Raw genomic sequence first — 71,483 nt, 5'->3', positions numbered from 1 at the left:
AACCCAACACAGCATATCAGCACAAACACCTCATACCAACTGTCAAGCACAGTGGTGGAGGGGAGATGATTTGTGCTTCTTTTGCAGCCACAGAACCTGGATACCTGGTAGTCATTGAGTCGACCATGAACTTCTCTGAACACCAAATATGAGGCCATCTATCCAATAGCTAAAGCTTCTCTGTAATTGGATCATGCAACAGGACAATGATCCCAGGCACACCAGCAATTATTTTAAATTCACCAGTCTGCAGGTCCTATGATTTTGCTTTGATTTGCTTTTATAGCAATCCTACGAACAGTTCTCTCTGAACGTTTGCTTCTAGACCTCAGCTTGACCCCCAGTGTTCTTGTTAAATGTAATTTCGTAATTACTAGTACATTATTTACTGAGGAACCAGCTGCCTGAAAATGCTTTACTATCTTCATAGCCTTCCCCTGCTGTTTTGGAATTTCTGGAATTCCTCTTCATGTGTAAGAATGGCTAAAAGTTTGAAATATTGTAGCTAGTATTTACATTTTACTTTTACTTGTTAGCTCTGTAACTTGTCATTTTATACTGTTTGCTATATAGTGAACTGACCGGTGAATGGAATAACCAAAAATATAACACTACACAATGGCTAATGCTTAATAAAGTGCACTAGTTCTCTAATAGAGTGTAATTTTGAACACTGCCATTGAGGGCAAGTATATGGTTTAACACAGAAATTTGATTTGATTTGAAGTCATTTTGATAATCATAATACACAAACACACACACATACTATACAACCTTCCCTTCCACTGTCTCTTAACAGTTATGGTTACGGGTTTCCACAAACAACAACCATACAAGAGGTTAAGTGTTCTCTATCCCAAAATGATACAAAAACAAAGATGACAAATCATCCAAATACCTTATTTTAAATGTTCTATTGAAACCTTTAGTGTCAGGGTCCCACCAACCTCCCCCTCATCTGAGAGGTGATTTATTTTCCCCAGTTCCAATATTTGTTGCCACTGCAGTTCCCCTCTTGTCTAAATGTCATCCCTTCTTTTAAGACAATGCAGAGGGGTAAAGGATGAGGGAGCAGGGAGGAGAGGGGTAAAGGAGGAGGGGGACACTCGTAAAACGAGCAACAAAGTTTGGGAAAATTAAACATTAGGTAAGGCGTGTTCACTAGGGTGGGTTCTGGGCCGTGGCTGCGCTGCCCTTCCTCTCCTGCATTGTATCCACCAGGTGATTTATTGAGGAGGCCCGTATTTCTTTCTCACACTCTTGCACTCTGCTGGCTTTTTTACGCACAGCCGTTTTGTGAGGGCTGCAGGATTTAAGGGCGACATTTTCTGACGTAGCCTTTGCTGACACTAGGTGACAAACATGCATCCACACACGCACACACACACACACACACACACACACACAGGGAAAGTTGTAGCTACATGTACTGTAACTAAGTACTGAAGTCTGTTTGGACTGCCCACTCTTTCACCACCAAACACAGACACACAGATACGCCCCCCCCCCCCCCAACAGAATAGCGCTGCAGAAGTGTGTGATATGAGGTTCTAACCAATAAATGAAGGGTTTATGTATGTATATATGTATGTATATGTATAAATTATGTATTTGCAGCTTTTACAATTTCAAAATACCTAAATAAAAAAAAGCCCAAAGCCTGCATAGCCAGAGTTTATGAATTCGGTAAGAATCTTGGACCTTCTTGCATGCACTGAGGTCTGTCTATCCAGAGGTTCTTTTAATAATGCCTAGATTGGGAAATGTTGAGGGCCATGGGAAAACCTTCATCTTAAGCTTCTTAAGGTAGTCCATTTGGATTTTAAGGTGTGTTTTGGATCATTATCCTGCTGTTAATCAAATTCATTCTTTCTTTACCAGTGAAATGTTTGTTATGGCTCTGGCTGCAACACAAGCCCAAAGCATGTCTGATCCACCTCTGTGCTTTATAGTTGGAGATAAGTTATTTTCATGACCTTCTGCTACCTTTTTTTTTTACTAATTCTGCTTTATCTTCATCAATCCTCAGCACTTTCAAAATGCACAAGGCTTGTTTAGATCTTTCTTTGAGATACATTTCTGGCGTTGATTGCGGGAAAGTGTTTAGTCTGATGACTCTTTCACAGCCACAGTGAAACCACCATTTCATGTCTGGTAAAGGAGTTTTGATTGACCTTTCTAGCCAGCCTACAGGTGGCTTTCTCAGAGCGTTTTCTTGGTCTTCCAACTTCATCTCCACTGTTCCTGCTATGCTGTTTCTTAATTACATTAGGAACTGAGGAAATGGCTTTGCGGCCATGATTTATTTCAGACAACTGCTTAGAGGAGCCCATGGCTGCTGAATGTGCTAAAATGCCCCTAGGTGTGAATGTGTGAGTGAATGGTTGTGTGTGGTACCCTGCAAGTTTGGTTTCACAGAGAACGGTGACACTAGACCGAAATGTAATGTAAGGATAATGGTCACAAAGTACCCTGAGAACACCGGCAGAACCTAAGAGAACAATCTTTGGAACAAAAGATCTGTGAGTCTGAATTCTATTAGTAGCGTGGTCACACATCACTGGAGAACAGCTCTAATCGAAGAAATATCATGAAATAAACCTGTAGGGTATATGGAAATACACTTCTTGTACATTCTTATATGACACATTGTAGCATTTTGTGCACATTTTGGATCACCTCCTATTTATTGCCTGAATTGAAAATATTGGTAACAATGATACATAATGCACTCCATTCCTTTTTTTAGTTAGTTACCTTTAGTGTTTTATTTTTATTTATTCAATTTATTGATTTATTTGTGCAATATGTTGAATTAAGCAAATAAACATTTATTAAGGGTGTCCAAAAATGTGCACAGGACTGTATATGTGTAAATAACCTCTGTGCTGATTAACTGCACTGTACTGTGCCTCACCCAAAAAGCAGCTCTGGCTGAAACAAGCCAGACACAAAAATAATTCAAACACACACACAAACACACACACACACACACACACACACACACACACACACACACACACACACACACACACACATATATTTATATTTATATTATTTTCATATATATATATATATATATATATATATAAATGACTCTCTGGAGCAGATAACCATGAAGCTATTGGCATAAGGCAGGCGTAGGCCCAATCAATAATTTTGGGATAACTTGGGGAGTTGGGGATGAGGTGGGGTGATGATAATCCAACATTCTAACCTCAATAACACTCTTGTCATTGAATCCTCACAGCAGTGCTCTGAATTATATATATATACATACACTGTTTTTAAAATATGTATTGCTTGCTATGAGTATCACTTTTTTTATTAAATAAGTAAATAAGTAACAAGTGTGTTCAGAAGTAGTGTAATCAGAAGAAGTGGAAGCCTGGTCTGAGCAAAACAATAACTTCTCTAAGGTGAGGTCACACACTGTGCCCTCCACTAACAGTGATAATGAGGCCATCTCTCTATGTCACTCTTAATGTACTACAATCTGACCCGTTACCCCTCCCCTGTCCCCATCCCTCCATCCCTCCCTCTGTCCCTCCATTCTGGCCTCCTTTATAACCCCTCTCCCAACACTCCATCTACATTCAGGCTATCTGACTCCACTGGACTTTCCACTATCTGGAGAATGGGCTGAAATATCCATTTCTTTCTGGACAGGACGCATATTCTTCTTCTCTAAGGAAAGAACACTTGTGATAAGGTCTGCAGGGTGTTGAAGTGTTCAGTTCACATAGATATCAGAGGCAACGGTTAGATAACTAGAACTGGGGATGTGCTAAAGAGAGGTACACTCTTCATATCCTACTTGGTTAAACATCAGCACTAATCTCTGCAGAAAGTCATAGTTCTTACACAGAGCCATGAGTCAAACTCCAGTACGATGACTAGTGGTCAAGCTGGGGTTAAGACACTGTGATTCTTCTGGACACACATCTGCGTGGACTGATTTTTGGGGAAAAAAGCAACCCTGCTGGATGTATTTCTGAGTGGATGATCAGTGTGCTCGGTCTGGACTGGTAAGACTCTTATTCATCTTTACTGAATCTTACACTGCTGTAAATGGGCCAGTTATCTTCTCTACACCCTTTACAATGGTTCTCTGGTCCTGTGAGCAATGTCTAATAACATCACTTAATGTGAAGGTTGTTCTTTATGGAACCAAAAGTGGTTCGCTCAAGGAACCATAAGACGCATCTTCATTTTAAAGAGTGCATCATAACTTATCATGTGTCTGAGCCTTGTGGATACTGATGTTGATTTCTTGGTGCTGATGATGTTTCTGAGAGGGTCCAGTAAAGGCTGTGCCAGGAACTTCACTCAGATGAATGATTCTAGGCCAAGGCACGGAAACGGGCCCTTTAAAAATAAACGTGCATCTATTTTAACCCCTCAGTCCCTTAAGGGCACCCTTCATCACTTCTGCTCCTCAATTTGACACTCAAAAAAATAAGGGAGCTTCAAATGGTTCTTTGAGTGAAGCCATAGAAGAACCACTTTTGGTTCCATAAACAAAACTTAATGGAGATTTGAATGTGAAGAACCTAAATTGGTGAAGGTTCTATAGACCTCATAAGACCCTATAAGAGTGTATGTCTACTTAGTATATGTGTAGTCTCGAAGTTCATGTTCACATTTTACAGCTCAGACATGTTGGCCTTGTTTAGCAGATATGAGGGGACAATCCCCAACGCCAAAGCTGAGAGAGTGAGAGGGGACAAGAAACCTCCACACCTCTGTCCACATACACAGACCACCCCGCAGACTGACAGAAGGAAGGACAGACAGTCTGATGCCAACTGTCTCCTCTGTGAATCACACGGGACGACTCCTCCTGCTGTTGCTATGGACAACCCACCTCTCCATGGCGACCAACTGGCTGTAAGTTGGCACGCCTGGACGTGTCTGTTTATAATGCTGTAACTTGTAAAAGATGGTGACATCTTTCTCCTTCTCACGTAGCCTCTGCACCTCCCTCTTTGTATTACTCAACTTTTAAAACACTCCATCTCTCTCCCGTGCCTCCGCTTTTTTTCTTGTACTTTGTTCATTGTCCCCTCCTCCTATTCAATCCTCGTCCCCTTGTCTGTTTTTTATCTTCATGGTAACATACCTACTGACCTCTCTCTCTCTCTGCAGTTCTCTGGCCCGGTTGCCACGATCTCGTCCGATATCGGGAGACGGGCCATGTGGGCGTCTGAGGGGGCTTTCTGCAGGACAGGTGGGGGTGTGCCGGGCGCGGGGGGAGGTGATGGAGTCCGTGAGAAAAGCTGCAGAGATGGTCATCGAGGAGGTGAGATAGCGATCACAGATATCTGAGCTCCTATCACAAGAAAAAGACTGGTGTTAATGCTGTGTAAAATATTATTATTCATGTTGTTATTATGAAATAAACACCTCATTATTATGAGAAAATATCATGTTAATGTTGGTATTATGTAAAAAAAATGACATTATGTCATAATTGACACAGACTATCTTGTAATTACAAGAAAGTATCTTGGTGAAACATGAGACATTTTGTCATACAAATGCTATTATTTATGCAGAAGCTTTCTGTGATGCTTAAGGTACTTGAGGTCTTTAAATGTCTGTATAAACATAGAGATTTAAGCAGTATTCAAATACTTACCAATAATGTTTACTGAGTTTTAGATTTCACACTGACTAAAACTAGGCATCATTCAACCAATCGCCACTCGTCGAGTCCTTTTTAAAAAAAAGATCTAGCCTATTCGGAAGCCTAGTTATGACACTGGTGCCTTTAATAAAAATTAGCAGTTATGTAATTACAAGACGTTCTGTAATTTTTACAGCAAATATAGAAAGAATATATAAAGATATATTCTCACAATTACAGGATGTTTTCTCATTTTTACAGCATTTTTTATTTACAAAATCTTGAAACAACTATGATCTTTTTCTAACACTAAGAAAATGTTCATTTTATCATTACAACATAACATCTCATAATAATGATATGCTGAAGATATGCTGTTATTTTACTTAGCAGTTATATGCTTCTGTACCACATATGTCAGGTCTGGTCAGACAGAAGTCAGGTCCATTGGAACGCTTTTAATGAAGATGCTGGAGAGAATGCTGAGTGTATTAAACGGCATCCAATCAGAGGGGGTTAAGAGTCTAATATAGATCATTTTTAATTCCCCCTTTTTCCCTGCATAACATCCTCATACCATTTCATAGCTGTGATGTCTACATTGTGGAAATGGCAAAAAGGAAAACCCCATCTTATACATCTGGTTTTACACTTAAGACTGGACTCATTAGACTCCTTCTGACAATCTTTTTTATGTGTTACTTATATCCAACCCTCTCTCTGCCTGTTTGTCTGTCTTGGCAGTGTCAGCACCAGTTCAGGAACCGCCGCTGGAACTGCTCCACTACGCCTCGTGGCATTAATGTGTTTGGCCGCGTGATGAACCAAGGTCAGAACTTTCCAGTCTTTGGTTCCGGCTAGATGCCACCTAAAGCCACTCCTGTTTTTCACATTATCTGTGTTATTTCTTACACTGAACCTCTGTCAGAAGCATCAGTGACAGTAATCTAAACCAGGTCTTAGTTCATGCTTAATTTGTCACTAAACTAAGACCAAATTAGGCATTCTCCACCAGCTCTGAGTGTATATGTGTGTGTGTGTGTGTGACACTGACTGCATGTGTCACTGAGGGTCGTTTGTTCTGTGCACAGGGACGCGAGAGGCAGCCTTCGTCCACGCTCTCTCCTCCGCGGCGGTGGCTGTGGCAGTGACACGAGGCTGCAGCCGGGGGGAGCTGGAGAGGTGCGGCTGTGACCGAAAGGTTAGAGGGGTCAGTCCCGAGGGTGAGTCAGAGAGATAGGAAACATACCTCTATGTTTAATGTGAGAAAGCAGGTGAGCGAGCCTTTGGCTGGAGCTGCCAGAGCTTTACCCTTAAAGCACCCTTTTGTATTATTTGGGCTGGAAAATCTGAATAATTTAATGCTAGTAAATCAATTTTATTCAATGACGATGACAACAACAACAACAACAACAATAATAATAATAATATGTTCTTATGTGTCATCTGTCAAGAGGTGGGATGCATATATTAGGCAGCAAGTGAACAGTCAGTTCTTAAGGATGATGTGTTGGAAGCAGGTAAAATGGGCAAGCATAAGAATCTGAGCCATTTTTAATGGTTGGTATTGTTCCTGGTATGCAGAGGTCAGTACCTACCAAAAGTAGCCCAAACAAGGACAACCAGGTGGCAGGGTCGTGGGCATCCAAGGCTGATGTTGATGTTGTCCATAGAGACCCCACATCACAACTTTCACGATTTCTACTACTTCTGCTAAATTCTGCTAACGTCAAAGGAGGCCTTCTGAGTATTGAGTAAAACATGGTCTAACAATCAGCTCAAAAAAAAAAAAGCACCACTGTGTCACAATGTTTCACCGTGTCTCTGCAGGGTTCCAGTGGTCTGGCTGTTCAGATAATCTGTCCTACGGCGTGGCTTTCTCGCAGACATTCGTGGATGAGCCAGAGCGTGCGAAAGGCACGTCGTCAGGGCGTCCACTAATGAACGTCCACAATAACGAAGCAGGACGCAAGGTGCATGCAGAGAACCAAACATTTAGGCATAAGAATATCTCTCTACACTTCACATCGGTTCTATTCATCCTTCTTTCTCTCTCACTCCTCCCTCCAGGCTATACTCCACAATATGCAGGTTGAGTGCAAGTGCCATGGTGTGTCAGGCTCCTGTGAGCTCAGAACCTGCTGGAAGGTCATGCCCCCCTTTCGCCGGGTTGGTGCTGTGCTGAAGGAGCGCTTTGATGGAGCCACAGAGGTACATACTCCACCAAATACCTGTGACCTTATGTGATCCCTACATCTCAAACAATCTCATCACCGGTGCTGTCAGCTCCTAAAGAAGCACACTGTACCAGAACTGATACAGTTCTAGAAGCAGTCTAACACAGATAATGGCTGCTAATTTCTCACACATACTCATCAACCACTCAGATATGATGCTCATGCGGGGCCTGTAAAGGTGGCAACTGAGAACGTTTTGTCCATGGTTTCCACATTAGTCCCACATATGCATGCCAAACCAGGGTCAGTGAAGGGACCAGAAAGGGTTAAACATGGGTCCCATTTGGGTTATACAGTGCACATGAGGCCAAGATTAGGATGGGGCTTATTTGGAAAGCCCAGTAACGACACATGCTCCACCCATACAGTGTGTGCAGAATTATTAGACAAGTTGTATTTGAGAGGATTCTTTTTATTATCGAACAACTATGTTGTTAATCAACCCAAAAGACTCATAAATATCAAAGCTTAATATTTTTGGAAGTTGGAGTGGTTTTTTTTTAGATTTGGCTATCTTAGGAGAATATCTGTTTGTGCAGGTAACTATTACTGTGCAGAATTATTAGAGAACTTAATAAAAAACAAATATATACCCATCTCACTTGTTTATTTTCACCAGGTAAACCAATATAACAAAATTTTGAAATAAACATTTCTGACATTCAAAAACAAAACCAAAAACAAATCAGTGACCAATATAGCCACCTTTCTTTACGATGACACACAAAAGCCTTCCATCCATAGATTCTGTCAGTTGCTTGATCTGTTTACGATCAACATTGCGTGCAGCAGACACCACAGCCTCCCAGACACTGTTCAGAGAGGTGTACCGTTTTCCCTCCCTGTAGATCTCACATTTCATGAGGGACCACAGGTTCTCTATGGGGTTCTGATCAAGTGAACAAGGGGGCCATGTCATCATTTTTTCTTCTTTTAGACCCTTACTGGCCAGCCACGCTGTGGAGTATTTGGATGCATGTGATGGAGCATTGTCCTGCATGAAAATCCTGTTTTTCTTGAACAATACCGAATTCTTTCTGTACCACTGCTTGAAGAAGGTGTCTTCCAGAAACTGGCAGTAAGTCTGGGAGTTGAGCTTCACTCCATCCTCAACCCGAAAAGATCCCACAAGTTCATCTTTGATGATACCAGCCCATACCAGTACCCCACCTCCACCTTGCTGGCGTCTGAGTCGGAGTGGAGCTCTCTGCCCTTTACTGATCCAGCCTCGGGCCCATCCATCTGGCCCATCAAGAGTCACTCGCATTTCATCAGTCCATAAAACCTTAGAAAAATAAGATATAATAATTAAGATATTTCTTGGCCCAGTCTTGATGTTTTATCTTATGTTTCTTGCTCAAAGGTGGTCGTTTTTCAGCCTTCCTTACCTTGGTCATGTCCCTGACTATCGCACACCTTGTGCTTTTTGATACTACAGTAACATTGCAGCTCTGAAATATGGCAAAACTGGTGGCAAATGGCATCTTGGCAGCTTCATGCTTGATTTTCCTCAATTCATGGGCAATAATTTTGCGCTTTTTTTTTTCAACATGTTTCTTGCGACCCTGTTGGTTATTTGCCATGAAACGCTTTCACTCTCTGGTCACTAAATGAGGTCCACTTACCTTATAGGTCCACTATTTAGCCACACAACTACAGACCGTAGCTCATTTTCAGTTATGCACAATTTGTTAGTCACCCTCTAAGCTACTTATCATTGGGTCATTCTCAAAACAGCAGTGACCTTGGCATAGTAGGTGTGTGGTGCAGGTACCATTTTCCAGCCTAGAGCAGCTCTGTGGTCAGAAACTGTCTACTGATGAAGGGCTAATGGATGGCTAACACACAACTGTGCAACAGCAGATGATCTACAGTCTCTAACTGTACAGCAGCAAGGTTGAGCTACAGGGGTTTCTAATACGTGGATGGCTAGAGTACACTAATGGATGAGCAGTCCTTAACTGAAAGTATTCAACAAGGTCAAAAGATCATACATCTTTCCGGTCCTTCTCAGGTTCGTCTGACACGAGTGGGCTCTCGCACAGCTCTGCTGCCGAAGGATCCCCAGGTTAAGCCGCCGGCTGCACGTGACCTTGTGTACTTGTCCGCCTCTCCGGATTTCTGCCGCCTAGACCCTGAAAATGGCATCCCAGGCACAGCCGGCCGCCGCTGCAACGGTGAGAGTGATAACTAAGTCTGTCCTAAGTCTGTAATCAAGTCACCTCCAAAAAGAGCAGTTTAATAGAACATGACTGTAAAGTTGTGGACTAAGCTTTTATTCTATTAAAGGGGAATTCCAACAATTTCTCAAAATGGCTGTACAGCTAAACCAATATAAAGTGAACACAGTAAATCAAAATAGTTTGAGGAGAAATGCTCTATTGTAGAGAAACGTACTGAGTCTGAATTGTTCACAGTGGTATTGAATGGAACCAGACGTCTGTGACATCTGTTTAATGCCTATAAAAGCTAACCCACCCATACTCGTTAAAAAGAAGCTGAAAAACACCAGAGCTGATTGTTAAAGCTACGTCATATTGTGGTTGAATACTGAAAAGTCCTCATATAAATGCCTTTTTAACTACTCAAAAAACTTGATGTGGTTTCAACCAACAGCACTGACATTCTTTTCAATGTCTTACAGTGCTGGGTGGGCGAATCAGAAAGTTATGACATGAAATGGGTATAAATACACTGTCAGATGTCTGAAACACTGTTTTACGATAGTTTTAAGCAGATGCTTTACCCAAAAGTGTATTTTTTTATGTACACTACCAGTCAAACGTTTAAGAGCATGCCCAATTTTTCAAGGTTTTATTGACCTTTAAGCAGTCCAGTGAATAACCTGGTACTAAGTGCATTTACGTCAAATGGTAAAAAGGTAAGCTTTAAAAAATACCACTGTATTAAACAGTGTTGGAACAGACTGTGTTATTCACTCTTTACCACAGTATATAGACAACATTGCACAAAAGGATCAAAAGGATCCTGGAAACCGGAGAAAACACCAGCTTGTGTGGTAGGCAGCTCACATGACAACACTGTGCAACAAAACGTATGTACACTGGACCAAGTCTCCGTTTCAAATGTGAAGAGAAGCCCTGGAGCTGCAGGTTTGACAGGTGGAGTGATCATAAGAAAATCACTGCTAAGATAACAAAATGCAAAAAGCAGGCTTGCCTGGACCATGCAGCACTGCCAGTGGACTACTGAAAAAATGAGGGGTGTTCTAAAACATTTGACCTGGAGTGTACATTCATGGCGAAGATATACATGCAAGGCAAATGATAACTTTTCTCTGCTGTACCACCAATTCATCACCATCATCAGCATTGCATAGACAAACACATGCAGATTTGCTGGGGGGTTTGGATAGTAGGTAAATGGCTAGGCCGTATTTCTACTGTACACACACTGCAACCCCTGGTTCCTATCAGCAATACAGCAAGCAAATCAGATTCAGCAAGCTTCTTGTAAACAGAACCTACCCACTTTAAACTCAGAGCTATGCTATGCTGTGCAGTCTAACAGAACTGAATATCTCTTCCTCCTTGCACTACAGGGACATCGCGGCTGGCACCGGACGGCTGTGAGCTGGTGTGCTGTGGGCCAGGTTTCCGGGCTGGAAGGGCAGAGGTGATCCAGCGCTGCTCCTGCAAGTTCTCTTGGTGCTGCTCAGTCCGGTGCCAACAGTGCAAAAACACTGTGCTCATTCACACCTGCAGAGAGTGACACACAAACACACACACACACACACACACACACACACTCACCCCTCGCTAATTCACTCATTCTGCCACATACAGTCAATCCCTTCCTAAACAGCAGTTTGGGAGAACACTTGTGCAATGCTGTAGCCCAAGATGTGCCCCTACTAAGAGAAACACACTTCCACAGAGCTTTTTCCACTGAGAGGGGTCTCCCATTGCCAGTTTTGGGGGTTGTACAGTTGCAAGGAAATGACAGTGAACACATTGTAATTACCTGGACTTCAGCAATAATTACTAATTAAAAATAAAAAAAAAGTCTGGTCTGATTGTTATTTAAGTTACAATTATAAACAAATCCGATCTAACTAAACTAATAACACACACAGCTATACTGTTCAAGCCTTTTATTAAGCACAATAAGTAAACACCCACAGTGCAGGCTAGAAAAAGTAAGTGAACCCCTGAATTTAATAACCTGTAGAAAATTAGCAACCACCTCCACCAAACAAATTTAGGATCAGAAGTGTTTTAAGTTCAGCAATATTTCTGGGATGCCTCATATGCACAGCCCCCTTTCCAAGGTCATTCCACAGCATCTCGATAGGGTTTAGGGCCGGACTTGTTTGCAGCTACAGGAAACGTTTGGTGAAGGCGACTGCTGCTAAAGAACCTACAGGTCATCATCATCATCATCATCATCATCATCAATGGTTCACTTACTTTTTCTAGCCTGCTCAATAAAATGTGTGTTATTGGTTAATTAGACTGTGTTTCTATAATTGTGAGTTAGATAACGTTTAGATCAGATCACGTTTTTATCAGAGCTCCATGCAGAAATCCAGGTCCTTCCAAAAGGTGCCAAAATGCCATACAGAAATACTCTGCTTTTGGCCTGAAGATTTGCAGATTGACTGCAAACAGACTGTCTGCCTGATGTCCATTATTGAATTATAAAAGTTATATGATGAAACAATGATAAACACACACACACACACACACCACAAACCCCCTGCTCTGTGGGTTCATTCTGTCTTGCAGTCCTCCTACCTTTGTGCAGACTCATGAACAACAAAAATGATGGTCAATTTAACCTGTTTTTAGAGCAGTTTTGCTCACAATAAACCGTCCAACTGATTCATGCATGCACACACACACACACACACACAAAACTAACTTGATCAGACAAAGCTTTAAGGCGGAAATTAACCCTGGAATAACACTTCCTTATGGGCCTTTAGTACATAATAGTGTTACAAATGTAGAGTAGTGAGCTTTGCATATCAGCAGTATTTATAATTCCTCCTCAGAATTACTGATTGTCTATCGTCTCTTATTTATTTGAATTCATCTCCTGCCCGTGTGCAACTCTGCAAATCCCTGATCACTCTGTGTACCTGTTAGCATGTGTGCTCGTCACAGTCTGTTGTCCTGCTGCACGCTGGCTGCATGGTTCTGTTCTTGCTGCTATATTCTCTGACTGCATGGTCAAAATAAACTGGTTTACACACCAAATGCTGAACTACTCCACTGTGCAGTGTGTGGTGTACTGCTTAACAAACATTCATCCACTGATGATGATGATGATGATAATAAAATAAAGGAGAAGAGTCTATCTGCAGAGCAGCACCCCTGTACTCTCAGCCCCGCACTCTCAGCTCTGCGCTGTCAGCTCCAGATATGAGGTCACATAAAGGTCAAGAGGCCTGCAATATGGCAGCGGTTTTAATCCTAATGGTTTCTTAACAGTGATGTCAAAGCTACTTTCCTCATTTCAGAGCACAGAATCACACTGTACCAATGCAGTAAATTTTAATGGTGAAGTAAATCTTAAACATTTACTGTTAACCCAGGTGTTATTTACTGTTAACCCAGGTGTATGAACTTAATTTAAGCATGAAAGGGTACAGTCACATGAAACACAAACTACACCCTCTCTGAATTCAATGGTTTTACTTAGAATTAGATACCTAATTTAAGACATTCTAAGGATTCTAAGGGTTTTTAATTACGTCCTAATTAGAACTCAAAAAAAGTTCTCTGTAAGAGTGTATGTGTTCAAAATAGGCTGGGCGATATAGTAAAAATATTATATCACGATATTTAAAGACTTTTTTGCAATACACAATATTTATCACAGACTAAAAACATCTGTAGCGACAGATTCTTATAAACTACTATTCAGATACTCTCCCGTACTGAATGCTGAGTGATTTTTTTATCTGCTGCACTTCATCTAATTCAACCAGTCTAATTACACTGTTAGTAATGAAACCTGCAGCTGATCAGTGTTTATTAAGCACTAACAGTGTCCTTGATATGCTTAGAAAAGCATATTGTGTATCACAATAACAAATTTGATCACAATATGAGAAAATATGATATCGCCCAGCTCAAGTTCAAAGGAAAGTGGAAAGTGTGACTGCGATCCTGAAATGAAGAAGTCCATAGTGCAGGTCTGAAAGTGAGGGGTCTGAAAGTGCTGTACTGCAGCTCTGCAGTTAGACACTACTGGAATAAAGAGTCTCAGCTGTTCTGTCAGTTGCACCACTTTTATTACAAATATAGTGAAACTAAAAACATGGCAGAGCTGGACTAAGAATAGGCCACATTTAAGACCCCTACACTTGACTGGTGTTAAAATGATTATTCAAAATAGCACATTTCAAACTGTTACATTATCAGTAAATCACAAAATATAGGTCTATCAAAAAAGAAAAGAAATAAAAAAAAAACGTTTCAAGCGCATCACCAACTGTTTCAAGTTTCAAAGCGCATCACCATTAAATGTATCCACCCCCAAACGAAAAGGTAAGACTTTTAAAAGGATACTACAACATTTTTCAACCTAATCACAATCTGTCAATCTGTAACATAGGATTTTCCCCTATACCTAGAAAACCTGCTGACCGGATTCTCTTTTAATAGAAAAGCACTGGGCCCTTGCTGGATTTAGGCAGTAAAGTGTCACTGCGAGAACTTTGTATCTCCAAACTAGCAAAAAAACCCAAAAAAAAACATCTTCTCTTGTGTTCCTAAGACCTCTATTGTTCTAAAGGTCGCAGTTCTGAATTGTGCTATGTCTCTGAGTCAGCAGGCTTTCTGTTCTTTTTTTTGGTCCGTGGTAATCAGCACCAATGCGCAGATGCGTCAAATCGAGATTAGACTGAAATACGCTGGAACATTCCTTTACTACAGTACGGGATAAAAGCCAGAGTCGGGAGCTGCGGCACCATGCAGACTGTATTTTTATTTATTTTTTTGGTACTACATGAACAGTGGCTTTTTTCAAACAGCAGCAACCTTGGATGAAGCAACTGATACACTGAGCTCTAATATTTAACATCATGCTGCTTTGAACACGTACAGCTCCTGACTGTGGCTTTAAAAAAACATTATTTCTATAAAAATGCAATTTTGTTTTATACACCCTGCAGGGGAACAACCCCCCCCGAGCTCCACTCTGACTTGCTTGACAAAGTGAAGTAAGAGTTCTGTTCAGAGGCTCTACAGTTCAATAGTAAGATCCTCTTTGCCTCTCTGGACTAAAGGTCTGTAAATGAAAGGAAACGACATTACAAGATCCAGTAAATATGTTTTGGAGTAAGTAAGTGTGTGTAAACCTGCTTTAAGTACACTCTGGCTGTCCACAATAATACAACAAGAGTTACTCCCCAGTAGAAATCTCTTCAGTGGCTGTCTTGATTAGGGTAGGAGGCATCTTTCACATTTTGACACGTTCTGTTTACAGGTCGAACACTGTAAGGTTCAGAACACACTCCTGGTTAACTATCAATTACTAATTAAAGGCATTGGCAATTCTCTAGAATCATAGTTGGCATTGTGAAGTCTTACAAAAGTAGAACCAAAGGCCTGGGGTTGTTTCTCATTGACGAGCTGCCAGTATGCAGCTAAAGGAGATTCAGGAATACGGTATAAAATCCCATGTAAAGTGCTCCCGCTTCTTTTTTACTACTATTATTTCCTAGCTTGTGTTGGAAGAGCCGTCTCCGAAGTTTTTTCTTTGTAATTGTGTAAGATTTTGAAGGCACCGTGTGCAATTTTGTATTTTTATTTACCATTTCACATACACTGTTAAGCCCACCCCTCGCTCTTATTCTTGTTATCTATTTCCTTGTTGTTTCCATTACTTCTAAGATTTCTCTGATATTTATCTCCCAGCCCAAAATCCCTTACTGTACACTCTCCCTCGCTTTCTCTCTGGAGTGTGTGTCCCTCAACCCCTGCCCTCCTCTACAGCAGAGCACAGCGCTTCTTGGGTTTGGTCTCTGGAGGCTCCAGGGCTGCCAGGATGGCCTCGTCAAACACGTTCTTCAGGCCTCGCTAAGAAGTGGAAGTGAAGAGACAGAGATAAAGATAAAGGGTAAAAGGCTCAACACAAGTCTGAACACTCACATTAAACAAACACAATCAAACTATTAAAAGCTAGAAGTTACACATTGAGAGAAAACAGCACGTAGGATTTCTTTCTGCCAAGCTGTTCGGTCGTCCACACATCTTAAAAATAAAGGTGATACAAATGGTTCTTTGAGCGATGACATAGGAGAACCACATTTCCATAAAGAACCATGTCAGTAAAGGAGGCATAAGAGTGTGAAAAATCATTATGTAGCATTTTCACCTTAAGATACAGCTTAAAAATCCTTTTGATGCTCCACTGACCTGTAAAAAGGGGACTAGTGTCTCTTTCAACGCTACTCATGGCTCGACACACTGCTAACTGCCCTATGTAACGTTAGAATGTGAATTGGACAGGACAATGCTCACGAGTACTGTGTAATGCTGCATAGCCCAGTCAAATTCATGTAAAATCAGGTAATATTACTTTACCGCCTCGGCGGTCTACATGATTCTTGCTCTTCAGTGACAGTTCTGTATCTCTTAGCTTGTCCAGAAATGCATGTGTAAAAAGTAAACATGCAAATTACACTTTCTACCTATATGGAGGAGCCCAGGAGTAATAAATACTCTTGCATAATGCTGCTTTAAATTGGAAATGAACATTTACACCAAGCCTTCACTGATGCATCTCTATTACAAACGTGGTTCTTTATGAAACCACAAGTGGTTCTTCTGTGGCTTCAATCAGAGAATCTTTTGTAGCACCTTTATTTTTAAGAGTGCAGAAGTAGATTGGATTGCCTGACCAAGATCCATGTGAAGTATAGTGCACCACACCAGAGGCTGATGGACCATTCCCATGGTTAAGCACAAGTAACGAAACGAAAGTCAGGAGGCAAAGAAATCTGCACTGTAACACAATAAAGCTGTAGCATTCTTTACCTGCGTGAGAGCGGAGCACTCCACATATTTGACGGCTCGGAGGTCTCTAGCCAGCTTGTCTCCACTCTCTGGTGATAGGGGGCGCTGCTTGTTCTTGGCTAGCTTCTCCACAGTATTACTGTCATCTCTCAAATCCACCTGGGTGCCCACCAGCAGAAACGGAGTACGAGGACAATGATGGGAGATCTCCGGCACCCACTGGGGACAAGAGGATGAAAATGTTGACTAGAGAACAGAACTATTGTTAGGTTGTCTAGAACATGGGTGTATAGAAATGGCTCCATACTGATCAACGATTGTCTTTCAGTACAACTGGATGATTATCAATACTGACTGAAGGGTGGGGCTGGATGCCACATTAACCTTTCCAGGCAAAATTGGTAATGCATCATTGTGCGGGGCTTCTGTAATTCTCTGTTTTGTCTCTCAAGATGAAATGTATGTTACTTTTTGGAATCAACCACATTTAACACTCAGCAACTGCAATAACTGCACTGTGGAGCTCAGAGGGCTGATAGCGGTCTTTTCCAGCTCTGCTGTGTTCTGATACTTACTCCGAGCTCTCTCTGGGTTTAAAGTCTTTACTCTTCAGACCTAGAGTTAGTTTCACAAATTCTAAAAATATCTCAAATATTTGCATTTGATATGTTAAAACACAGAACGGGTTTCAACACTGACTATAATGGGCTTCTGCATCCGTGAGCAAGGTCTGTATTGTCATCTGACGAATGTGAATGAGGAACTGCATAGTCCTGTGACTGAGGGGGCCTCACACAACTCTGCAGCTACTCGCAAAATATGGATCATATGATCTGACCAGCTCTCAGGATCAGCTAGAAATTTTAACTGATCGCATATCCGGGCTGGAAAATCAGCCGATACCAATACAGAGCTGATCGATCCTTCCATCTCTAGGACTGTCTATTACTTGAGTAATCATCTAATCATGTAATTGTTGTAGACCTTTCTAGCAAGCCTGGCTTGGCTGACTTATAAAGGGAATAACTAATCTAAAATTTTACCGATCTTAATCCAGAGATTACAAATGCATAACAAATAGAGGGTGGATCTGAGAACATGAGACAGCAATACATGGCCATGGCAGAATAAGTAGAAGTAGTCTGTAAGCCAGCTAAGAGGAACACTCGTTCCTCTTTTACAACTAGAACTAAAAATGACTTTTGCTCATTTTATTCATATGCAGTCCCAGTTTGATATTTTGGTTGGATTCTTTCTTCTGCCGCCTGAAAAAAACCCACTTCATATCCACTTCAACTCGTTTTGTACTTTTTCCAGTGCAACTGGTTTTCGAAAACTTCAAAGTGTAATTGTGTTTGTACTGCAGTGCTGGTGAGAAGCGGGAAATACCGCAGCGCTGTATTTGTGGTACAGATTCAAATGTTTCCTGTGCACACAGGAAGTCTGCTGTCTGGAAATTCAGCTACAGTCTGTCATAGCAAAACTCAGATGCAGACAGATTCTGGGACATGCAATACTGTCAATATAGCCAACGCTTTCAACAGTATAGCAGGTTATGTACAACATAGTATAATATATTATATATATATATATATATATATAAAGAACATTTAAAAGTCAACCTGCAATCAAAAAGGAACATTTTTTACCTTGTTATTTCATGTTCAAGCACAATTTACTGGATGATGGCATTTAAAAGGCTGGCTGAAGTACAGTGCCTTTCCAACCCCCATCTTTAAACGACCTCTGACGTTTGACTGACGTAGATGATCACAAAGGGACGGATCTTTATATAAACCAGTAATATCATACCATGTTTTCCCTGTCCCTTCCTTCCACCTCCACCTATCCCTGAGCAAAAACACTAGTCGTCCTTAATCACTCTGTCCAGAGTGGGTAGGTGATGAGGTTCATCCTGCTTTTGTTGGAGTAATTGTCTTTACTGTCCAGGCAAAACTTTCTTCTAGATTTTGGCATCTACTAACATTTTTGGGAGGATTTGTAATTCACAGACAAGAGCGTTAGTGAGGTCAGTATGTTGTAAAATTACCACCCCACCTCATCCCAAACGTATTAGATGGAGCACCATAATTCCAGAAAACACAGTTTCAACTGCTCATACAGAGAGGGGGGGTGGGGGTGGTATCCAATAGTGACAATAGGTTGACGCGTCAGAGACTCCAATTCTATTGGCAGTACTTCTCTACTGGGTCTAGACCAGCTGTGTGTGTACATTTGCACATCTGTGTTAGCAATGGGTGCAACTTCAAACAGCTGAACGCATTCATTAGAAGGTGTGTCCACAAACATTCGGACTGCATCAAAAGAAATGGGAATCTCTTAAAGGTGCCATGATGCACAGTATAGTGTTCAAATACTGTACACTGAACGGACGTGGAATACCCATAATCAAATACGCTGTTCGGTTTGAAGATTTGCGCGCAGCTTCTTTAGGGAGGCGGATGTTCAGATTGTTGTCACACAGCAGTGAGCTCATTAACAGTGAGTGTCCAAAATTGTTATGTAGGGATCTGGATTTTCACATGTAGGAGATGGAAAAATAGTCGAAAAAGGACATGTTAAATGGCATCTGGGCATTTTATGCCACAACCAAAGTCACATACCTTTAATGTAGACACCAGAGAACAACCAATATACTGAATAAATGCATTATATGGCAAAATTGTATCCTACCTGCTTAAGGGCTTATTAGGATCTCAATTGAAAAAGTCTGTTAAAAGTCCTTTAGTTCCTTTAGTCCAGGTTTTTGCTGTTTATTGCACTGAAGTAGTTCAGAAGCTTTGAGCGGTACCTGTGATATAATCTCAGGTGAACTTCAGCATTCACTCTATCCTGGCCAAGTTAAAAAGTTGAACCAGGGGACGTCCACACAATTTCCCACAGAACAAGGAGATACTGCTCTAAATGTGGCTCTTGCAGCTATAGGGGGGATTTCCACCCTTGTTTGGATGGAGGAGTGAACAACATGGGGAAAGAACTGACCTTCTCTTTGACATTCTCGAAGGAGGAGGGCGAGACGACGGAGAAGCAGACCAGAAAGACGTCTGTCTGAGGGTAGCTGAGTGGCCGCAGTCTGTCGTAATCCTCCTGACCTTAGAGAGAGAGACACACACATAGAACTGTTCACATTCACGGTGAAAGGTGTGATCGGAAAATTGCTCCAACTTTCCGTTAATTTTTTACTACTGATGTATATGGAAATGTGTTTTTATTGAAATACCTTTGATCACCATTAAATCATCTTTAGAATCACTACACACATCATTTTTATGACACTATTATTTAAGTATATTCTCTGTTATGGGGTCTTATTTTTGAGCTTGGGTCCTAATAGTAGGGGTTCTGCCTGTGAACATCATTATGGGAATTTTCGTTCACCACAACGCCTGTAGGTTTAAATCAGATTTGATCTTAGATTTGTTTTATTACTAGTGCACCGTTTTTACTGCAGTCAGCGGCTGTTTTTGTATTTTACACATGATGTATCTGTTGAAGGTCGCTGTTGAAGTGATAAGACTCAAAGGGAAAAGGGACATTATTGAGTCATATGTGGTCCTTGGAACAAAGCAAACAGTTGCGTCTCAGACACTGCATATCTTCACAGTCATGCAAAAACCTTGTATTTCCAAAATGTCAACTTTACAGGAAAAAGGGAAAAAAAACTTTCAATGTAAAACGCCTTTCTACTGGTCCATTTACCATGAAATCTTGACACAATGGTAAGGACCTTTGCCAGGTTTGAATTACGGCAAACATGGAGAGACAAGGTTTTTGTGGCAACAAAATGTTAACTTAATTATGTCCAATGATTTACTCATGACTTAGGAGACTAGAGTTGACGAGACTAGTATTGATACCTTTTGCTTTTCCAGTAATAAACAGAAAATCATATCCATGATTCACTGGAAATGAGTTTCACTGGCATTAAAAAAAAAAGTACAGCTGGCTAGAGACAGCTATTATGGGATAGTTAATATCGCTGTTGTCCAATGAAAACTATGTAACTCCATTTTTGTCCATTTTTAGTCCATTTTTATTCACACACTGTACAGCTGCTCTGTACAGTGTGTGAATATCTCTGGATGAACAGACCAATAGAAACTCTCAACAAACTCTTTCTATACATGAACCTCCATTTAAAATTAAGGACATTTTTGTCTTCTCCTGTAAAGTCACCATTTGGGAGATACATGTTTTTCCTTGGACAGAAAAGATATAGCTTTTCTGTTTCTTTTATTGGTTGTCAGACTTTTTCTTCTTCCTCTTAGTCAGTTCTTTGGGTGTGCTGGTACAGCTACAGTTATTACAAGTTTTGCTCCTTTATTTTTACTTTTTACATTCTTAAAAAAATAAAAAATAAAAAAAGCACTCTGGACACATGGATCAGATGTAAGGCACAGTGTAAAATGTGTCTTCATACAACGGCACTATGCTCTCACAATGCGCCCTAACTTCATTCAACTCAATTTAGTCAGACAGCCACTGCGAGTTGAATTTGTAATCAGATGCACTTCTGACATCTCCCCCCACATTTTACAACTTTGTACATCTGGCCCTTTGTGTTCCATGAGCTGAATTACCTGCTGTGTCAAAAAGGCCCAGTGTGTAGGGTTCCCCTCCGATCATAACAGTGACGGCATAATTGTCAAACACCTGGAAAAAAACACAAAAAAAACACACATGATTATGATGTCCATGATTATATATACACACAGCATAAAATCTGGTTTTTATATTTTTACTGAAGTGCACTGTAAATGCGCTCTATGGTCAGACATGCAGTAACATTGCATTTCACTGTTACACACTTATTTTCATGCAGAGCTGAGTTTCCTTTTGAATAAATCTTGCTCCCTTAACACCATAGGACATTATGTCACACTGAATGAGCAAAATGGTAGTTATTGATTTAAAGAGAAAAGGTTTCAATTTATTGAACAATGCTAAAGAGAGGACAATTTTAACATTTGGCTCAAATTTCACGACTTGCACAGGACGCACAGGTGGCATCTTGTCACGGTACCACACTGGAATTCACTGAGCTCCTGAGAGCGACCTATTCTTTCACAATGTTTGTAGAAGCAGTCTGCATGCCTAGGAATTGATTGGGACACCTGCATTTAATGATTTGAGTGAATACTTTTGGCAATATCATGTATGTATTGTCGAATCCACTGAGGAAAATCCAAGTGTGGTGAAACCAGTGCGGGTTTCCCAGACAGGGATTAGGCCTGGTCCTGAACTATGTTTTCCCTACAACCGAGAAACTCCATTCAGGATGCTGTGTAGTCCAGAACGAGGCTTGGAAATACCACAACACATCCTCATTCAATATTCATTATCTATTTTATGTCTACCATTCAGAAGAGGTTTGTACATTTACGATCCGTTTTGTTACAACATAATTTACCAAAAATATCAGTCAAAACAATCTATGAGGCACCTTTATTTGTGTGTAACTTTTGGATCACACTGTTGGCAGACACTCTTCTATCCTCAACCCAGCACTCAGAATGAAACGGAAAAGCCCAGTAACACCAATGTGCCTGCACCCACCTCTTTCGAGAATACTTGGATGATTAGAGTACTATGGTCACCTTATTGTCTTGTGTTTAGTAATGTCTAAAGCTTAGAGGTATCCTTTGAATTATTGGTCTATTCTAACTAGCTAAAGTTTTTCTTGGGTAAATAGCAAAGCACTTTGTAAGTCGCTCTGGATAAGAGCGTCTGCTAAATGCCGTAAATGTAAATGCACCATGTCTGCTGTGCTGAAAATGGATCACCACCTAATTTTTGGTAGGTGGGTGTTCTGAAGGGAATTTGTTGGGCGTGTAGGAGATGCCTGTCTTTGCACAAATATGAACTTGAGTGACATCGCATTCTTAATCCATAAGGTTTAATATGATGTCGGGTCACCATGTGCAGCTATAACAGCTTCAACTGTTCTGGGAAGACTTTCCACAAGGTTTAGGAGAGTGTTTATGGGAATTTTTGACCATTCTTCTAGAAGCGCATTTGTAGGGTCAGACAATGTTGGACGAGAAGGCCTGGCTTGCAGTCTCCTCCGCTCTAAATCACCCCAAAGGTTTTCAATCAGGCTGAGGTCAGGACTCTGTGCAGGCCAGTCAAGTTCTCCTCCATGAAACTCGCTTATTCATGTCTTTATGGACCTTGCTTTGTGCTATGGTGCGCAGTCGTGTTGGAACAGGAAGGGATTGTCCCCAAACTGTTCCCGCAAAGTTGGGAGGATGAAATTGAGCAAAATCTCTTGGTATGCTGAAGCATTAAGAGTTCCTTTCACTGGAACTAAGGGGCCGAACCCAACTCCTGAAAAACAACCCCACACCATAATCCCCCCTCCACCAAACTTTACACTTTGCACAATGCAAACTCACTCTGTGTGCTAATCTCGATGACAATAAAACCCCCGGTGTGCTCTGAAACATGGACCCTTACCGTAGGAACATATTCTGAAGGGAATTTGTTGGTCGTGTAGGAAATGAGGAGGCAGGTTTTCCCAACAGCTCCATCCCCGACCACCACACACTTTATTGTCTGCATCTACAGGTATGGGGGGAAATGAGATTTACATTATTTAAAGAACAAAAACATCACTACGAGTCACACCGGCCACCTGTCTGACCACAGTCACATACAAAACACTGAAGAAAATCTCAGTGACCACAGCCTAGCTGTCCAGAGTGGACAAGACTGTGGATAAGAGAGAGAGAGAGAGAGAGAGAGAGAGAGAGAGAGAGAGAGAGAGAAAGAGAGAAGGAGACATGGTTGAGATGTCCTTCAGAGATCAATACCTTCTTTAGTCACTTCCTCCCCACCTAAAGACCCCCAGTGGGACAGGTCGGACAGGTCAGAGAGGTCAGGTAAAGTCTGTCTTAGTTACAGGTCACTCCACCAAAGCCCAGTGTTTGATCAGTATCGTGCTCCTGATCGTCTTCATCTTCATCACCACAAGTTTCTCTGCTCTACTGTTTACACCACAGCCATACTGAAACTGCTCCCTCCCTACCTGAACTCTAAAGTGTGTCAACAACTCTCCTAAAAGCAGAGGTGTAAAATAATCACATATTTTTGTCCCATAACTGGAAAAAAATGAAAATAAAAGTCGAAAAGTCTTAAACTGGTTAAACCAGCTGTGGAAGCAGACTTAGGCTAGAGATGCTGGCTAATGTTAGCCAACACTGAAAGAGCCCCCAAAGCAAAACTATGAAAAATGTAAAAACCCCACCGTCGCTGATATTACAAACACAGCGCATATGACTCTACGATCATTGTCAGAACGGTATAATAACACATATATACAGATACGTATATTTAGTGTAAAACACTCACCGCTCCTCCGCGCTACTAGGCGTTGGTTACGTCCGGATTCGGCAGTTTCGCACCCGTCCAGCAGAGGGCGCTGTGAGCACATGCCCAACACTGCGGAGGAAAGGAAACCAAGGTCATCTCAACAAAATAAAACTGATCAAATTCATGAAATCTGAATTTATTTCATTTAACTGAAGCTGAAGCAACGAAAATTACTATTCTAATTCATATTGCAGCGCTTAGAGCGATGTGAAGCGAACTAGAAAGAAAGTCGGACTGTTTTCAAAATAAAAGTATTCGTAGCATTAAAACACATAGCTATTTATATCCTAACAGGTTATATTTATATATATATAATTTTTTTTTTACTTCTTGCAACATAAAAAAATATTAGAAGTAAAAAAAAGTAGAATGATAAAAATAAGACTATTACAATTTTAAAATGAACAAATTTCCGACTATTCAGTTTGTGTTTATCAATATTTGATGAACGTATATTCTATTCTATTCTTTTCTATTATACGTTGGATTTAAATTACTTATATATCCTTTTTTTATATATATATATATTTTAGATATTAGTTTGTAAATGATGGCAGACACTTTCTACGACAGTAGCTACGATTATTGTAGCTACGATTAATTTAGCTGGCGAATTATAAAGAACAATTATAGGTATTGAATCCAGATCTGCAAAAACAGATATAATTTACTGTCCTATAATTATCTGCAGAAGTAGACTTTTCGCTGTTAAATCGGAGCAGAGTGTGTGTGTGTGTGTGTGTGTGTGTGTGTGTGTGTGTGTGTGTGTGTGTGTGTGTGTGTGTGTGTGTGTGTGTGTGTGTGTGTGTGTGAGTGAGAGAGAGAGATTCCCCTCCTGCTCCATTGCGGCCTTCTGTTTTTGTGTTTTGGAGTTGGAGTCTCGGTGCCGCGGCGCTGTAATCGCAGCTTACTCGGCGATATTTAGTAAAATGTCGTTTCTGTAGGCGTGTGTTAGGGCTCGAACTGCATGGATAAATACGACACCACTTGATTGTCGGGCTGCAAACGTCGTGTTTTAGCGTGTTCGTGTGTTTTCGTGGTTTTTTAAAATCACACCGAGGAACAAAGCTAGCTGGTGTTCCCTAGCTAGCTAGCTAGTGTAGCTGCCGTGGTCAGTCTGCTCTGCTAAGCTAAACAAAGCTGAGCTAAGCTAAACTGCCCTGGCTTGTACGATGCTAGCTAACTCTGTAGCTGTTTGTTAGCGCTGGCGTTAGCAGGTGTTCCGTGACCGTAGCGCTAAATGTTCAGACACACTGACCCGGTTCAGTCCTGCACTCTCCGCTGCTTTATCCGGGATTGTGGAAGATTTAGCAACGGCTTAAAAAGACACACGAGAACCAGTAAAAGCATCGATTAACTGCCTGCCTGTGCTTGGATCAGAGTTTCGTGTTTGTTTGACCAAACTAGGGTGACCCAGTTGTTATTCTGCAACTGTGCGACTGGCATTACATTACCACTGAATTACTGTACATCACCCCTCAGGCGCGTGAAGTATTTGCGCTGTTACAGTAATTATTCAGTTACTTTAAGTGCTTTCTTTGTTGCATCAAATACATACTTATTCACTTCCAGTTGCTGCTCGTTTGCACTCGTGCTAAATATCTCTACTTGCGTTAAATAGACACTTGGTGGCATTAAGTAGTTTTATTTATTTGAATTCAGTAGTTGTGCGTTTTTTTTTTTATTATTATTGTTTTTTAATCAGCCCAAACACCATGTTTCGCTATTTGGATGACGTTGATGACAGCCCGTACATGATGTGAGTATTCTTCAAGCTTTCCTATCTCACATGTTAGTGACAGCTGTGGCATCTCCACTATGTGACAGCTGGATAAAGGGGAGGTTTGCTTGCTTTCTCTTTGCAGGGATCCGTTCGCAGTACACCGGCACCAGATGAGGAGCTTGTTTGGCCCCTTTGGCTTTGAGCCTTTTCCCCTGGCCCCTCAGATCCAGTCTCCACGAACACACCTGCAGGTAGGCGTACCTGTCGGAGCATTGCATCAACCCAGCCCCAAGCTGAAGCACACAGTCTGCTTATTACCTCCTAAGCCCTTTAGTACACATCTAAATTAAAATGTGGACCTTGTGGCCTTTTACTCGGTTTACACACGTCTACTGTGTTTTGTGTGAATCGGGATCAGGGCATAAATGCACTGGTAGAGCTTTTACAGCTGTGGACCTTGCGGGATGGCAGTGTAGCAAACTTGCATATATATTATTATTATCTTTCTTTTTTTTATTCAAAGAAAATTCTGTAGTACTGTCATTATTTTTAAAACACCTGTCCAAACGTACAGTCACATCCAGTTAAACAGACGCAGCCATGCCCTTTCTGTAATGAAACATACAGTTAACCAGTGTTGTGGGGGTTTTTTGTATGGTAACTAACAGTATACTTAGAAAAGTGTGTGTGTGTGTCCAAGTACACAGATTTTTATTCATTTGAAGCTCAGGATAAAGAGATCAGATATCAATCAGAAAAGCATAAATAATAGAGGAGCATAGCGGACTAAGTCACTATACGCTTTTAATTTGACAGCGCTGATGGTTCTTCCCAGTTCTCTACCATTTCTAATTAGTTGTGCCGGTAATTGCCGGTAACTGTGCTGTGTTCAGGAAAGCACACAAGTGATCTCAACTAACCCTACAAATAATAACCCCATAATGCATCATATTGCTCCGCTGTAGTTCAGCATCCTTGTTTTCACATACAGTACTTCACACTACTTGAATTGTTTGGCTCATTGGTCGTTTCGAAGATGTCTGACTCTTGCTCTCTCTCTGTATTCCTCTCTTTCTCTCTCTGTAGCCACAGGCTGGAGCTTTGACACCTTTTGGCATGATGGGAATGGTATGATCATGTCCTTCTCTTTTAACTGCAACACTAGCAAAAATGCATCTGCAGACATTGTCGTCAGTAGACGTTTGGAGGTGTAAAGGTTTGATGGGTTCCGCTCCTGTGTTGCAGGGTGGTGGCTTCATGGACATGTTTGGGATGATGGGCGAGATGATGGAGAACATGGTGAGTGTGACTGCGGCTTATAATCGGTCAGTTTAGCAGATGCGCCATGAAATTCCAGACGTCAAGCGATACTTGCCGTGTGTAAAGTAAAGGCGGTGCTCCCAAACCTGAGCTGAAACAATGTAAACGTGTTTTATGGAGATACTGGACGTTTCATATTTCAGAGTCCGCAGTTTCAAAATGTAATATTTTTTGATATTTTAATAGTTTCATTTCAATTTTAGGAAATATTAGAATTGCAGTGTTTACTGGTATTATTACACAGTCATTGATTTATTCAGTAAAGATGCCAAATAATTTTATTCATTGGTTTAAGTTGTTTGTTGGTTTATAAAGAGTATGTGACTTGGGTTGGTGGTTAAACAAGCCTATTTAAAACACTGTTGTTTTGCCTGAGAATGAAACCTGTCGATTTTTCTTTTATAAAATGCTTGGGGACAAAATAAATATATAAATAAATAAACGCTGTGCTTCAATTGGCTGGTTTACATCACTAACGACAGCTTGAATATACTGTGTGTTATAGCACCATTTTTAACACTATGTCAAAAACACTGCAGTAAAAACACTATTACCCTAAAGTGTTACCGGTTAGCTTTTTATGGCTGTTCTGTTTTGCAAGCTTTGATTAGGGCTTTCACAAGTGGGCTGGTTATGTGTACATTTTGGGGGAGTAAATATAATGAGTAAAGATCATCATGTTACAGTTTTAGAATTGGCCTATTTTCCTGCTCTGTTTTGGTTATATTGGATTTTCTTTTCATTTGAAGAAACAGTGTAGGCTATTTATTCTCAACTTTAAATATGGATATGGACTCGGAAATCGTGCTGCCAGTGTATCCAATAGGTAAACGAATCAGGAACACAGCCTTATGGACACAACATCGGACATGTCCGCAGTTTACACTGCTGCTTCTTTCTTTCTTTTTCTTTCTTTTTTTGTTTGTGTACATTATCATGGCTTCCTCCACCGGTGTCAGGTTTTGTTGTTGTTAGAAATGTTTGGCTCTGAACTGCCCTCTAGTGGATGTATTGCATAACATGCATGCCAACGCAAAGGACCTATAGAAGCAGTAAGGGTTAAGTAACCGCCCGAACCTCAGTCAGAATTCACTCATCCAAAATGTTAATTGCCATGTTGGTTATGGATTTGGTTACTTGTGCCACACTGTCATAGTTTTCTCACTCTCTCTCTCTCATTGGCCGCTGCTCTTGGTGCGAATCATAGAGAAGCTTGCACTACAAGGTGAAAAGTTTTAAAATATAGAGGGTGGCTGAGATACCTCATAAACTGCCTAAATCGCTTCTGAACTGCTCACACTACACGGGTAGTCGTCATAGTGGCACATAGTAATTGGTTGGCGAGCTAAAGGGGGTTGTCACCATAAATTGATGACAGTTGGGTCAAAATTGGGCCAAAAATGATCTTTTCTCTGCACAAGGAAAGGAAAGGCCTAATGCAGTGTGCATTACTGAGTGAGATTTCTCTGGGTGTCTCATGTTGGGTCAAGCTAAATGAAGCTTTTCCCAATTACTCAAAAGATGCGTATGAGGCTGAACTGAGAGCTACTAATTCTCACTGGCCTATTTATGAGCTTCACCTGCATTACAAGCCCGCTACATAGGTGCAGTGATGAAGTACTAGAGGATGACTTTCATCAACAGACTGGCTACAGTCTCTAACTGTATACCTGCACGGTAGAGCTACAGGCTTGGGGATTTCTGATAAATTCATAGCGGGTATGTAGTATTGTTTTTCTTGCTACTGGTAGTCACCAGTCACGCCTGTAACCCATGTTCTGTGTGTGTCCATTCACATGCTTGGATGCAAATGCATGTGCTTCTATTAAACTGAGTAATTGCTGATGCTCTTTGTTCCTGCAGGAGAGGATGTCTGGTTCTCCAAGCTGTCAGACCTACTCCTCCTCCACAGTCATCTCCTACTCCTCCACCGACTGTGGAGCACCCAAAGTCTACCAGCAGACCAGCGAAGTGCGCACCGCTCCTGGAGGGGTGAGACATGGCACACACATTCTGTAACCAAAAGAGGCCTCTGCTAATGGGTGAATTCAACTACTGCAGGTGCACCTATTGCTCTGGAAAAGCTGTACATGAGCCTAGAAGGTCCCTGTGCTCATTGTTAAGTATAAAGCCACCCCTCAAGCTCCATCAAATACTGTGGTGTGAGCGCTGGGATTTAGTGATGCCAGAACTGATAATCCAGCATTGGTACATGACCTCACTAATGCTCTTGTGGATGAATGTATGTTTTGAAATCAAGTGTTAAGCCTTCCCAGAAGAGTAGACTCTGCTAGCGAGTCTCTGTCAATACCCTAATTTCACAAGATTTGCCTGCAGTTCAACACCCAACAGCCAGAATACACTTCACAGTCAAGCATATTTCTAGAGGCTCATTTTACTTGTAGTTTATTTGTAATTGATCAACTCCTCTTTCCCAGCTTTATATATATATATATATATATATATATATATATATATATATATATATATATATATATATATATATATATATATATATATTTAGGCATTAGGATAAAAAAAAGTCATTATTAATAATAGTAAATAACAATACCATTTATTAGTATTTTTTGCCATGTGTTAAATTAAGCAAATAAGTAAGCAAACAAGTAATTTTGCTTTAGAACGTGCAGAAGTGAGGATGTGAACTCTGTGTTTCTGTTTCTGTGTATCTGTAGATCAGAGAGACGCGTCAGTCTCTCCGCGACAGTGAGAGTGGTATGGAACGGATGTCTATCGGCCACCACATTGGAGACAGAGCTCATGTGATGGAGCGCTCCAGAAACCGCCGCACAGGTGACCGAGAGGACAGGCAGGACTTCATCAACCTGGAGGAGAGTGAGTGCAGCTTCGAGCCTTTAAGCTTCTCTACAGCAGCCTGATCACCTTTCACCAGCCAGGCTTCAATTCAATGCTGATAACTTGTCGTTTTCTAAATGTGTTAAAATGTAGTACAACCCTCAGACAGCTGTTACATCTTTTTCTCTCTTTTACTCAGGTGATGCTGCAGCATTTGACGAGGAGTGGAGGAGGGAGGTGGGGCGATATGCACCTCCTAATGTCCGTGGGTTGGATTATGGGCGGGACCGCAGAATGGGGGCAGGGCAGCTGGCCTTGACGGCACCCCCAAACTCCTCCTCTCCAGCACCCCGTCACGAGTCACCCCGACATCCTCCTCGCCCTCGTTACGACTGGTGAGGAGATATTTTCAAGGATTTGTCTTTAAATCAAATAACATAATTTATGATTTATGATTCTAATCTCTGTAAAAACATTACAGTATTTAGCCATTTGCTTAAAATTTAGCCATTGACTGGTTATGTAAACAAGTATAAAAAAGCAATTTCAGTAACATGTCATGGAAAGGCCTTATTTAAACATGTAAACTCTAAATGGCTGACCTACTATTCTGATTTGTGCTATATAGTGTTCAAAACCACATAATTTTGTCTGCACCAAACAAATGAAGATCTGGGTGCGTGTTGAGTGTGCCTTTTTGGGCTTGTATTTACAGAGATAAGAGTGATGATTATTCTCAGTTTAGTCTTTATCAGTTTTAGCCTTGTGTCCCATAAATTACTCCAAAAACTCCAAGATAAAGACCCAGTTATTAATCCTAAAATGAAACCTATTGTATAGCCACTTACTCTACCAGATTTTGTGGCGTACCACAGGGTTCTATTTTAGGGCCTATGGAAGTGATGTAAATTAGAATATATGAAGATCTACATACAGAGTTTAAAAGGCTTAAGAGGTTTAAGCAAACCTCAGATAACATGATAAATATAGATACATCTCTTGGCTGATCGACTTCCCTAAGATCAGTTATAAATCATGTTCATTTGATTTTTCATGAAACTATTTGTTTTACCACCCCTGAGTTTTACATATAGTACAACTAATGTTTGGTTAAATGTTTCTTAGCACGTTCTACCTCGACCAGAAGCTTTGGCAGCCATTAACAAGCTTCTGGACGAATTACGTTTGGATGTTTGACTGTTCTTCTTGACAGCATTCAATTAACTTGAAGCACAGTCCACAAATATAATAAGCCTAAGGTCAGGACTTTGAGAAGGCCATCCATCTTAAGAATTCACGCTGACAAATTCATTTGAGATTACAAAAAAATAGACCAGACTATTTTTAAAGACCTTTAATATTAGCCTGCTAATTCGTTTCTGAACCATGTTAGATGTGTGCTTGGGCATCATTGTTGCTATTGAAACACCCGTTAGTTTATTCTTCAGCATGTCAGGTTTATGTGGTGTGAGGCATCGGCACCGGATAATTTGTTGGCTCTGATTGGCCATCTTTCCACAGGTGAAGGAGCTGAGCTGTAGGACCATGATCTACCTGACGCTGTGAAGGAGGGTATTTGAGAAAACTGGACTGGACTGATATCCTGTATGAGCCACACGTTGACCTGCATCCTGGCATGAAGTGTGTATGTGCAAGTTAAACTGTTTGACTGCTGCAGTGATGTACAGAATTGAAACTTTCATGTGTTAGCTTCATGCCAGGGCTCGATTCCCAAAGCATACACACCAGCCTTCAATACATTACCTGTAAGCGTAGTATGCATCAGTGGTTCAACTCCTCAGTCCCCTGTGACATTCTACACACACACACACACACACACACACATGCACATACACACACACACACATTCTTAAACTGAATATGAATTCATTCCCATGCTTCCAACACTTAGATATTAAAATATGTAATACACTACAGCACAACACACACACACACCAGACACACACACACACATGCACACACACATACAGTAAAGTTCCTAAATGTTTGTGTTGTTGACACTATGGTAATATGTGGGTTGAATTGTACACTGTTGACTAATTAACCTTATTAACAAATAATAAAATCTTGTTAGTTAACTGTCTTGTCATGAATGTCCAACGTGATCATAGGATTCTGGAATGATTCAGTATTTGTTTTGAGGCACATGAGCCGCTCCATATTAATCAACAAAGCTGCTTTTTATGGACCAGCACCAAAAACCCTAATAGTGTTGGTGTATTTGTCTGAGCCATAAAATCAAGTTGAGCATGATCACTCTATTGTACACTACTGTCCTGATCTGTGATTTTGTAATGTCTATAAATATAGTACTGGATATTATCTACTGTAGCTGACTGGTTAGTAAGAGGTAGTAAACAAAATACTGTATACTCTACATTTGCTATTTAAGGTTCTTTGAGCGACGCAATAGAAGAACCACTTCTGGCCCCATAAAGAATTGTGAGTGTGAAAAACTTTTAAAAGGCTTAGTGAATTTGTATATTTTGCTCCTGTGCTCCCCCTACAGGTAGGGAGTGTAGTTTACTTGTATTCCACTGCCATGAATACAAATCGCATTTGGAGTGCCACCCGAAGGACATGCTTTATAGATGCATTTCTGGACAAGCTAAGAACTGCAGAACCACCACTAAAGCGTAATAAGCATGTGAACAGACGTGGTACAGTAATGTTACAGGTTTTGCTTACAGAATTCTTTCTGGTTCTCGTGAGGGATCTTGTGCAGCTCCACCAATGTTACATAGTACATTAGTGACCATAGAGATCCTATACTCCCTGTTACAAGGAACACCAACACCATTTGAAGGTAAAACTGCAATGTAGTGTTGCTTTAAAGAATCACCTCTTAACAACTCTTTACCAATGTGGTTCTTCTATGGCATCGCTCCAAAAACCTTTTTAGCATGAAAGAATAGAGAAGACTTTTCCAAAAACCATAATATTAGCCTGCTATTTCATTTCAGAACCATGTTAGATGTGTGGTTGGGGGCCATTGTCCTATTGGAACACCCATGCATTCATTCATTTTTGTTCAGCATGTCAGGTTTATGTGGCGTGAGGCATCGGCACCAGATAATTTGTTGGCTCTGATTGGCCGTCTTTCCACAGGTGAAAGAGCTGAGACCTAGCTAGTGCGCCCCCTGGAGCTTAAATTCATTTTTACTGTGTTTGATACTCCTTGTAATTTCCACTGCATCTTATTTGGTTGATGAAACCGTGAGGATGTCCCCCTCTTATTACGTAATGTTGGTTGTCGACCTTCCAAATGTTAACGTCTGTGACAACAAGAAAAGCCTCTGATTGGCTGTTTTCTTCCCTGCCCACACCTCACTAAGCCCCGTCTCTGCATCCTCATTACCTAAGAGGCGGGAAACTGCTGATTTTGAGGGTGGATTTATTCCGCGTTCACATGCTAGTTGGAAGATCCTACTTCTTACTTGTGAAGTCGGAATTATGAGCATGTCACACTGAAGTACTTTGTTGTCGGAGCGGAATTAAAAATGGTGGCCAATGTAATGTTAAAAAAACTATCTGTTTTTGTAAAGATTTCTGCCCATGCAATGATAAAAACGCTTGCATGAGGAGAGACATCAAAACACCACGAAGGAGGAAGAAAAGACTTTTGGTTTATTCCCAAATTACTCACTGCTCCCGATGTAGCTAGTATGCAAGTCACGAAATTACGGATTCTGAATCTAAATAGAGCATTATAGATTTATAATAGTGCACTATTTACATTTATTTATATGTCGAAATATGAAATTCAGTGCTATCTGGGTGTTCATGTTGTAGTTTAATGACTGTATAAGGAGTATAGGAGTTTTAATTGGAGTAGGAGTTTTCACAAATCTCCACCTTTAAAAAAAAAAAAAGCTTTCCAGTGACCAGTTTACAGTGTTTTGTGTAGATTGGAGGCCAAAACTATAACTATTATTATTATTTCTCTTTTTTATTAAACATATCTGGATGTGGACAGGGCCTTAGTCATGAAGTACATGTTCTATTCAGTGGGAAATCTCAATTCGAAATGCTGTGTAGTCCAGAACTAGCCTTAATCCCTGTTCTGGAAACCTACCAAGACTGCTCATTATCCTACATAAGTACATGGTACTTTTGCCTCAGTGACTCAGCACTTAAAGCGTCCATTCACACTCTCTCCCTCTCCCTCGCTCTCCCCCCTCTCTCCCAGGTGCGTGTTTGATTGTTCGCTCTGGTTAATTGGTTGTTTACACTCCATAGAAGCTGATAGTGTTAAAACGCTTGCCTGCCAATTGCGCTGCCAAATCATGCATATTAATTTATGTACAACCTGCTTGTTTGCCAATTATGGGAACATATGCAAATCACTGTTTCGAGCATTTTTTTTGAGTGATGAGACAACGATGCAGGAGAGATTTAAGAAGCTTGTGATATTTTTCAGTAATCTAAAAGAAAAAGTCTAGTAAAAATGCTAGTAAAATGATCTGTTCTGTTGCTCTGTTTAACTACAGCAGTGTTGAGTGATTCAGCAGAAGCTTTAAGGTGAGTATGTCTGCATTGCTGTGTGTTTTCACATAGTTCTTCATATTTGTTAAAAGCAGTTCATTACAGAAAACCTGAGCAGGTGCAGGACTGGGGGAGCAATCATATTAACACCAAAAGCTTATTCGACATTGTGCTGCCAGAAGGCTTTATTTCAGTCCCAGTGTGATTCAGAAATGAATTTGTAAAATCAGGTGATTGACATAGGTTATTACCTAAGTTATATAAACAGTTAACATTTGGACAGTTTTTAAAACCTAAATATAGACCATAGACCATTGAACATTCAGGCTTATGCGTACTGCATGTTCCCTGCCTATCTTAAGAGCAAATCAGTTTTTAATGAAGACTTTTTAGTTGGCAGTTCAGTGGGCCTACTTCACCTTATACTTTCACCTACAACTTTGCTTTTCCTGATGAGCTACCAGTTTAGGCTGAATAGATACAGAATTTCATTTTTAAAGCAATGGCTTGTGGGGACCCCTTGCCCAATACACATTAATCATAATACACATAATTCATAATGTAAATGTGAATTTTAATCAGCAGTCTCTGGGTGTGTTGATGTTATGGAAAAAGAGCAGTCCATTTCACTCTAACAGACAAAAGAAAAACACACAGAACACTTAGCTACATAACATTACATAAAAAAAACATATGACATGATTTAGATGTTATGCTGACAAGCCTGTCTGTCCAATAACCATGTTTTTAGTTTTTTGCAGAATAAATCTGTAGTTGCAAACCCTTTTACGTCAGCTGGAAGAGAGTTCCAGTTATGTGATCAAGGAAAAAGCCGACTGGCCTTAATGGTAAAGTGCAGTCATCTGTTATAGTGGACCTAGTCGAGCTATTTGTGAGTTTACACACAATTGTTTCTAGCAGTGGAGGTAAAAATATCAACCAATTCCTTTCCCAACATACTTCATCCATATCAGGGCTTGATATGTTAAACGGAAAATCATTTTCAGGAACTTGGGAACTCAGAAACATAAATGTTTCCTTTAATGGTACAAACACAGCATTAACAACCAAGACTGTTTTGTGTGATTTGGTCATTAAGGGGGGCCTGAGTAACATAATAGGTTATATATAATGTTTAATTTCTTAAAAAAATGATACCAATGTTGTTATTGTCAAATATTGTTTTTCGTTGGGGAAGGGGGGGTCAGCTTCCTAAAAAAATGATATAGGGGGAGGGGGGGATTGCTGAAGATATTCACAGACCACTGGCAATGTTTGTGTTAGCTTTTGGCTGTGGAAAATGACTGCACTGAAGTTAGATTTTTGGTAGACTTTCTTCTTGTTATTTTCCTGTACCATTTAAACTGGCATACTATTTAAGTTGTGAAACAACTGCTGAATAAGAAGACAGTACTCTGTAGGGGAAGAGCTTTCATTTTACAAGTCCATAGGAACATCTTTTGACAACAGCTGGAGGTTTAAAACTGAAAGCTTGAGGCAACGGTGGACAGCAATGGTTGCTTAGCAGTATTTGGAGGGTTAAGAAAATAAGACAGAGGTTGGGTTTGGTGGTTTTGACGATAAAGTGCAATGCCTTTGATTGGCCACAATACAATGCATTTAGTGAATACAATTTGTGATCTAAAGCTAATAATCCAATATCACTAACTATCTTACCTTTCCTCATTGCTGCTTTTATGGCTGAATGCAATCAAAACATCAGTTCCAGAATGGAGTGTAAGACTTTCCCAGAGGAGTAAAGATAATCTAGTAAGGGCAAACCTTCCATTTATGTCTTGGGTTCAGAAGAAATGTTGGATGAGTGTCTACAATGTGGGGGGTGGGGGTATAGTGCACATACAGATAGGTGGACAGTGTAGTTACAGGGTAGTTACAGGTATGCTCACAAGTCATATGTCTGCTGAGCTTTACCTGAGCGTTACCCCTGTGCATAACACTGTATTTAACTAGCATTAATGTCTCATGACTTATAGCTCAGGTGTGAATCAACCCGTGTTATTTAAAGCGCTGGGGCGTTCATGTCAGCAGCAAAGGGAGCAGGTTTGGGGTTTGGTTCCCTGGAGCACCAGGCTGTGCTGCAGGACCACAGTATCCATGCTGGATAGACTCTGCAGGGTAGAAAGCACTCCTCATTTTACTGAGTGTTATGATAGAACCACAGTAATAGAAGCTTACATCCCACCAATTAGCATCATGCTAATGGCAGGGTTTTTCTCATACTGTGGTAGGAAGCATGCCAAGGTGGTACACCAGTTGACCACAAAACATTTTCTGCATGCACTGAAAAATTAATGATTCAAATCAATAAAGTTTTCAACTGCGATTTGCATTCTTGGCATGGGGCTGATGCTCATATTCAGAGGGACACTAGAATCAGGTTAGACAGGTAGATGGAGCAGTAAGAGACTTTCCCAAGGACTGTTTGGTATGGTAGTCCAGCTGGGTAATCACATCCTAGTGCTGTTACCCACTACACTTATTTTATATGTTATGTAATGTAGATAACATAACATTTATTGTATAGACATATTGCCAGTAGAATAGGACTCCCTGAAGTAGATAATCATGAACCTACTGACACCATGCCTAATGCCAGACGTAAGCTAGATGGGTATACAGGCCCCCAGCATTGAGCTGTGGAGCAGTGGAACTGTGTTTTATGGGAATGATGGCGCTCCATCCAATACTTATGGGATGTGCTGGGGGTGGGTTGCAGATCATCCAACATCTGGTCCTCACTAAAGCTCTTGTCGGTGAATGCAATCAAATCTTCACATCAATGCTCCGAAATCTAGTAGAAAGCCTCCCCTGGACAGTAGAAACAGTTACTTCAACAAAAGCGGGATGATTTTTTTTAATACTCTTGATTTCAGAAGAGACAGGGAATGAGCAGGTGTCCCAATACCTTTGTTTATATAGTGTACACATACATGTGTCTGAGATGACTTATAGATGGTACTTGGAGGTTTTAGTCCAATCAGGGGAGCACTGAGATTCATGAGTTCATGCCTCAAGATGGCTGTTACTACTGTCTTTAGCAGTGCCTTGTACCTTTGTGTATTTTTTATAGATCACAGCCTGTCATAAAAGTCAGAATAAGTGTATTTGACATCGCGCAACAGCTCAAAGCGGTTTAAGGAAAGTGTTCAATGTGCACCATTACTTGTTAGCTAAACTAGCCTTGTAGCTCCAGCCCACAACCAGAGAAGCAAACTGTGGACGTCAGACATGTTAGTTGGCTGGCTGCATTTGAAAGGAATGGAAAATCCGATTTTTTGCCTAACTACTGCTCTTAATGGCTGTAATGTGGGGTAGAGCTGCAGGGTCTGATGTCTCCGCCTGACCGTAATGCCCTTAAGCAAAACGTTCTACATCAGCTTTCCATCAGTGACTGCTCACTTCTGTTCTAACATAAAGCACATGGAGTAAAATAAAGTGCAGTCATTTTAGTGTACCCTAATGCAACTACTCCTTGGCTTGTTCTCCAGTACTAATAAAATGATAGAGGAGTGCAGGTTTCATTTTAGCAGCGGGAGATGTCAGCAATATACCATAACGTGTATGATAAAGTTGAGCTTGTATTTAACTAGAGCACAGTTCGCTGACTGAAACTGAGCACAGTTGCCTGCTCCCACTGAATAAATTCATCATAGGACAATTGCAGATGCAGTTGTGGAAGCCAGACACTTTTCACTACAGATGGACTCTCATAAAATGGACCACATAATAATAACAACTGCTAAGCACGTGCAGCAGTGGTGAACAGAATGGGAGCTTAATTTTAGCCCCTATGAAAGTAACTGAAATCCACTCTTAGTTTTATTTAGGATGTGCTCTGCTCCAGTCCAGAGCAGAAAAATAAAGGTAATTTACACTTTGAGCCGCCTGTAAAGGACACGCCTTACACATGCATTTTTGGACAAGCTGAGAGACGCAGAACCGACCGACGTGAAGTGATAGATGTATGTGGACTGAGGCGGTGGAGCAATGTTACAGGATCTTACGCCATTATTTCTCATTGTGTGTAACGTCTCACATTTCTCACAAGCAGCCTGCTTCACCAAAGTTCTAGGTTTTGTCACTGTCATGCAAAAACCTGGTAACTCCAAAATATCAAGAAAAACATGGTAAACCATGCAGCTACAATAGACCATCCCATCTCACTGAACAACTCTATTTGTCAAAATATTTGTGGACACCCCTTTAAATAAATGATACTTGTACCTATTGTTGACACAGATGTGCAAAGGGACACACACACACAGATTACATGTAGAGAAGTATTGCCAATAGATTAGGCCTTTCTGGAGCAGATAATCATTAAATCTAATGGCACTATGCCTAATTCCAGGCATGCCTAGAGGGGTATAAAGCCAAAAAATAATCAGATCCTTACAGGAATGCTTCAAAATTGAATAGAACGTACTAACCTGAACAGTAAAGACAGTTACTCCATCAAAAGCAGGATGAACTCGTTTTTTAATACCCTTGATTTCAGAAGAAAGCACAGATGAGTAGATGTCCCAATACTTTTGTCCATTCAGTGAACTTTGTCAGCAATAGGTGCATCTTAACAGAGCTGACTTCACTAATCAGAGTGTCTGGATACTTTTGGACAGATAGTGTAGGCTCAGCACTAATAGCCCAGAATATGCAAACTCTTTCTCTGACGAGAGTGAAGAAGGTGTTTATCATCCCTTCATGCTCTTTTACCCCACTTCTCACAAGGAACCAGCAAGCTTGTCTTAAATATTGTCAGATGAATAAAGCTCAAAGTGTGTGTGTGTGTGTGTGTGTGTGTGTGTGTGTGTGTGTGTGTGTGTGTGTGCTTTGATTCTGAGTGCTCATCTCTCTGCTCTGTCTCTGTGTTGTCTGTGTGAGAAATGAAGATGGTCAGGGTTGTCCAATCAAGGTGTGGCCACAAGTTTTCATCCCAAGCCGAGCAGCAGTGCACCTAATTCCACTAGTTTAATCAATTGAGTTTACACACAATCGATGAGTTGTATCTGACGTGCTCCTGCCTGGCTATGACAAAAAAAAAAAACACAGCACCCATGGTGCATCTGCTTAAACCTCAAAGACTCGACGCACTGGCTGCTGAAGATGAAGCTTCCTATACCACCCACACAGAGTCTCTGGCAAACACACTACATTTACTCGCCTGCATTCAACCAACAAAAGGTGTGGCCTCATGTTCACATTGGTCCTTCCAACCAAACCTATCCATCCATCTTCTTATCCGCTTCCTCCGGGTCAGGGTCGCAGGGGGTCCGGAGCTTTCACGGAATCAGTGGGTGCAAAGCAGCCAAAACTGTTGCTGTAAAAAAAAAAGGAATTGATTGACTGATACTACTACTAATAACAATATTAATAATTATAATAACAAACAATAATAATAATAAGGAAAACATCATGAATAATTGAGGTTGTAGTGGTATTAGTGGTAAAAAAAAAAAAAGCCAGGGTCCTGGAGGCACCCTGCCATGCACATTTTAGTGGACTCCCTGCATTAACGCTTGCATCTCTGAAAGGATTGGTTGAATTCATAGTGTTGGGAGCAGGGAAAGCACTAGCAGCAGCAGCAACAACAACAATAATAATAATCATAATAATATGTTACATGTGCAGACTAAATTATTCCCAAATGGCTACCAACGTTGCTAGAGGTTGTAATCTAGTTGATGTAGTTGGTGACACTGAATGACCAAAATTCAATGTCAGGGCAATGTCTTATGCTAACACCAGGTTGACATGGAATACCGGTGACCGCTGACGTCTGCTATACTTCTTAATGCTAACGTCCACACAATGTGAAATTCACGTTGACATGTGGTTGGTCCTGGTGTTAAGAAACCAGAACTCAACATCGGTCTAATGTTGGAGCTTGATGACAACCCAGTGTTGGTATTTGATGTTTATGTAACTTTGATTTCCAACCAAAATTCAACCCCTGTACAGCGTCGCACTTTGAGGCCAACAAAATCCCATGTCTTCCTCGTGTTGGAGTCCACTGTCTTTCGGACATCAACTTCATATCCGGTGCGTCTTGGGTTAGTTGATTATTTAATAAAAAGAACAGTTGTGTCATGATGTGTCGCCAGTGGTTCAGAGGGTCTGGAGGGGGTCTTCATTTTTCAGCTCATTGACGTTAACTGCATCGTCTTTTGTTCTGAGGGTTCCCCCACTTCTGTAGATTTCTGCTGTTGTTAAGGAGATTCAGCCATTGGACCTCCTATGAGATGCCACCTGCAGATTGCTTGATTAAGTGAGAGAGTGGGTGGTTGATTGATTGGTGGATGAAATATTTCCATGCATGATTGGTTTGCAGTTTGGCACAAGCTGGAGTTAGATACCACATAAATATTAAAATAGGCTTCTAAGGTAGTGAAAGCAACTACACGTACTGTAAGTCTGCACACACACACACACACACACAGCTACAGTCGGTAGAGGGAGCACGAGCAGTCAGTCAGAGGACAGACGTGGTGATAACGCACGCGCACTTCTTTGGACGGTTGCTATGGTTACAACACAATGGAAGACGGGACAGAGAGAGAGGGAGAGAGAGAGAGAGAGAGACTCAGGGCTATGGTGGCTCTAGATTATCTGTGTTTTATGTGATGGTAATTAGTCTGTCTGTTTGTTTATGTGAGTATTTATTTGTTTGTGTTTATATTTGTGTACACAGATTTGTGTAAACAGCTTACTGGGCTTCCCTGCCTGCTTCATATCAGTACAGATACAATACTGCCAACATTACCAGTAGTGATAATACACACACACTCACACACATAATCCACACCAGGATTAAAATATTGAAAAAATAAGTGAAGAGACAGGAGAAACACACACACACACAGAGAGAGAGAGAGAGAGCTGACTGTGTTTAGTTTGAACCAGAACTTGTTCAGTCCTTCAGCAGAAGCAGCTCCAGTTTTTCTCCACAAACTCACTGCAACCCCCCAAAATCCCACCCTCCTCAACACACACACACACACACTCTCTCTCCCTCACTCTCTCCACTCCTCTTCTCTTCCTCTCTCTTTCTCTCCATTTCCTCTCCTCCTCTTTCCTCCACAGTATGTAAATCACGCCCCCCTTTCCACACACTCCCCTCCCAGGAATTCATGAAGAAAGCAAAGAAGAGGGAGAGAGAGTGAGAGAGAGAGAGAGAGAGAGAGAGAGAGAGAGAGAGAGAGAGAGAGAGACAGCAAAGAAGGGAGAGGGGAAAGAAAGGTGAAGAGAGAGAGAGAGAGACAGCAAAGAAGGGAGAGGGGAAAGAAAGGTGAAGAGAGAGAGAGAGAGAGACAGCAAAGAAGGGAGAGGGGAAAGAAAGGTGAAGAGAGAGAGAGAGAGAGACAGCAAAGAAGGGAGAGGGGAAAGAAAGGTGAAGAGAGAGAGAGAGAGAGACAGCAAAGAAGGGAGAGGGGAAAGAAAGGTGAAGAGAGAGAGAGAGGGAGAGAGAGAGGGGGGGGGAGAGAGAGGTATAGGAGTATACAAGTCAAGCCAAGCCGTCTTGACAGAGAGAGGGAGGGGAGAGAGAGAGGTGTAGTGTTATAGGGGGTGTAGTGTGTTACAGTGTAAAAGGGGGTGGGGTATGCGAGTGCATCATCAGTGTGTGTCTGTGTGTGTGTGTTAGTGTCCAGCTGTACTGTGTGTGTGTGTGTGTGTTTCTCCTGCAGGAGCTGCGCGGTTTGCAGTGGCGGAGCTGCAGGATGGGAAGCTGATCCACGGCGCCCAATGCATGCACGCGCTGCACGCGCACGCGTGTGTGTCTGTGTGAGTGTGTGAGAGGGGGTCCTCGTGCAGGAAGAGAAGGAAGAAAAGAAGGAAAAGGCTGTGCGTAGGTAAGAGCAGAGAGAGAAAATGGATGCTCCAGTCCCTCCTCCTCCTCCTCCTCCTGCTCCTGCTCCTGCTGCTGCTGCTGCTCTTTGTGTGTGTATGTGTGTGTGGAATATGTGTGTGTGTGTGTGTGTGTGTGTGTTTTGTGCTCGTGTGCTAGCATCAGGCTAACGTGCTGTGCGCCATTCCGCTGCGACTCGTTTTCTTCTCCTCCTCCTCCTCCTCCTCCTCTGTTCTTCTTCCTCTTCTTCTTCTTCATGCGGGGGGAAGCGGTTGTGGAGCCCCTCTGCACGCGCGGGGTTCAGCATGTCTGCACGCGCAAGAATGCACAACCGGTGTGAGTGTATGTGTATGTGTGGGTGTGTGTGCATGCGTTATATACAGAGGTATGGGGAGACAAAGCTATATATATATATATATATATATATATATATATATATATATATATATATATATACACACAAAGATACGTGAGAGTGTATGTACGTCACGTACAGTACGTGTGTGCATGTGTAAAAGACAAAGCTATTCATTGTGTGCGTGTGTGTGTCTGTGTCTTAAACATACAGGTGTGTTTAAGGTGTATATAGGTGTGTTACAGTGTATTTGTGTGTGTAACAGATGTCTTTTGGGTTGTGTGTGTTACAGAGTGTTACAGTATCTGTTGGTCTATGCGTGTTATAGTCACATTTATGTTTAGGGTGTATGGTGTGTTACAGTCAGAGCTATGGTTATGTGTGTGTTACAGTCAGAGCTATGGCTGTGTGTGTTACAGCCAGAGCTACTGTTGTGTGTGTGGTGTGTTACAGTCAGAGCTATGGTTATGTTTGTGTTACAGTCAGAGCTATGGTTGTGTGTGTGGTGTGTTACAGTCAGAGCTATGGTTATGTTTGTGTTACAGTCAGAGCTATGGTTGTGTGTGTGGTGTGTTACAGTCAGAGCTATGGTTATGTGTGTGTTACAGTCAGAGCTATGGTTGTGTGTGTGGTGTGTTACAGTCAGAGCTATGGTTATGTGTGTGTTACAGTCAGAGCTATGGTTGTGTGTGTGGTGTGTCACAGTCAGAGCTATGGTTATGTTTGTGTTACAGACAGAGCTATGGTTGTGTGTGTGGTGTGTCACAGTCAGAGCTATGGTTATGTTTGTGTTACAGTCAGAGCTATGGTTGTGTGTGTGGTGTGTCACAGTCAGAGCTATGGTTATGTTTGTGTTACAGTCAGAGCTATGGTTATGTTTGTGTTACAGTCAGAACTATGGTCGTGTGTGTACATGTGTTACAGGCAAAGTGTTACAGTATATTTTGATCTGTGTGTGTTATAGTCAGAGCTGTGTGTGGTGTTCGAATCAGAGCTGTGTGTGCTACAGTCAGAGCTATGTTTGGGGTGGGTGTGTACATGTGTTATAGACAGAGTGTTACAGTATCTTTTGGTCTGAGCGTGTGTTTCACATGTTACAGCCATAGCTATGTTTGGAATGTGTGTGTACATAGTGTTTTACAGTCGGAGCAATGTGTGTGTGGTTGTGTTACAATTAGAGCTATGCTAGTGTGTGTGTGCGCTATGCTCAGAGCTGTTTTTTGTATGTGTGTTACATTCAGCTAAGTGTGTGTGTATTACACACAGAGCCATGTTTGTGTGTATATGTATGTTACACTCAAAGCTATGTTTGTTGGTTGTGTGTTACACTCAAAGCTATGTTTGTGTGTGTGTGTTACACTCAGAGCTGTCTTTGACATTGGGACTTTATGAAGGATAAAAGCTCAATGTTAGCCTGCTCTGTCTGTACCACATTGACCTCTGATGTGTGTTGGGGTCACTGTCCCAATTGTGGCCATATTTCAACCGTCTAGCTGATGGTTTAAGGTTGAGGTTGTCCTCCTTCTTTATTATTCCACTCACTTTGTGCTCCAGGCCCCAGGGCATCATACTACTACCACCATGTTAGTACCAACAGTTGGCACAATGTTATTGGGGTTGAATGCCTCATCTTCACTTATTCAGACATCTTTGTTTCATCTGACCATAATATTTTTCTATTTCCATGTGGTCAGCTGCAACCTTTAGTCGAGCTTGCAAATCAGTTGTCTGAACACTCTTGGACTTTACCTTTGTACTGTATGTTGGTCAGTCCAATAAGTGCCATCCAACAAACCCTTTTTATGTTAGCACAGAGAAGCTGCCCACTGTAGTCAATCATGACCACTAACAGGAAGTTAGTCCACCATGACGATCATGCCCATAATAAGTGTATGTAAACTTCCAACTACAACTGTATATTTGGGAACACAGTCAGCTATGTTTGCTGCATGCGTGTGTGTATGTTACAGTGAGAGCTACGTTATGTGTGTGTTACAGTCAGAGCTATGTTTGTTACAGTCAGAGCTATGTGAATAATAGCCAGAGCTATGTTTGTTACAGTCAGAGCTATGTGTGTAATAGCCAGAGCTGTGTGTGACAGTCAGAGCTATGTGTGTTACTATCAGAGCTGTGTGTGTAATAGCCAGAGCTGTGTTTGTAATAGTCTGTGCTGTGTGTAATAATTAGAGCTATGTGTGACAGTCAGAGATATGTGTGTAATAGTCAGAGTTGTGTGTTATAGTCAGAACTTAGTGTGTAAAAATCAGAGCTGTGTGTGTAAGAGCCAGAGCTGTGTGTGTAAGAGCAAGAGCTGTGTGTAACAGTCAGATCTATGTGTGTAATAGTCAGAGCTATGTGTTGCAGTCAGAGCTATGTGTTACAGTCAGAGCTTTGTGTGTAACAGTCAGATCTATGTGTGTAATAATCAGAGCTATGTGTGTAATAGTCAGAGCTATGTGTTACAGTCAGAGCTTTGTGTGTAACAATCAGATCTATGTGTGTAATAGTCAGAGCTATGTGTGTGATAATCAGAGCTGTGTGTGTAGTAGCCAGAGCTATGTGTGTAATAGTCAGAGCTATGTGTGTAATAGTCAGAGCTATGTGGGTAACAGTCAGGGCTATGTGTGTTACAGTCAGAGCTATGTGTGTAACAGTCAGGGCTATGTGTGTTACAATCAGAGCTATGTGTGTAATCACCAGAGCTGTGTGTGTAATAGTCAGAGCTGTGTGTGTAATAGTCAGAGCTATGTGTGTAACAGTCAGGGCTATGTGTGTTACAATTAGAGCTATGTTTGTAATAGTCAGAGCTATGTGTAACAGTCAGAGCTGTGTGTGTAACAGTCAGAGCTATGTGTGTAATAATCAGAACTATGTGTTGCAGTCAGAGCTGTGTGTGTAACAGTCAAAGCTATGTGTGAAATAGTCAGAGCTATGTGTGTAACAGTCAGAGCTATGTGTGTAACAGTCAGAGCTAAGTGTGTAATAGTCAGAACTGTGTGTTGCAGTCAGAGCTATGTGTGTAATCCCTAGAGCTGTGTGTGTAATAGTCAGAGCTGTGTGTAACAGTCAGAGGTATGTCTGTAATCCCTAGAGCTGTGTGTAATAGTCAGAGCTATGTGTGTAATAGTCAGAACTATGTGTAACAGTCAGAGGTATGTGTGTAATCCCTAGAGCTGTGTGTAATAGTCAGAGCTATGTGTGTAATAGTCAGAGCTGTGTGTAACAGTCAGAGGTATGTCTGTAATCCCTAGAGCTGTGTGTAATAGTCAGAGCTATGTGTGTAATAGTCAGAACTATGTGTAACAGTCAGAGGTATGTGTGTAATCCCTAGAGCTGTGTGTAATAGTCAGAACTATGTGAAACAGTCAGAGGTATGTGTGTAATCCCTAGAGCTGTGTGTAATAGTCAGAGCTATGTGTGTAATAGTCAGAACTATGTGTAACAGTCAGAGCTGTGTGTAACAGTCAGAGCTATGTGTGTAATAGTCAGAACTGTGTGTAACAGTCAGAGCTGTGTGTAACAGTCAGAGCTATGTGTGTAATAGTCAGAACTGTGTGTTGCAGTCAGAGCTGTGTGTGTAATAGTCAGAACTGTGTGTTGCAGTCAGAGCTGTGTGTGTAATAGTCAGAACTGTGTGTTGCAGTCAGAGCTTCATTACACACATATTCTGATCTCAAGTAGGTTATAATGCAGAGTCGGGTTCAAGCTGGTAAAGTTTTATTCAATTCTTGCAAGTGAAGCAGAGAAACTCGACATGAGAGCCGCTCTGCAGTGAAGACTAAAACAGATTAGCTTGTCCAGAAGAATGCTGCCAAAATGTCAGTTTTGCAATAGGTTGTTTTCCAGGGTGTTTCCTGGGTGGCTTCATTTTTTAGGGGCAGTGGTGGCTCAGCAGTTAGGGCTCTGGGCTATTGATGACAGAGTTGTGGGTTTCGATAGATGGGCTCCCCAGGCGCCACAGCAATGGCTGCCCACTGCTCCGGGCATGTGTGCTCACTGTACACTGGGTGTGTTTCACTGGTGTGTATGTGTGTGTTCACTTCACGGATGGGATAAAAGCAGAGGCCAAATTCCATCTGTGTCCGTCACAAATGGTATATAAGCTTGTCTTGTCTTGTCTTGTCTAATCGGTCTTTGTAATGAGCTCCCATGAGTTTATCACTCACTGCCTGTGTTAGCTGTTAGCTTCATTAGCTGTAGTTGACCAATATTTTTTGCCCACAGCAATACAGGGCATTGACTGGCTTTCTCCATGTTTTAGCTGAACAGACAGAGATGAGGTAGAAGTAATATGGGGCATTGAAGACTGACCGTAGATTAGTGTAAAACACAGACAAGGGTCTGGCCCAGGGTGCTGCTTTTCAAATAGGTTTTTTTTAGGTATCTATGCTGCTTTCCTGTGCCAGAATTATGGTAAATATGAGTTCCTGACTTAGAAGTTGTTTAGAATGGATACTTGTGCGCATTCATTTAATCTGTAATCTGTTTGAATTAAATCTTATATAGAACCGCGCTATCATCCTTTTATCCATAGCAAATTGACTAGCCTGCTAGTCCCTCTATCACTACCTCATTCGTGACCCCTGCTCAATTTGTGAATCGGGTAGCCACAGAGTCCGTGGTGGTGGCGTTGCTGCCCTCGTCCTCCCTACTCCTTGCTGGGTAGCAAGGTAACGCTAGCACTGGGTAAGCATGCTCAGCCAGCCAATGTGTGACTCTGGGTTGCCAACCTTGACCATTTGTTGAGCCAGCGGCATCAACCAGCATTAATGCACCCTGAGCTTTTGGGCTCCACTTACAACACATATTTAATACATATATAGCTACAACAGTGAGCGGAGCAGGTATCTAGCTGACTGGCTAACGTAAGCTATTCTACACTGGACCACCCTCCTACTGAACAGGACATGACTGTCCCATTCAAAACTCAAAAGTAACATTAACTCTTTACGGCCTTGGGATCAGCTGTGGGCAGCACAGATTGCTACTGGCTATCCGATCTGCGTCCCCTGCTCAGGTTGCACAGCGCATGCTCGGCACAAATCAGGTAGGGGACGTGAATCAGGTAGCCACACAGACACTCGGGACATGACGCCCCGTGGGTGGGTGGTAGAATCGAGTTCACTAGCATCACAACGCTGCACTAATACTCATGTGCTGATGCCATTGCTGTAATAATTAGTACTTATATTCCTACGTATTTCAGTTTAGTAAGAAAAGGGACAGAAAAGCCCACCTGGCCAGATCTCTGAAAAAAAGGAAATGGTGTATTATGTCTTGTGTTGTAAAAATGTCTTCAAATTCTGCACATCAGCATTTGTCCAAGTTGACATGATTGTCTTAGCGTGAAAGCTATGATGTTGGAGGGGCTGCGTGTGTGTGTTTACTATAGCCAGCTCTGTTTGTGGTGTATGTACAGCATGTAGGTGTGATACAGACAGCTATGTTGTGATATATGTGTGTATTATAGACTGCTGTGTGTGTGTGTGTGTGTGTGTGTTTGATACGCGTGGACTCCAGCCAGGCTGCTGGACTGATGAATGGAGGTTCACCTGTAGACAGGACTCTGGCAGCCTGTATTGTGTGTCATTGGGATATATTACCTTGTCTACACTGTAATTGGTCCACAAATACGCCTGATGCGATATTTATGGGACGTCTGCAAGGATGTGTCGGTATGTGTGTGTATGTGCATATTCTGAGAAGTATTACTGGACGTCCTTGAGTATACATTAGAACCACTGCTGTTCATGTCGACCCGGCAGGTGTTAATGTAACTATGCTGCTTTTTTTTGGCAGTGCAGATGAGTGCCTGGATCAGATTGTTTGTGCATAAACAGCAGCATGTGTGTGTGTATGTGTGGGTTTGGCGCACGCTGCAGATTTGTTTGTATACACTCACCATCCGTGCTGCTGTCTCCGTCATGAACACACTAGCCTGGGTGTAAGAGTGCGTTTATTTCTGTAAAAGCTTTGCTGAATGTACTCGCACGCTTTTACAAGCCTGTCCGTATTCTATATATAGTCTCATTCAGTATAAATGAAGTGTGTGAGCGTGGGGGGAGGTGTCTTCGAGTGTGTGTGTGTGTGTGTGTGTGAGAGAGAGAGAGAGAGATGGTGTTGGGGTGGCTTTGCTGGACTGAAACTGAAGTAAATCTGTACATCCTGTATTAGTAAAATGCACTGTTAAAAATAAAGGAGCTGCAAAGGGTTCTTTGAGCGATACCATAGAAGAACCACTTTTGCCTTCATAAAGAACCATATGTTCGTTATAATGGTTGATTATGAAGAGCCTTCACTTGATACAAAGGGTCTTTACCTATTTAAAGGTTCCTCACACTTGCGTAACAAACATGGTTCTTTATGGAACCAAAAGTGGTTCTTCTATGGCATCGCTCAAAGAACCCTTTGTAGCATCTTTATTTTTAAGTGTACGTGCTTATGAATGAAGCTTTAGGCCTCACCGTCTTTCTCACTGCGAAGATGTGCAAATCCTCAGATGCCCTGGAGTCTTTTAGTCTGCTCTGGCTGATCTGAGAGCAGGAGTGTGTTGAGGGTAGATCTCACAGCAGTAGTCTGCAGGTCGCTAATGTCACTCTGACTGGGATGAAGGCAGCTGGATGCTTTCTCCTCACAAACGGGCAGAGCAGTACTGCCCAACAAAGATTTGGTCATTGAATCAGTGTTTAAATGATGTGATGTTAACAGAGATTGTGCACTGGGGGATGCACTGGGTTTTAAGGGTGGAAGACAATATAGATTATATATGCAGCAATTGTAATTTTCAATTCTGCTTTTCTGCATAAGAAAATCTTTAGCTTGTAAAAGGCTTTTTTTTAAATATATTTTGTAACAAAGATTCATCCTGAAGTGTAAATAGTAGTGTTAAGTGGCTTCTGGTCATGTTGTAAACAATGGCTAAGGCTACTGCCCTTTCTTACATACACCCATAATTCAATAAAACGAGAGGGAACACAGGGCTAAACAGTGGACAGATTTACTCATATCTGTAGTTAAAAATGGGAAACTTGCTAATGTTGCTAATGTTTAAAAGGACTTAGTGGGAAGAATTATACCTGCCAGCTTTTTTCTCCTCCAGAATGAAGCTCAGTAAGTGCAGTTTATTTAGTCTGTCCATTTAGAGATGCTCTGCTTTGCAAAACCCGTGACCAATATGAATGATGGTGCTCCATCCAATACCTTTAGGATGAGTTTGGGAGTTGGGGATGAGGTGGGGTGGTGATCATCCGACCTCCTGACCTTACTAACTTTCCTGTCGCTGAATGCAATCAAATCCTCACAGCAATAAAATTGCCAAATCTAGTAGAAAGCCTTCTTCCCTGGACAGTTGTCCCAATACTTTTGTCCATGTAGTGTATATGTAGGAGATTATAAGAAAATATCTGAACAGAACTATTTTGATATAAAATATTTAAATATTATATTATTAATATATAAATATCATGAGGTCTGTGGAGCGGTAAACAGCGCCGTGCGGCAGACGTGCAGGGTCACACAAAGTCCAAAGTTTTTTAATTCTGTGAAATGCGCTTAGGCCAAGACAACCTAGATATTGGTCCATGTTGGAGGGACTTCCAGACATGTTAACTGTTGGCTGTGCTTGAAGTGAATGAAGGTTTTTGAGAGGGGTAGAAGACCGGCGAGCACTCAGTTAAACTGTGCAGGCGGACGTTTGTTAACGCTACTATTCAGAACTGAACGTGACGGCGCAGTGACAGTGAGATGACCCTGTACGGTGGCTCTTGTGCGGTGCACAAGTTTAAGATGGATACCACTAAGTACTGTATCATTCTCAAAAACACAGTATCCATTTTTAATAAATAGTTTACATGTAAAGTTTGATGGCAGACAGTGGTTCAGTGCATGACAAAAAAAATGACAGTATATCGTCTTGTTTACAGTATTGTTTACAGTATTGCAGTATAACACAGTATACTGAATTGTAACCCCTGTATCAAGACACATATCGTATCACCAGGTTCTTGCCAATACACAGCCTTACTAGGTGCCCACCTGAAACATTGGTGCAGTGTGACACTTTGGGTTTGGTAGCAGCCGTTCTAGCAGTTTCACCCGTATCTCAAAAGTGTAATTTATCAAGTTTGATCAGCGGCAAAGACGCTGCCTGAATCATCAGCACCAGTTGTTACCCGTCTCCTGCTGTGTGTGAATCTGAATAGATGTTGTACCCTAACTGCACTGTGCTGTGAAAGTTCTCACCTGCTTCCCTGCTGTCACTTCTGTTCTGTGGTTACAAATCCACAAAGCATATGTGATGCTTGTAGTGTTCAGAATATTGAACATATATATTGAACAAATGTATTGCTTTTAATGGATCAGGTTCAGAACCAGAGCCCGGACCGGAGCAGTTCAGTGTGCTGCTGTGAATTAACACCCTGAAACACATCAGAAATACATGCAGAGATTCTGTTTTTTTAGCAATCAATGGAATTAAGACACATGCGCTATATGTCCAAATGTTTGTGGACACCCCTTCTAATAAATGAATTCAACTGCTTTAAGTTGCACTCATTGATGACACAGATGTGCAAATGCACGCATACAGCTTGTCTAGTCCCTGTAGAGAAGTTTTACCAATAGAATAGGACTCTCTAGAGCAGATAAACATGGACCTGTTGACACCATGCCTAATGCGATGGTGATGCTCCATCCAATATTGGGATGAGTTGGGGATGAGGTGGGGTGGTGATCACCCGACATCCTGACCTCACTAACTCTCTTGTCGCTGAATGCAATCAGATCCTCACAGCAATAAAAATGCAAAATCTAGTAGAAAGCCTCCTTCCCTGGACAGTAAAGACAGTTACTCCAACAAAAGCAGAATGGACCCGTTTTAATCCCCTTGATTTCAGAAGAAACAATAAACAAATGAACAGTTGCCCCAATACTTTTGTCCTTGTAGTGTATTTGTAGGAGATTATTACTATTACTGAAATATCTGAACAGAACTATTTTGATATAAAATATTTGAATATTATATTGATATATTATGTTTAAAAGAATATCTAGGTAATAGCACTCTTTGTGGAGAATGTTTAGCCTGCTCCATACCAATGAATGTGTGTTATAAGGAATAGTTCCTATAGTTCGGCTCGCATGTGAATATTGTGAAATAGTTTTACTGCTGCTGTTAACATTTAAAGTAATAATTCCCTCAATCTCAGCTCAGAGTTGCAGTGAAAACACACAGGCAGGGAGTATAGCAGCGGAACTACTAAGGAGGACTAACACAACACAAAAGGCAAACGGCCCTATATCTCTATTTATGACAAAAGCAATACATCCAGCATGGACACACATCTGAATTGACCTCACTTTGCTATTCCAGAGGAAAGTAACACTGATATTTGCCTCCTCTTTTTTTTGTACTTTTTTTGCTGATCCAAAAAATAATACGGATGTAAAACCTGTAATACAATGCGAACCGTCCGTTTTGTGATCCGTTACATTCCCCCCCCCAACTAAACTTATTATTTTAAGAAAACACTTCAGTATTTACCTAACATTAAAAAAGAATGTAGAGTACCATCTCCCTATATTTTGTTTTTGTAGTATTTTACACTCTCCCTCTTTCTTACAGATGAATGAATTAAAACAAAACAAAAATAATCGAATAAAATATGAATAAAAATACAGAGAACACATAAAACTATCGATGACCTGGTGATCCTCGTTATAAATTATTAATATCTGAATTTGGGTCAGTTGGAAGTTTCAGCTTAGTCACTAAATGAGTGGAACATGTATTTTAAAGGCTACATTCACAAAGCAGGTAAAAGGGCCCAAATCTAATTTTCTTAAGGTTTTTAATGTGACCTGCATATGAGACCTTTGCCTCAGCAGTTCATGCTGCTAAACTGGTGCGCATGCAGGAAGGAGCAATGCTTCATGTGAGATTTACGTATCGATTTCAAGTCCACATATCAAAGTGGCCCAAATCGGAAGTGAAACTGTTAGATTCAGTGTTTTTTCACTGTGTACATTGCCACACAGATAATACGTCTGTGTCACATATGACGGAAATGCGGGATTTGGGCTACGTAGCCATAGTCAAATCAGGCCAGTTGACCCCAGTCTACATAGTGACGCTTAAACAATGCTTTAATACCGTTACAACGTAAGCCAGCAAGTGTCCATCTTCATATTTTTAACCTTAACATGGTGTTAGGTTACACTGTAGTGAAAATAACTGATAAAGACGTTATCTGTTGTATATCTCCACCAGTATTTGAAGTCGAGGCACTGTGACTGGCTGTGCATTACCTACATCCGAGGGTCCTATTGACCAAACGTTCTCGCTTCCTGGGAGGAATGGACCCTGTGGAGAGGCAGCGATGAAAACCAGAACCCACAAAGACCCGGTGAGGATACTGCTGCATACTGATAGTATATCAGCTGTGTTTACCACTTTTGGTTTAGTTTTTTACCTTGAGGTCCTGCCACAACATTTAGATGAGACCAAGCTGCTGCTATGCATTTAGCAATTTAATGAAATCTTCTCTTCTGCATACTTGTTAGTTTTTATAGTTTTTGTCAGTAAACACTTGTATATACTGTAACACCTGAAATAACACTAGACAACTACATAAATACATTTCTTTTATACATTTAAATAGAAAACTTTCATCTCTGAGAGCAGAACCTGACCGATAAAGATGGTGGACGAAACCTGATCTATATGCAGAATGATAGAGCAAGCAATGCGCCAGCCAGCCAACAGGACAAACTGAATTTTTTCCACTAGTTTGATGACAAAGGAAATGGTCCATACTGACAAACTGGGGCTTGCTAATTAGCCCATTATCTCTAGTTTCATGGGAAAAAATGAATCCCTGTCCTGCAAAGAAGAGAGAAGCAGCAGTGCTTTCAGGACAGCATTGAATTTTACCCAGCAGGACGGGTTAAGATGGCAGTTTTACCATTAAAATGTCAAACAGTAGATTTTAAAAATGTAGCTTTGATTGTGACTATGCTTGCACTTACAGCTCAAGTCCATTTCAGGCCTTACACCCACTAATACAGTGCTTTCCTGTTTCTTTTTCCACCCATTCACCCGCTTACCCTGGGTATGGCTGCAGATGCCCGTGCGTAGCGGGCGCAGGAGGGGGGGCAGTGAGGAGAGGAGGGGCAGACGTCCTCACCCCAGCCCCTCTCGAGCAGAACGGACTGAAAGACAAACGGTGAGACTTCCTTCTCTCATGTTTTTGCGCTCCCCATCCTAACTCTTCCTTTTCTGCATTGTTCGATAGCTTGATTATCCCAGTCTGTCCACCCTCGTGCTTTCATCTCTTATTATTTCCTGCCTTGTCCTTCTCCCCTTTCTGTCTAAAATCCTCTCTCCCTCCCTCTTTTTCTTGCCTACTTCTATTTGCTTTGTTTTTCTCTCTTCCTTTATCTTTCTCTCTGATAGCTTCATTCTTTCGACATGTCTTTTCATTGCGTGGATGAGTTGGTGCCAAATCCACAATGTCAGATCTTTATGTTCTTTCATCTCTTAACTAAAATGTATGCAAGCAGAATTCGAGGCTTTGTATGACTGTGTTTTCTCTGTTTGCATGTAACTGTGTATCGCCTTTGTCTTTGATTCTAAATATAAGCCTGCCTGGCACTCTTGATTAAAATGGTTTTGGGGGTTTAGCAGAGAGCCGCGGGAGAGGAGCTGGCTGTGGGATGCTTCAGCAGGCGCTCTCAGGGACACGATTCGTCAGAGAGTGAGGGAGAGGACCTTGTACCTCCACCCAAGAGACAAAAAGTTCAGGTAACATCCGGTACAGTTATATCTTTTTAACAGAAAATATATATATATTTTAATTGTATCATCGTAGTTTTACCTCAATATTTGTAATTTCTGTTGCCAGGACTCTTTGTCTAATGCCCCGACTTCAACCCATTCAACTGAGACCCCAACTTCAGCCCCAAACCCAACCTCGTGCAACAGCCAATCACGGGAGAGCGACAACGAGGATGGCCAGTCCCAAGGAAGTCGCAGCTCAGTTGGAGGAAGCCTAGCCAATAGCAGCAGCAGCATTAGTAGTGGGCGGGACATTGATCAGGACAATCGGTCATCCTCCCCAAGTCTCTCTGCATCCCCGCTGGCCAGTCTGGATTCTGAGTCGGACTCCCCGGACTCACCGAAGCAAGGCAGTAAGACTAAGGACGGGGGAGCGTCTAAATCCGGAGGGGAGGAAAGAAGGGGAGCAGGGAGGGGAGAAGATAGTGGCACTGGGGAACGCAAGGATGGTGAGGGTGGGACAGAGGCAGATTTATCCTCGCTGAAATCGCCATCCTCCCTCTGTCCTCCCCATCGTGGGGATTCTGCAGGTGTGCCTGTGAGCGATAGCGGCAGCAGGAAGCCGTACTTCTCACTAGACTCCAAACTGCCAATGAAGATGGAGTTCTCCGGGCCCGTAGGCAGCGAGTCTCTGCACGGCTGCAGCCGCATCAACCCCAAAACTGTCTCACAGTGTGGAGGCAAGACGGGAGTGGGAGGGACAGAGTATCCCCATGGCAACCCTAGCGTTAGCCATGCACCCCCACTCCCTCCTCCACCTGCTCTAAAGCCTCTAGAGGCAGGCCAGAGCATTCCAGTTGACATTAAAACAGAGAAAGCAGAGAAGTGTGACAAAGCCGCCCCGCCCTCTCTGCTCCCACAGGCTGGCCCCTTACCTCAGCAAGCCCCACCTCCTCCACACACGCATCACTACAGTCCCACTACCTGGTCAGGTGGCCATGTCTCCACCTGCCCTGGCAGCTGGGGATACACACGTTACCCAGGCGTTCACCATGCACCTCCTGTGCAACAACAGCAGCTGCCCTCTGTCTACAACCCCCCTTCATCCAACCGTCACCAATCTCACCCCCCTTACCTGCCTCATCCGCACCCCCATCCACACAGGGAGTACCTCCCTAGGTATGGTGGTCCGGTCGAGCGGGAAAGGTCTGTGAGGGAGTTTGGGATTAAAGATGGTGCTGCTAGCACAAACAGCTGTGTCAACACCTGCAGCACTGGGGCAAGCGGTGCCAACCTGGGTCGGGACTTTGGAAATCCAACACCTAGCCAGAACCGGGACTACGGAAACATTGGGCCTCCGGCACCAGGACGGGATGGACCTCCAGGAGTTCGGGATTATGGTCCAGGCTTTAGAGAACGGGATGTTGGGAGAGACTTTCCTTTGCCAAATCAACAGCACCTAGCACAGAGCCGTGAGTTTGGACCCGGAGGGGCAGCAGGGGGAGGGTGTCATCCCAGAGATAAAGAAGGCAGATGGGGAGAGTTTGCAGGGCAGATCAGAGAAACAGGAGGAAATAGTAATTCCAGTAACAGCAGCCAGGGAAGTGTTAGCACCCCAAGCACTGGTTTGCCTTCCGGGCAGCTGCTGAGTCGCGATCCTCCCAATTCACCCCAGAACAGCTCAGCCCACCCGCCTTTGTCCACTTCGAACTCAGTCACCCCAAACAAAGACTATCAGTCTTCAGCAGAGGTCAGTGTGCAGCAGCCCGGGCAGGGGCAGCCCTCTCAAGCCCCCTCCTCCGGAACAGACGCTCCCCCCACAGGACACTTCTTAAGGGATTACCCCCCTCCAGGGGCACCCCCTTCATCTGTCCCTCATCCTGTTGCATCCAGAGAGTACCCCAGCCCAACCGCACTTGCTCCAAATCTTGGTCGGGAGTATGCAGGCGGACCCCCGGTTTCCCACCCACCACACTCACACTATGGGATCCAGTCAGCCAGCTTGGCCATGCAATCCAGAGAGCGTGAGAGAGAACGAGAGAGAGAGAGCAGTGCTCCAGCTGCCCTCTATCCCAGTCGCAGTCATCCACCATCTCTTTCTCCATCCTCGTCTTCCTCTACACACGGACATCCGACTTCCACCCCTTACCCCCCTCCACCTCTTCCACCTCACCCTCCCACGTCCCATGGCCAGGCCCCGCCCCCTTCCACACTTGCAGCCAGTCATTCACGCCCAGGCCCATACCCCTCCTCCAATCAGAGTCCGCCAACTCCCATCTCTCCACTCCCTAGCCCCTCAACCAATCAGATGGGAGGATTCCCTCCATTTCCACCAACCTCAGCCCCTGCAGCGAACGTACCACTTCCTGCATCAGGTGCGGTCACTTCATGTCTCACTGGCTGCAGACCTGCTTCCTATCATGGCACTTTAAACAGTCACGCCCCTTTTAGCAGCTCTTACCATAGCAGCGGTAACAACAGCAACGCTATGCCGACTAGCAATACGAACAGCGTCATTCCCAACAGCAGCAGTAGCACTAACAGTCACGTGCAGTTGCACTCTCCTCAGCACTCGAAAATTCAGCCCCATCTCTGCAGCTCTACCCAACCGCCTGCAGCACCGCCCACGTCCGCAGGAACAGACGGCCACTCAGATTCGTCTTCTTGTCCTTTGCCGCCTCCCGTCATAAAGGAGGAGCCAGTAGAAGAAAGGGAGGAGACAGAGAGCCCGCCCTCTGTGCTCAGAAGCCCCTCCCCAGAGCCGAAACCTGTTGACATTCCAATTCACGCCAGCCAATCAGCTCGGTAAGACAGAATTTGAATGTGTTACTATTAATTCAAAAGCAAGAACAAAAATAAGCTTCAGGAACGTTACCTTCTAAAAACCAAAGCCAGAGTAAATTGACAACAAAAACAGCCACATTTAGAAATTTGTGAACAAAGGAGTAAAATATCTTTTGGTTTGGATGGAAAAATTGGGCTTCATCTGCAATACATAGAGTCACAAACAGAATCAGAGAAAGCTTGCTATTCACATTAACCAAAAACCAAAGGACTCTAAACACATGGATGCACTGAGACTTCTGTATGCAGACCAAAGTAAAACTGGGGTGCATTTCTGTCTTAGCCATCATACAACCACCTCTTGACATGAGCTTTCATGTCCTCCGTGGTTTTTCGGTCCACTTTGCTGAGCGGTCAGTGAAATTTAATCTCTGCAGTGCAGCAGTAAGCTACTGACAATCAATTCGGCCTATAATTAATTATCAGAAAAACACAAGGGACCAGCATGGTGATGTCCTTCCTGATACAGCAATACGGAGCCAAGAGGCTGTGTCTGAATCCCTAAAGAAAAGAGAGAGAGAGAGAGAGAGAGAGAGAGAGAGAGAGAGAGACACATGAACTGTGCTGCATTCAGACCAGTCTTTCTAGGGGAAATGCTTTTCGTCCAGATTTTTGTTTGTTTGAGGTAAACCTTACTGTTTGCATAAAGCATAAACTACTGTACGTGATGCTGATAGTAGGACAGCAAATAATCAAAAACAATAGACATTCAGGCCATATGTGCTTTAGTAATCTAGCCGCTGGCTGTTTGCTAGCGAATATGTTTGTTGTCTAAAGTGATCTTTGAGGGCTGAGAAGGATCAGGTTGTCGAATCTGAACTTGACTGGGATGGTAGACGACGTCCTCGTGTTTTGTGCCACTGTATCAGGTTCCATGCCAACCAGCAGAGCACACATAAATGCATTAATGATTTGGAGCAAAAGACAAAATGAACACCTATCTCTGAATGATGTATCTTGAGGAGGCTGCCCTCCAGAACCATTGGCACCCTAGGTAAAGATAGACTATATGGACAGATGTATTTGAACACCTGCTCATAGATTCTGTCTTTAGAAATCAAGCATATAAAAAAAAATGATCCTGCTTTTGTTGGAGTCATTGTCTCTGTCCCTACCCTTTCTACTGGATTTTGGAGCATTGCTATTAGGATTTGATTGCATTCAGCAACAAGGGCATAAGTGAGGTCATGATGTTGGATGATCATCACCTCAGTATTGGATGGTGCATCATCATTCCAGAGAACACAGTTGCACTTCTCCACAGCTCAATGCTGGGGGCTTTATGCCTCCTTAGCCCATGCTTAGCATTAGGCATGGTGCCAATAGGGTGCTGCAGAAGTCCCATTCCATTGGTAGTACTTCTCTACAGGGACTAGACAACAGTGTGTATGTGCGTTTGCACATCTGTGTCAGCAATGGGGTGCAACTTAAAACAGCTGAATGCATTAGAAGGGGTGTCCACAAACATTTGAACATATAGTGTATCTTGTTGTGTCTTTAGAAGAAGAAGCCCAAAAACATTGGAGTAATATCAATTGTGTACCCTACTTATGCCAAGAACCTTCTCCTATAATGCTAGATGGAGACCATTTGATATATGAGACCATCTCTCCATTCAGTCCACTTCAGTCCTTGCTCATGGATCTCTTCAGCTCAGGCCATGTTTTCTGAATGGGGTGTAGGTCAATTGTCTGGTATTGCCACTGCAAAAGCTTGATTCAGTCAAGTGAAGCATTTTTGTGTGAATTGCCCATCATTGTCCTGCTGAAAGACCAACTATAGCAGCCTGGGCCTTCTGGAAAATGCAGCTAGATTTGGATGTCAAATGTCTTCATATTTGATGAAGCCCATGTTCCCGTAACAAGATTCTCAGAGCTTTTCCACAGTAACCAGTGTTCACGTCAAGCCGATAAGCAACATTTGCTTTTACCAAGGGCGCCTATGATTCTGGAGAGCACTGACAATGATGTAAAGAATCTGTGACAACAGTAAAATGACAGTAAAAATTTCATCTCTGCATTTCAGGTTTCACAGGGTACTTGATCGAGGCACTGGGAACTCATGTGCCCGCACAGATGTTCTCTTTGTCCCGCTGGACGGTTCTAAGCTTTGGAAAAAGAGGAATGAGGCCATTGAGCGGGCCCGCAGAGAAGTGGAGCAGAGAGCGCGGGATCTGCGGGAGAAAGAGAGGGAGCGGGAGAGGGAGAGAGAGAGAGAGAGGGACCTGGAGAGACACTTGCAGGTAAACAACAGAATGTGGCCAGAGTTTTAAGTGTAGACTAGAGGGCACACAGTTTTATCATTAGCATAAGGAATTTGTACCATGGCAATAACTGGACAATATGTCTTGAATTGTATTGTCATTGATTATTTTGCTTTGTTGATGAATATAAAGACCTAAAAATATAATTAGTATAATATTATAAGTATATAAAGTATAATAGACTATTACATAAAGCTTTTACAGAGTTAACAACAGTACATATACTATACAGCTATACTCAGCTATACTGAGCTAGCACTAAAAGTCATGGAACAGATCAGCGCACAAACAACTGTTAGCTATCATATGTAGAGAAAAGGGGGGAAAGGAGAAAAGGGAAGAGAGTGAGTTGAAAGAATAAGATACAGGTCTATGTTTTTCATTTCCCATATAAGCCATAAAAGGCTTATGAGCTTTGGCTTGTTTTTTAAAAAGCTGAGAAAGCACAAGGCCCTTTTTGCTAGTTACAGCAACTAAGGGTTGGACTGGATAACCTGCTTTCTACAAAAAGATGCACTATATGCCCAAATGTTTGTGGACACACCTTTTAATGAATGTATTCAGCTACTTCAATCTGCATCCATTGCTTACAGATCAGTGTCACGGCTTGTTGAGGCCCTGTAGAGTATTGCCAATATAATAGGACTCTGCGGGCAACCTGCCTATTGCCAGACGTGGGTTATACAGCCCCACAGCAGTGAGCTGTGTTCTCTTTAATGATGGAACTCTATCCAATCTTTTTGGGATGAGTTGAGGAGTTGGGAATGAGTTGGGGTGGTGATCCTCCAACATCCTGACCTCATTATAGCACTTGTCGCTGAATGCAATCAAATCAAAGTGTATGTGTGTTTGTTTGCATGTGAATGACCATAACTTGAGGACTGTACACAGTGTACTGATTATGTTGTGTATTTCATTATAAATGAAGGCCTCTTTCCCTTTATCGCTCTTCATGTGTCTTTCTTTCTATCTCTCATTCTCTCTCACTCTCCTTCTTTCTCTTTTCTTTCTCTCTCAGCAGAAGGAAAGTAACTGCAGCACTAGTGCAGGTCTGGCTGCTGCAGGTGCGCGTCAGGGCTCCTCTCTCTTCTTCTCCCCTCCCTCCTCCATCCTTCTGGACCCTTCCTCGTCCTCCTCTTCTTGCGTGAATCCGCCACACCCCGCTGTCCACCCACAGCAACATGCCGCACACCATGCTGCCCATGCCCACTCCCTGCATCCCTCCCTCCCTCATTCTATCCCCCACTCCCTGCTGCTGCCCTCCATGGCTGGGGGATCAGCGGTAATGGGAGGCCCCCAGGGGCACCTGGGGATCGGGCTCGGAGGCCCCTATCTGGGTCCCGATACACCGGCGCTGAGGACGCTAAGCGAATACGCCCGTCCCCATGCCATGTCTCCACTTGGCGCCGCCAGCCGAGCGCAGGCCCACCACCACCACTTACACCCACACCCACATGCACATGTACACCCATCACTATTTTTGCCCCAGTTCCAGAACCCAGCACTTGCCCACCCACACCATCTCCCAGCAGACGCAGCCACAGCGGCCGCAATCCTAGGCTTTCTTTACGGTGGTGGACTGGAAGGAGGCCCCGCCCACCCTGGAATGGGACCCGGACCAGGTGGGATGGCAGGGGCAGGACTAGGTGGGGTGGGTTTTCCTCATGCAGTGGCGGCCCACAGAGAGCGGGTAAAGTCCGGGTTTGAGTTTAAAAGTGAGGAGCGCATTTACGACCCGGCACTGCCACTTGCACACACACACTCACACACACACTCACACTCTCTGCTACTAGCAGGTGGGGCTGGAGGTGGAGCCCCAGCCAGTGAGGTTGCACTTTACGGAACGCCTCCGCCTCCGGCTCCGCCCCCACAAGCCATCGCCACGGCGCCAAGAAATCCAAACCCAGTCCCCCAGCCTCTTTCAGCCCCCCCAACTTCTTTGCTGCCACCCTCCCTTCCTGCCCATGCCCCCCCCACCGTAGCCCCTGCAGCTCCTGCCCCGCCCCCACCGCCTCCTCCTCCAGCCCCGCCCCCACTACCTCCACCGTCTGCCTCCTCTCTCCATCATCCCTCCTCTCACCCCACCCCTCACTCCGCCCCACAGGCCCCACCCCCTGAAGGATACTCCACCCCGAGCCGTACCCCACCCAGCACAGAAAGAGCAAGGAGTGTGGAGAGGGAGAGAGAAAGGGAGAGGGAGAGGGAGAGGGAGAGAGAGAGGGAGAGAGAGAGGGAGAGAGAGAGGGAGAGGGAAAGGGAAAGGGAAAGGGAAAGGGAGAGGGAGAGGGAGAGGGAGAGAGAGAGGGAGAGGGAGAGAGAGAGGGAGAGAGACAGAGTACTGACGGGTGGTGAGAGGGAGCGGGAGAGGGAGAGGGAGAGAGTTGTGACAGCAGTAAGCACAGGAGGAGCGAGCGGAGCAGCAGGAGGAGGTGCAAGTGGAGGAGGAGCAGGAGGAACAGCAGGTGGAGGTGGAGGTGGAGGAGGAGGAGAAAGAGAGTCTTTGGGAAGACTACAGATGCTGAATGTGACTCCACATCATCACCAGCACTCACATATACACTCTCACCTGCATCTGCACCAGCAGGATACAGGTACTCATCACACAAACACACACACATACACACACACACTCACACACAGCATTCAAATAAGAGGGTTTGGTGGGGTTGAAGCTTAAATGTCACACCCAAGGTGGCCTCTAACATATACAAACACACAGACATTTACACTCTCATTTGCATTTACACCAAAAGGATACTTTTGCTCCACACACACAAACACACACACACATACACAAACACGACAGCGCTACATCTCTAATAATTTATAAATTATAAGAAAATGCCTCTAAACAGAAATATGACTGCTATTGAATTTGTGTTTTTTGTTTGTTGTTACATTATTGGGGGACAGCGGCAGGGGGAGTGCACCCCCTGATGGATCCTCTGGCGGCGGGGGCCCCTCTGGCACGGCTGCCATACCCAGGAGCCACTCTGGGGCCTCCCATCCTCACACACCCCCTCACCGACAGCGAGGTGCTCCGACAGCAGCTCTTCGGTAAAGTGCACTTCCCACCACACACCACTTTAACACACCTGTCAACATACACTTCTCTCTCACTCTTTATGTCCTTATCTCTTTAACTCTCTCTCTCTTTGACCCTGTAGGTGGTCCGTTCCGTGAGCTGCCCCAGCCCTCGTCTCTGGGGGGCTCCATGTCTGCGGCTCACCAGCTGCAGGCCATGCAGCAGGCCCAGAGCGCCGAGCTGCAGATCCAGAGACTGGCGCTGGAGCAGCAGTGGATCCACCACCATCACCATCACTCGCTCACACAGGACGAGTATTACAGGTCAGTAAGTGCATACGCTTGCGCTCACACACACACTAGTCTATATGTAAATGTGAATGTGTTTCTGGTTTTGTTGAAAATGTCCATGTTCTTCTGTATGAGTGTAAATGCTGCTGTGCTCACCACCTAGTCTCAGCCTTAGTTGCTACACCACAAGTATTATAATTTAGTCCCAAATGTCCCAAATTTCTGACAATTTTATTTAATAATTGTGTGAAATATCATGTAATATCATATATATTTTAACAGACTGACTCTTACAATTCATTTAAAGTGATATTGGATTTATGCAAGAACATATTCTGTGAAACCAATGCTTTATTTCTATTGTGAATGCTCTAATTTTATACAGTATAAAATATAATAAAAAAACTTAATTTAAATACAATTGGTTTGACTGTTAGGACAGATATAAAAAAACAAGTAGAAAGAGCTAAAACGAATTTAAGAATTTAAATGGAAGAACTGTTGGATTAACAGTGAGGAAATAGAAGCTGCATGGAACCACCCAGTCACTGCCTAGGCAAAACCGTCCCTCAAAACTCCACACCTGTGAGGACAACACTCACTTTACAGAAGCTACAGAGTTCAGTCCCTGAGACCAGAGTATTGATCCAAGGAACTTTACGTACAGTTGGCATGTATGTGTTGACTAGTGGGAAGGGGAAAACACTAAAGCAAGGATGCAGGCAGACGGTAAAGACAGCAGCTCTTCTGTGAAACACTGTGCTAATCAAATTCCGGTAGTCTAGAAATACTTTGGAGGTTAATCCAGTGATATAATCAGCTGCACAATGTGTTAAGATATGCTTAAGTACAGTAAAACTACTTCTGCAGTGCATGACCATCTCAAAATGAAGCATCCAGTGCTAACTGCTTGTGGATCCACAGGAAAGAATTACTAGTCAACTAGTCGTGCAACCTCTAGCGCAAACCTAACATTGCCTATTCTTCAACACACACCATCATAGCAGTGAAGTATTGTGGTGGCAGCATCATGCTGTCGGGATGCCTTTTCCCCATGAGAACTGAGCATCTTAGTAAAACTGAAGGGTAGATGGATGGTGCAAAATACAGAGATATATTGTAAAACAACCTGCTCCAGTCATCTTGGGAGAAACCGCACTATTCAGCAGGTCAATGATCACGGCAACGAAGTCAAAGCAACACATGAGTGGTTGAAGAAATCAAAGGTAAATGTTCTATAAGTCATGGTCCAGATTTCAATCCAAATGAGAATTTGTAGCACTATTTAAAAAATTCATCCAACCAGCTTGAACAAAGCAAATCTGCAAGAAGAAAGGGTGCAAGAAGAAGCACTCCTAAACCATGTGCAACACTGGTAGGGACTTACCCTGACAGATTAAAGCTGTTCTAGCAGGTTCTACCAAGGACTGGTCTGAATATTTGTGCAATATTTGTGCAAGCAAGTATTTATTTATTTATTAATTTATTTATTTGATTTATGCCTGTATATTATTGTATATTGTATATTATCATGTTATTGCAAACGTCTGTTACCAGAGAATAACCCCAACAGTTTGTACAGAAGTCCCTGTAGTTACTGAATAATACTCCCTACTCCCTAATACGGAGTGAGGTTAAAGATCTGCTGGCGAATAAGGAAACAAATTTGTAAACAGATTAACCTGATGACCATATATTGCTGCTGTCAGGACAAAACGTGTCTTCAATTTATTTTTTTTTCATCTAATTCTTTCACCTTGGTGTCAAAATGTTCATAAATTACGTAAGGATGGATATAAACATATTTTTCCAGTAACTTGGTTTTTTGTTTTTCCCATAAAATTGGAAATACAAGGTTTTGTTCTGACAGCGATGCCACAGTCCAGAGTAATAGACTCACCTGTATTACTCCCTTTGCCCTCTGATTCTCTATTGACTTCTCTGACCTCTCCCATTACAGCCACTTGAAGAAGGAGAGCGACAAAACGCTGTGAGAGGGCGCTGAATGGAGATCTGAACACAAAGTGAAGAAGGGAAAAAGTGCAAATAAACAAGTGGAAGATGGAATCGTGGAAAATGAGCGCTGAAGCAGATATTGAACTCTCAGCACACAAATCACACAAACAAACCGGAAATGAACGATTAAAAAAACTCTCACAACCCAGCAGAGTGATGTTTGTTTATAACATCCTGAGAGGACCTGACTGAAACCCCTGTCAGTTTGCCCTGTCAGATGCACTGTGGGCCCGGCGGCAGGGTTTGGGCCATGGTGAAGTATATGTACAGTACATTACACCAGAAAGAATGTCTAAAGAAGAAGTTCTCTTTTATGTCTTTGCATGTAGCTAGATACGAAAAAGCCCAGTGGGCTAAAATCTGACTTTTTTTCTAGTGAACTCCTTTGGCACTCTAAGAGAGTGGGTTTGGTATTGAGTATGCATGTAATCAACACTCAGCTGTCATATTCCTTTATTTGTAGTATTGTTATTATTAATATAAATGTTGTCTGTTTGTTAATAATTATGTAATTATATAAACATATTATTTTGTGTTATTTTTTTACATTTTCATGGTATCGTTTCTTTTTTGTTTCTTTTTTTATTATTTTGAATTTTACTTGTGAAAAAATGCAAGATTCAACCTGAAGGAAGAAGAAAAAAATCTGGAAATAAAATACCATTTTTCCTAAAGGTCTTTTGGTGCGTACTTGTTCATTAACCCCTACAGACAGCCTAGGGCCTGTCAAGCTGAAAGTGTTTTTACAAACTTCTATTACCAAAGAATAGCCCCACCTTAGTGTGTAATTAGCTTTACTGCGCTAAGGGCTTAACAAGATATTTGTAGTTGGTTATAACCATGACCCTCAAAGTACTGGCCTTAGGATAACATCTAGCACATGGGTCACGTAAGTCGCATTCATACATAGTCCTTTTTCATTTTTCAGCAAACTACAGTAATCCCCAGGGATGCTAAGCTGTATTACTACATCTTTTACCTACAACAGTTAAAAGCACACCATTATCATAGCCAAGCTAAACAGCTGGGTTGCTGGATTTGGGGAAATGAGTAAAACATGAATTTCCCACGTTCTTCAGCTGTACTGATTGGACCACACATAAAACCATGTAACGCTGACTTAAATTAGCCATTTACACTAGTTAGGCTGGTTAAACATGGTAGATGTTTTACTTTGATGGACTACCTGGTCTGTCTGTATGACCGCTTACACCAAGCTGGTCAACATGCTGACCATGTTGTTCGACCAGTGTGATAATGCTGTTCAGTCACTGTGGTCATGCTTGTTATCATAATCATTGCTGGTCAACTAGCTTGGCCATGCTAGTCATGCTGGCTGACCAGCGTGGTCATGCTGGTGATGCTGCTTCATTAGCTTGGTCAGATCGTTTGTGGTCATTCGGGTAAACCATCAAACAGTAGTGAAAACATATTCTATGCTGGCTGTTTTTCAGCAGAGTTGTTAGATGAGAAACCACTCATCTCACCTGTCCGGAAACATTTGGCAGCACTCTCAAATTATTTTACTAATTACTTGATCAATGTTCAGGCCTTTGAAGTACAAGCTCAAACCACTTAGACGTCATTTTTAAAACATATGTAATTGATGTAGTCATATCTGCACACACACACACACACACATAGCTCCAAGTACTGTTTCCCTTAGGAGGCCTTAGTCTCTCTCTTTCTCTCTCTCTCTCTCACACACACACACTCTCTCTCTCTCTCTATTTCTCTCTTTCTCACACACACACACACACACTCACAAGCACTGCGTAAGCGTGGCTAATAGGAGACACATTGGAGAGCATGAGACAGAATCGCACCGCTTCACTGAACATCACTGAACATCAGGGGGGAGAACAGCACAACCAAATAAAATAGCAAGAAAGAGAGGGAGGGGGGAGGGAGAAAGAGAGAGAATAAGGGAATGGGCGAGAGAGAATGATTTACAGTTGTGATGACTCGTGATGTTGTGCCTGTCGGGCCCAGCACAACATCAGTTTAATAAGAATCACAAGAATTCCTTCCAGCAGACGTTACCCCCTAACACACACACACACACATACACACTATTCACACAGTGTGTGAGGTCCTCTCACTTCTCCCTTTAACTCCCTTTAATGCCTCATCAACGTGGTCAGTCTCCTCCAGCCACAAAAGCACACAGTTCATCCTGACTGTAAATCACGCCCTGACATCTCTGAACCCTAATGACCATCGAGCCAATCAGGTGCGACAAATCTGATCCAGGTGAAGGTGTTTTATAACTCACTCAGACAAAATACAGCAGCTCTACTGCTCACTGCTCCCACTGGCCACTTTTTGGTGTCCTAGTGATACATTTTTGAAATGGAAACTCCTGTTTGAGAAAGTTTGTGTGTGTGTGTGTGTGTACAATATAGGCTATATGCTGGAATGTTTTTTTCCCAACAGGAGAAGATAGACATATATGTTAAATTATATGTGTGGGCTGCACAGTTTCAGGGCCTAGGGTTGTGGGTTCAATCCTCTCTTTGGTCAGTGTCCATGTGGGCTTCCTCTATGTGCCCCATTTCCCCTCGTTTCCCTGGCTATGCTAATTCGCCCCACCCCCCTTCCACTATTGATAGTTGTGAGTGAATGGGCGCATGGGGAGCCCTGCAATAGACTGGCACCCTGTGCAGGTGACATTCCTACCTAGATTCTGCCCAAAGATTCTGGAAATGCTCTGGACCAACCACGACCCTGACCATAAAAAAGCAGATAAAGGTGAATCTGGAGGCTGTTGGTCATTTTATATCATGTGACCTGCCAATGACTAATGGCATCATCCTATACATGGCCACTTTGCTACCCTGTTGGTATCCTCTGAATGAATGGTCCAAATTACCCAAATCAGAGACATCACAAAAAGGCCAAGATGCCTCTCGTTTTTTCGAAACAATGGCCAGTTTAAAGTTTGTAGCATTCCATATGCTTCTGCACCATGTTCTAGGATCGTGGGTCCAGTACTTCATAGGAATGGGTGTGTGGGGATATCTTAACTAATTTAAATGTTTGTGTATTAATCAATCAGGTATTTCATACATACATTTCATACCTTTCATACAGGCACGTGAACAAATCCTGATCAGATTTACATTCTGAACATTTACTAAAGGATTTACTAAAAATCTGCAGTATATAAAGTAAAATATAGGCCTCACAAGCTTTAAATGTCAATGTTTAAAACATGTTTTTAGAGCAACCAGATTAATACCATTAAATCCAGTGTGGTGAAGTGAATATACAAATATACAATATACAAACATACTGTTGCAACCCCTATAGAAAATAAGCACTGTGCTGTATTGTAGGTTTGAAAAGAATATATATATTTTAGATTATTATTATAATAATTCTATAATTAGATGTAGACAGTAATTATTAAATCTTGGAGACCAAGACTGAGCTTTAGAAGATCCAAAATGATTGAAGGTCAACACAACGCACAGAGAAATAGACACAGAGAAATTATTAAATTACTTTAGGGTGAGGGGACCATTGTGTAAAACTATTCCTCAACATCTCTAGCCTCATTTCAAACCTTCCTTTAATGAGTTGTGTTGGGATTGACCCCAGGCTTGGCACTGATGCACAAAATCCTTCTGTTTTGGCTGGATCTTTTTGAACTTTTTGAAGATTTTTCAATGCTTTTTATTGAGTCCCACACAGTTCGATTTTATGGCTATTCTCTTTGTACTTGTTAGTTTATGAGGGACATTATGAGTGTATGCACTGCTGGTGTGGTGCCTTCACTTGCGTGCCCTCTATTGGCTATCTAAGTCTATGTAAACAAGGTCTGCAGCATTGTGTTGCACATTTGTGCAGATTTCTTTTTTGCACATTTTGCACACTGCACTTCATACCCTCTCATAATCATATCTGACATTGTCATCTTCCACATTGCACTCCAGCTGCATACTACCATTTGGCATTTTGTGTTGTCCCCTATCTTTATATAGTATTATTATATATATTATTATTTATTAGAATTTTTTATCCTTAATTTTTATCCATCCAGTCTTTTTATCTGGCTTCATGTGACCAGACAAGAATTAAGGCATTTGGCTGCTAGTTACTGCATATGACTGTGTGTGTTTGTTGATTGTTTCCACAAATTCAGCACAAGTATCTGAATATATGAATACAGTATCAGTATTTAATGTGTACTGGCCAGGCTGGTTTGAGTCTAGAGCTGTTGGGATCTCCTGGGTTTTATTTTAATGTACAGTCATCTCTAGAGTTTACTCAGAATGGTGTAATAAAGGAAGACATCCGGGGAGCAGCAGTTCCACTGACAGAAACACCTTGTTGACACGAGGTCAACAGAGAATGGTTAGACTCGTTTGAGCTGAGAGAAACTCAGATAACTATTTAGTAAAACTAGTGAGAAGAAATACATCGCAGAATGCACAATATGTCCTACCTAATGGAGTATGGCCTACAACAGCAAAATACAACGTTGGGTTCCTAATGAAGTGCTTACTGAGGGTATGTAAACTTAACTTAAACTTAAATTCAGTTAAGGGCAACATTTTAAGGGGACCAAGCAAAACCCAAGCGCTGTAAGAATAAGGTAACTCTTAAAGCAGCATTATGCAAAAATTGGCATTTCTTGCTCCAGGGAGGTGGATTCATGGTTTGAGCCACCACTTAGGGACATGCTTTTCACATGTATTCATGAACAAATGACAGGATTTTACACAAATAGGACTATATCCCTATTACAGGTCAGTGGAGCTTCAACATGATTTTGAAACTGTTACTTTAGGATACAAATGCTACATACTGCTGCTTTAAGTTCTATTCTTTTCTCTCAGTCTTTCATAACATAGGTCCGGACTCCAATGTAAAGCAGAAGTTCCAATCACAGTTCATCTTTCCAACATTATTCCTTATATTACAACCAGTGATTAGAGATATTATCTAAACTTACCAAAGAATTCTTGTACCACTTGTTTATTTATTTTTTGACAAAATGACCAATGGTCAGTGGAGACCAAGACTAAGCTTTAGAAGATCCAAAATGATTGAAGGTCAACACAATGCACAGTAATATGAACTTTGTCTACATGTCAGTATAAAGACCTTTTTTTGTATTGCTAGTTACAGTAACCATAGTAATCGATTGTGCTTATTTTTAATTTCATCAATATGGAGTAATGTGAGATGTTGGTGCAGGTTCAGTGTGCACTAGAGAAGAGAGGACCATCTCTCTTATGTTCTGTTAAAAGATGATGAGCCTCAGGGATGAGCTTCTGTCTGCATGAGCATAGAAAAGTGGGTCGATCAGGGTAAAGTCACCTTGAGTAAGAATGGTGGAAGACCTTCATTACCCAGGCTGTTCTGACTGATGGGAAAATGAGAATTAGGAGCTTTAACTGGTAAATGGGTCCACCTCACTCTCTTCGAGTCTTTATTGGATCTGCAGGGAATGTTTTTCATAAATAGAGGACACTCATCTTTCATGTGGTGTAAACGGCAAGGTCATTAAGTACACTGGTCAAATTATAAAAGAAATCAAGGGCTGTGGTCGTTGTTGTGGTTATTGAACCATGGCCACAAACCTTGTTTTTTATAATTTGACCAATGTGACTGAAGAAGCAAACTTATTTTAGCACAGGAAATGAATTCGGCAATGTAAGTTTTTGGCACTATTTACTTCCATGTCTTGTAAGTTACATTAGCCATGTGACTTCAGTGCAATACGAAAGAAGCATCATACATTTTGGTGTGCTGACTACACTTGGAATCTGGGAAACATTGTGTAAAAACATTCTTCAACAACTCTAGGCTTATTTCAAGCCTTCCTTTAGTGAACAGTAGTGAGCTGTGTTGTGCTTGACCCCAGGCTTAGTGCTGATGCACAATGTCCTCCTGTTTTGGTGGGATCTTGCATCCATTTTAATCGATCTTCTTACAAACTGGATAGAATGACTCAGGCACTGTTTTTTAAATGTTTTCATTGGGAAATCATCAAAACATTGTTAAAGTGAGTCCAACAGGGAACAGGTCATCAGGCAACATGACAGATGGACAATCAGTTTTTTGTAGCTATGCTGATGATGCTTAATTTCTTCTCAGTGTATCAGATATTTAATCAGATATTTCTCATTGGACATCTTAACATTTTCTAAGTAAATATATAAATGAAATTATTTTTAACATTAAAATTCAGAGATGAAAAACTAAGCATCTTTATCATATCAGTTAAGATCCTGAGCTCAGTTTTATATTTCATGTACGCGTTGTAGTGTTTTTTTATTTAATAAAAATAAAATGAAGCTTTAAGTTATTTTTCTTGATTTTAAACTATATGTAAAGCTATTAGATGTGCTTCTAAAAAAAGTGATAGTAAAAAAGTAAAGATTATATAAAGTAACATTATTATTATTATTATTATTATTATTACTGC

General features: G+C 42.1%; 4 protein-coding genes across 5 annotated transcripts; 3 read left to right on the top strand and 1 right to left on the bottom strand.

Moving 5' to 3' along the window:
• The first annotated feature begins 4,730 nt into the window (after positions 1-4,730).
• On the top strand, positions 4,731-13,090 carry wnt4b (wingless-type MMTV integration site family, member 4b). The gene is made up of 8 exons (XM_072679917.1): positions 4,731-4,890; positions 5,149-5,302; positions 6,374-6,458; positions 6,721-6,852; positions 7,460-7,602; positions 7,700-7,840; positions 9,881-10,043; positions 11,429-13,090. The coding sequence occupies exons 1-8, from the start codon at positions 4,802-4,804 to the stop codon at positions 11,596-11,598; spliced, it is 1,077 nt and encodes a 358-aa protein (XP_072536018.1). The 5' UTR covers positions 4,731-4,801; the 3' UTR covers positions 11,599-13,090.
• A 1,016-nt stretch (positions 13,091-14,106) lies between these two features.
• cdc42l (cell division cycle 42, like) lies at positions 14,107-24,312 on the bottom strand. Its single transcript, XM_072679916.1, has 6 exons — positions 24,228-24,312; positions 23,334-23,438; positions 21,458-21,530; positions 19,860-19,969; positions 16,878-17,075; positions 14,107-15,917 (listed from the first exon to the last, which is right to left on the bottom strand). Exons 2-6 carry the CDS (start codon positions 23,436-23,438, stop codon positions 15,828-15,830), a joined length of 576 nt encoding a protein of 191 aa, XP_072536017.1. The 5' UTR covers positions 24,228-24,312; the 3' UTR covers positions 14,107-15,827.
• A 736-nt stretch (positions 24,313-25,048) lies between these two features.
• mlf2 (myeloid leukemia factor 2) lies at positions 25,049-32,207 on the top strand. 2 transcript variants are annotated; one of them, XM_072679913.1, is made up of 8 exons: positions 25,050-26,007; positions 26,114-26,222; positions 27,058-27,099; positions 27,217-27,270; positions 29,155-29,283; positions 29,988-30,147; positions 30,308-30,503; positions 31,630-32,207. In XM_072679913.1, exons 1-8 carry the CDS (start codon positions 25,964-25,966, stop codon positions 31,631-31,633), a joined length of 738 nt encoding a protein of 245 aa, XP_072536014.1. In that variant the 5' UTR covers positions 25,050-25,963; the 3' UTR covers positions 31,634-32,207. The 2 variants fall into 2 exon arrangements, with proteins under 2 accessions (XP_072536015.1, XP_072536014.1); XM_072679914.1 differs by lacking the exon at positions 31,630-32,207 and having other exon boundaries at positions 25,049-26,007; positions 30,308-30,507.
• A 9,983-nt stretch (positions 32,208-42,190) lies between these two features.
• Positions 42,191-65,718, top strand: atn1 (atrophin 1). The gene is made up of 11 exons (XM_072679912.1): positions 42,191-42,482; positions 53,101-53,236; positions 53,954-54,055; positions 54,514-54,633; positions 54,734-57,411; positions 59,476-59,692; positions 60,732-61,883; positions 62,016-62,304; positions 62,627-62,770; positions 62,881-63,061; positions 64,989-65,718. The coding sequence occupies exons 2-11, from the start codon at positions 53,210-53,212 to the stop codon at positions 65,020-65,022; spliced, it is 4,944 nt and encodes a 1,647-aa protein (XP_072536013.1). The 5' UTR covers positions 42,191-42,482; positions 53,101-53,209; the 3' UTR covers positions 65,023-65,718.
• The last annotated feature ends 5,765 nt before the right edge of the window (positions 65,719-71,483 follow it).

The sequence above is a fragment of the Salminus brasiliensis genome, chromosome 5 (assembly GCF_030463535.1).
Source record: "Salminus brasiliensis chromosome 5, fSalBra1.hap2, whole genome shotgun sequence".
Taxonomy (NCBI): Eukaryota; Metazoa; Chordata; class Actinopteri; order Characiformes; family Bryconidae; genus Salminus; species Salminus brasiliensis.
Note: the sequence above shows the minus strand (reverse complement) of the source record. Positions and strands in the feature narration are given on the sequence as shown.

Bases quoted from the DNA above. Each gene is read 5' to 3' on its own strand.
- atn1 (XM_072679912.1), top strand. From the start codon at position 53,210: ATGAAAACCAGAACCCACAAAGACCCG. The intron at 57,412-59,475 runs GTAAGACAGAAT...TCTGCATTTCAG, and splicing joins CACGCCAGCCAATCAGCTCG to GTTTCACAGGGTACTTGATC. The intron at 62,771-62,880 runs GTAAAGTGCACT...TTGACCCTGTAG, and splicing joins GCTCCGACAGCAGCTCTTCG to GTGGTCCGTTCCGTGAGCTG.
- wnt4b (XM_072679917.1), top strand. From the start codon at position 4,802: ATGCCAACTGTCTCCTCTGTGAATCACACGGGACGACTCCTCCTGCTG. The intron at 6,853-7,459 runs GTGAGTCAGAGA...GTGTCTCTGCAG, and splicing joins TAGAGGGGTCAGTCCCGAGG to GGTTCCAGTGGTCTGGCTGT. The intron at 7,841-9,880 runs GTACATACTCCA...GGTCCTTCTCAG, and splicing joins GCTTTGATGGAGCCACAGAG to GTTCGTCTGACACGAGTGGG.
- cdc42l (XM_072679916.1), bottom strand. From the start codon at position 23,438: ATGCAGACAATAAAGTGTGTGGTGGTCGGGGATGGAGCTGTTGGGAAA. The intron at 19,970-21,457 runs GTAATTCAGCTC...TCTCTCTCTAAG, and splicing joins GGGCCTTTTTGACACAGCAG to GTCAGGAGGATTACGACAGA. The intron at 17,076-19,859 runs GTCAGTTCTTTC...TCTTGTCCCCAG, and splicing joins TCGAGAATGTCAAAGAGAAG to TGGGTGCCGGAGATCTCCCA.
- mlf2 (XM_072679913.1), top strand. From the start codon at position 25,964: ATGTTTCGCTATTTGGATGACGTTGATGACAGCCCGTACATGAT. The intron at 26,223-27,057 runs GTAGGCGTACCT...CTCTCTCTGTAG, and splicing joins CTCCACGAACACACCTGCAG to CCACAGGCTGGAGCTTTGAC. The intron at 30,148-30,307 runs GTGAGTGCAGCT...TCTTTTACTCAG, and splicing joins CTTCATCAACCTGGAGGAGA to GTGATGCTGCAGCATTTGAC.